This window comes from Eublepharis macularius, chromosome 3, assembly GCF_028583425.1.
Source record: "Eublepharis macularius isolate TG4126 chromosome 3, MPM_Emac_v1.0, whole genome shotgun sequence".
Taxonomy (NCBI): domain Eukaryota; kingdom Metazoa; phylum Chordata; class Lepidosauria; order Squamata; family Eublepharidae; genus Eublepharis; species Eublepharis macularius.
This window is the reverse complement of record NC_072792.1, coordinates 187529258-187588858: the sequence shown is the minus strand read 5'-3', so window position 1 is coordinate 187588858 and position 59601 is coordinate 187529258. Positions and strand designations below refer to the sequence as shown.

General features: G+C 48.9%; 4 protein-coding genes across 4 annotated transcripts in view; 2 read left to right on the top strand and 2 right to left on the bottom strand.

Annotated features, from left to right (window-relative positions):
• Positions 1-1670: 1670 nt before the first annotated feature.
• Positions 1671-12590, bottom strand: LOC129326027 (olfactory receptor 51G2-like). The gene is made up of 2 exons (XM_054974103.1): positions 12541-12590; positions 1671-3490 (listed from the first exon to the last, which is right to left on the bottom strand). Exon 2 carries the CDS (start codon positions 3466-3468, stop codon positions 2491-2493), a length of 978 nt encoding a protein of 325 aa, XP_054830078.1. The 5' UTR covers positions 3469-3490; positions 12541-12590; the 3' UTR covers positions 1671-2490.
• A 10782-nt stretch (positions 12591-23372) lies between these two features.
• On the top strand, positions 23373-32928 carry LOC129326384 (olfactory receptor 51E2-like; the record flags this gene model as incomplete). The annotated part of the gene is made up of 3 exons (XM_054974541.1): positions 23373-24307; positions 31963-31976; positions 32918-32928. Coding segments are annotated over exons 1-3 (960 nt in total), but the record flags the coding sequence as incomplete, so codon positions are not given.
• A 22147-nt stretch (positions 32929-55075) lies between these two features.
• On the top strand, positions 55076-56011 carry LOC129326383 (olfactory receptor 51E2-like). The gene has a single exon (XM_054974540.1). The coding sequence runs from the start codon at positions 55076-55078 to the stop codon at positions 56009-56011; it is 936 nt and encodes a 311-aa protein (XP_054830515.1).
• A 3554-nt stretch (positions 56012-59565) lies between these two features.
• LOC129326382 (olfactory receptor 52P1-like) overlaps positions 59566-59601 on the bottom strand; it is a 3365-nt gene continuing 3329 nt past the window's right edge. The window contains exon 3 of the mRNA XM_054974539.1: positions 59566-59601. This exon is cut by the window's right edge and continues 846 nt beyond it. Coding sequence (XP_054830514.1) covers positions 59566-59601 — 36 coding nt within the window.

Here is a 59601-nt window from a genome sequence, read left to right as displayed (position 1 = left end):
AGGGGGTGGGGCCACCAGCCATGTGTCCATTTTCAAGAGGTGCCGGAACTCCCTTCTGCCATGTTCCAGCTGAAAAAAAGCCCTGCTCGGCTGTAGTGAGGAGGGGAGGGGAACTGGGACACATTATGTTGTGCTAGGCAAGAGGACAAAACTTCAGGGACAAACCTCAAGGCATTAGACTAGAGAAATTGTGTCTGATACACTGCATGCACGCCTCATTTCTGTATGATCTTTTTTTAAAAAAAATTCTTTCTAAACAAAAATGCTTCTTTGGGGTAAGATAGACCCCGATTTTCATCAAAGTGATAATGAGCAAGGTAACCAGGGCTTTTTTTCAGCAGGAACATGGTGGAACGGAGTTCCGGCACCTCTTGAAAATGGTCACATGGCCAGCGGTGCAGAGGGCAATCCAAACTCCCCTCTGTCTTGAGATCGGGGGGCGGGGCCACCGGCCATGTGACCATTTTCGCCAAGGGCGATTTAAACTTTAAAAAACTCCCCTCTTGTTCCAGCTGACCCAAAGGGACGTCATTGTTCCATCACTGAGTTCCTCCACCTCTTTTCCCAGAAGAAAAGCCTTGAAGCTTACCATTTTGGAATGTCTTGAAGTCAGACCCTACTTGACCCAGTGGCCAGGTCAGGCCCTATAGGCACCATTCACAAAGATTTAATTACAGTAATTATGAAAACTGGGTGTTTTGTAATTATCACAATGAATATGAAAACAAAATAAATTCCCCATCTAAATGAAAAACAACCCATGATATTTTTTTTGTTCATTTTGTTCTGGTTTCTGCTGTTATTGGTTTCTCTGCCTTTACTAGCAGACAACATTTTCCTAATAAGGACACCGAGAGAGCCCCGAGTTCCTTAGGGGGAAGGAGGAGAGAGGCTTGGGGCGTTCTTGTTTGATTGCAAGATGCAGCCACTAGCATTACATCCCTGACAGAGGTATTCCAGTCCTAAAGGGTATGAGGGGGGACTTTGCCTGCCTGTCTCTTCCCCTATGCCTGCCTGCTGTGCCAAATTCCCCCTTGCAGTCCGTGCTCCTTTGCTTGCCTGCTGCTCTCCAAACCTCCCCTCTCCCATCCGAGCAACCTACCTCAAGGTCCTCCTCCTCCTGCCTGCCCACCTGCCCGAATACTTACCCTACTTGTGCCACCCAATGCCCTTGCCTTGCCGGTCTGCCTCTTCCTCGTGCTGCTGTTCTTCAAGCTAAGGGACTGCGGGGCGGTCCGTGTTACTGCCTCGAGCCCTTCCAGTCAATTCTCCCACATACTGTAATATTAAACATGGATGCCTTTTGTTGCTTTTATTCTGTCTGAAATTTGGCGATGTGGGTATCCCTGGGGAATACAACAGGCCCCCTGAGTTTTGTCCTAGTTTGGATGGAAAACTATAAAAGAGGCGGGCCTGAGGAAAGGGAGGGTGTCTTCCACTGAAACCAAGAGGAAATAATGAAAGAACAGAAATAGGAAAATGAAACAATACCAAAGAAACAATAACAAAATGAACCCATATGAAAACACCAATGAGGAAACAGAACCTTAAAAAAAACGAAACTAACTCCAAGGTAATAATAATAACAACATTCGATTTATATACTGCCCTTCAGGACAACGTAATGCCCACTCAGAGCGGTTTACAAAGTATGTTATCATTATCCCCACAACAGACACCCTGTGGGGTGGGTGGGGCTGAGAGAGCTCTGAGAGAGCTGTGACTGACACAAGGTCACCCAGCTGGCTTCAAGTGGAGGAGTGGGGAATCAAACCTGGCTCTCCAGATAAGAGTCCCGCGCTCTTAACTACTACACCAAACTGGCTCCCTTGACTGGTGCAAGTCAAGCCATCAGGAGTATCTGGCTGCAATTACTGCCATAGCTGGGGAAAGAAAACCACAGTGCAGCCCCCTTCGTCCGGGGCTCGCCTATCCTGAGATGCCCTCCCAGGGCACAGCTCTTAGCCAGCCTCAGAAGAGTATACAAGGAGAGGATTGCTCCCGCCAACCCAGAGCCCAGGGGCTTGGCAGGCTGAGGTACGTCTTGGGTGGATGCAGGCCTAGATGCAGGTGCTTCTGGCTTGGTTTGCTTCTGAAGAAAGTCTCAGACCTCTTGCCCCTGGCAGCTGGATTATTCGGCTGCCACAGACAACCTCATTGTCTTTGGGCGGACAAGAAGGGGATGAGCTCTGCTCTTCACTCCGAGATTCCCCGTTCCTTCCTCTCTGGATATGATTTGGCCTCAGCAGCCCACCACAGAAACATCAGTCTTCCACTGAATCAACCTGAAGGTAGCAAAGTGCCAAAATTTAGACTAACCCCTGTTCCATCCAGCAAAGCAGAACGCCAATACAGGACACCATCCCAGTCAGTGAACAAGCATCGCCCTAATCCATAACAGTTTTATCATGCAACGAAACCAAAGTCGTGCTGGACGGAAACCCTTACTGGTTTGATTCAGGCTCCCTGGAGAGATATAGTATCCCTGTTTCAGACAGTATCCATCTTCCAAAGCAACATCCTCCAAATAGCTTTCCGGATTGGCTTGGATTTGATGCTGTATATGATAGGGTTCAAAGCAGGGGGAACGATGAGGTAGACGTAGGCAACCACGGTGCTTACAATCGGGGGGAAATTCTTGCCAAATCTGTGAATAATGGATAGGCCAATCATCGGAATGAAGAAAATGAACACAGCGCAGATGTGAGAGGCACAAGTATTCAGGGTCTTCCAACACTTTCCTTGGGCACCCAGGTGGACGATGGTTCTGATAATCAGGAAGTAAGAGAGCACAATGAAGATGGAATCTATGCCAGCGGTCAAGAGAATGACAGCCAAACCGTACGAAACGTTGACGCTAATGTCATCCTCACATGCCAGTTTCATCACGTCTGGATGGAAGCAGAACGAGTGATAGAGGGTGTTGTTATCGCAGTACGAAAGTCTCTTGAGTAGAAAAGGGATGGGCAGGAGGGAGACCACAGCTCTCACCAACATGGCCAGGCCTATCTTGGCGATGGTGGCCTTGGTCAGGATGGCTCTGTACCGCAGAGGCAGCGAAATGGCGACGAAGCGGTCAAAGGCCATGGACAGCAGCACAGAGGACTCCAGCACAGAGAAGATGTGGATGAAGTACATCTGGGCGAGGCAGGCGTCGAATCCGATGGCCCTGATGTCAAACCAGAAGATGCCCAGCGTGGTAGGGAGAGTGCACATCGCCATGCCCAGATCCACAACAGCCAGCATGGAGAGGAAGTAGTGCATCGGCTCGTGGAGACTCGGCGTCCTCTTGATGATGAAGAGGATGGTGCAGTTCCCTGCGAAGGCAGTCAGGTAAAACAAGCAGAAGGGGATGGAGACCAGTCTGTGGTGGGTCTTGCCCAGGCCAGGGATGCCGGTCATGAGGAGAACGGAAGGCTGGTAGAAGGAAACGTTGGTCCCTGGGGTGACCTCCTGGGGCGGCTCCATCCTGTCTCAGGTGCTGCATGACCTAGAGAGAAGAGAGGAACAACTCTGTGTGATCAGGTGGTCTCCAGGTAGTCAAACTGTGGCGGAATCTCAAGCAGATCTGTGCTGCTGCAGCAAAGGGGTTAAGTGGTTCGGTTGTGAATCTGTACTCTGCTGGTTCAGATCCCACTACTGCCACCAGCTCAGCAGGCAGAATTGGGTCAGCCACTCCTCACAGCCCAGCTCTCCAGCTGTATTGTGGGTAAAATAATGACCTTGTCCATTGCCCTGAGTGGGCTCTCATCTGTCTAGAAGAGCAACGTATAAGCAATATATAAGTTACGAGAGCCACTGTAAGATAGTGGTTATATGGTTGGACTGCAAATGAGCGCTCCGCTGGTTCGACTCCCACTACTGCCATGAGCTCAACAGGTGGCCTTTTGTGAGCCACTCCTCTAAGCACAACTCCCCCGCTGTATTGCGGGATAATCAGAACTCTGGCTTCGTTCGCTGTTCTGAGTGGGGCACTGATCTATCTAGAAGAGTGGTATCTAAGTGCAGTTATTTTTGCTATTTTATTATTATTCAGTTGTGCAGAATGCGGCAAATTCTGGCTACTGGCACAAAACTATAAACATCTTGGCTTTATATATATTTTTTCCAAAGGCCCTCTATCCTTCATGGTCAGGGACACTGGAATAGCCCAACACAGAGTCTTTTCTTTTGCAACTCCACAACCCAGGCCAGCAGCCAATAAATACAGGTGAAAGCTCTGCATGACATTAAAGGACACCTGTTTGGCAGCAAAAGCTATTTCCTTATTTATTTAATATAATATGATAGGTAGCTCGCAACATAATGATAACTATCATAAAACACCAATAAAACCTAGGATCAAAGAATAGCCTGAAAGCCTCAATAAACAGAGCAACCAAACCGAGCTGATGCCCAGGGAATCTGAACAACATGGCAAGTGTAAAGGCCAGCCAAGGGGGCTGCTAAGGTTTATGGGACTTCCCCAACGTTTCTGCTGGAATGAATTCTGTTAGTCTTTAAGGCACTGTTGCACTTATAATAACAACAACATTCGAAACGGCAGGAACTACAATGCCAAGACCACGGCAATACAGCCCGGAAAACCCACAACAACCATCGTTCTCCGGCCGTGAAAGCCTTCGACAATACAACATTCAATTTATATACCGCCCTTCAGGACAACTTAATGTCCACTCAGAACAGTTAACAAAGTATTATTATCTCCACAACAGACACCTTGTGAGGTGGGTGGGGATGAGAGAGCTCTGAGAGAGCTGTGGCTGACCCAAGGTCTCCCCGCTGGCTTCAAGCAGAGGACTGGAGAATCAAACCCAGCTCTCCGGATTAGAGTCCTGCCGCTCTTAACCACCACACCAAACTTCTGCTTTATTCTGCTGCAAAGACGGAGATGTTCTGCCAGGCGTATGGATGAGGTTGGGCCGGGCCTTCATCGGCCCTGTAGGAGGAAGAGTGAATGAAATGAACCTGCCATTAGATCTGCCCACCACCCATTTTAATTAGCCGAGCAAAAATTGCTGCCATCTGGAAATTATTCATTATATTTTATACCATAACGGACTGAGATTTTATAATGTTTTTAAATGATTATGGAAATTGTATGAATTGTGTTTTAAATGACATAATCCACCCTGAGCCCGCTTGTCGGGGAGGGCGGAAGAGAAGTCTAATAAATACAATAGAGTAACAGCCAGCTTCTCTCTGCAATTGAGGCTGTCAGATGGAGCCTGAAGGTCCCCTGGGATTAAAACCAACCTCCAGATTACAGATATCAGTTCGCTGGAGAAAACTGCTGCTTTGGAGGGGGGGGGCTCCGCGGGATTATATCCTGCTGAGGACCTTCCCTAAATTCTACCCCCCCCCCAGGCTCCACCCCCAAATCTCCAGGAATTTCCCAACCCGGAGTTGGTAACCCTATCTGCAATTACTACTGGATGTGAAATGCCTGCGAGAACAGCAACACCTTCCCTGGCGCCCCAAAGTCAAGGACAGGCAGGGAGGGCGCGGTGCTGCCACCCAAAAGGCCCTGTCCTTCATGGCCGTCCACCCCACTCTGGCAGGCAGGGCACCTTCCACAGGGCCTTGGGTGCAGAGCTCAGGGGCTGATCCTAGGCGGAAGGCGGAAGGCGGCCCTCGAGGGCTCTGATTGGTGTTGCTCTCCCTCTTCCAGGCAGGACCAGATTTCCTGGTTCCATTTTCTCAGGAGAGCTGCGTTTGCTTACAGGATGGGAGGTAATGACAGGAAGGCAGTTGGAAGGAGCAGAGGCAGGAGCAGACCTGAAGCCGAGTCAATAAAGGACCCCCCCCCTTCTACATCTCACACATTGGACAGCAAGTGCAGAACACAAACAGATCGTGAGCGGGAGGGCAGGAAGGGTTGCATCAGTGCTTAGTTCTCGTGGCCCCTTCTTACATGCCAGCCTCCAGGTGGTAGCTGGAGATCTCCTGGAGTTACAACTGATCTCCAGACCATAGAGATCAGTTCCCCTGGAGAAAATGTCTGCCTTGGAGGGTGGACTCTGTGGCATCATACCCTGCTGAGGCCCCTCCCCTCCCCAAACCACACCCTCTCCAGGCCCCACCCCTAAAATCTCCAGGAATTTCCCAGCCTGGACCTGGCAGCCCTACATGCTCAGGGTAAGGACAATCGCCACCTTGGGGTCAGGTAGCCATTTCCCCCAGGCCAGTTTGGCTAGGGATCCTGACGGTGTTTTCCCATCTTCTGGGCATGGAGCAGGGGTCACTGGGGGTGTGGGGTGCGGGGAGGGAAGGTGGGTGAGGTATGCAGAGGCTATTATCATTCGGCTTCTGCAATCACTCCACTCTCCAAGATATAAGGACGGACTCGCATTCCAGCTGTATCTGAAGAAGTGAGCTGTGACTCACGAAAGCGCCTACCCTACCACAAATTGTGTTAGTCTCATAAGTGCTACTGGACTCTTTCTCTTTTCTACTGCTACAGACAGACTAACACGGCCACCCATCTTGATATTTTGTGCAAAGGATTGCTTCTTAGCACGGGGGAGCAAATAAAGGATTGAAAGAATGGCCTCAGCTCTCCCAATTGGTTTCCAGGAGTAATATTATGTGTGTGGGGGGGGGGGGAGCTTTTAAGCCCTAAAAGGTGGGGTCCAGGAGACTTTTGTGAGCAGCACTGTTCCTTTTACCAGTCCTGCTTTCAGACCCTGAGACCCTTTCAGGTATGTCTGTTCCAAAATCAGGCCTTCCTATGTGAAGCCAAAGCAGAGGTCACAAGGAGCAGGGCCTTTTGATAGTGGCCCCTATACCTTGGCACTAACGCCCCAAGAAATTCATCAAACCTGCTCAGCTCTGTACCTCAGAAGGAGGGACGACTTTCTTGTCTTCATGCTCAAGGGTAAGGATATTACCAAATTTCATGACAAATCTAGTTAGATTCTAAAGTTCATGTTTCTCTCGTGATTTTTCATAACTAAGTATGAATGAAATATTGCCATGAAGGTCTGACTTTTCCATCAACGGCATTAAAAAAAAATGAAAATGGGAAGCTTGCCAAAGAAAATAGATAGGCCAAAAATGGACTTCCTGACAAAACATACAAATGAAAAGAAGTGAAAAAAACCTTGACATCTCTGTACAGCTCTATTCAGGGCCTGCCGCTGAATTTATCGTCTCTGGCAACTGGTCTGCTGGGTTTGTTTTTTGTCAGCTTTAACTGGCCTTCTCTTTTATCCAGCGTGAGTTCCATGAAAATGTCCTTTTAAATATTGCATCCCTGGGTTGCATACTAGAATAAATCAGCCTTGAGCTCTGGCATCGGTGCTACAGCCAAGATCGTTGGATAAGGTGGCTTTCTAAGCGGCATAGATTTAGCCAAGGAAGTCCACCTCAGACGGCAATGGCAGGGTCGAGGGAGAGACACGCCCGGCTGAGCTAATGTAATAAGGAGCTTTCGAGGGGAAGCACAACAGACCCGACACGGGGCAAGCAGAAAGATGACACATTAAGGTGAGAAAGAAGCCTGTTGCCCAGGGCAGAGCTGGTGTTAGAGAAACACATCAGTCTTCCGGGACTTGAACCCTTCTGTGAAACAGCTTAGATGTACCTCTCCTTCTAAAGAGGGCACAGGGGGAAAGGGGCCTGTTTTGAACTGCTGGGCTTAGCTTTGCAATATGTGGCGACAGAGGGTAACTCTGTACATGTGCAGAGTGCCTCTGGTCTCTTTGCCGGTTTTTACCAATCTGAGCTAGGTAGAGTGCCAGATCGGGATTTGGGTGATTGGGCACCAAATCCCCACCCACTCATGAAGCTCGCTGGGTGACCTTGGGCCAACCACGTTCCCTCAGTCTCACCTACCTCACAGGGTTGTTGTGAAAATAAAATGGGTGATGTATTGTCGAAGGCTTTCACGGCCGGAGAACGATGGTTGTTGTGGGTTTTCCGGGCTGTATTGCCGTGGTCTTGGCATTGTAGTTCCTGACGTTTCGCCTGACACTGAGAGATCTCTGCCTTTTGGTGCTACACCTCTGAAGATGCCAGCCACAGCTGCTGGCGAAACGTCAGGAACTACAATGCCAAGACCACGGCAATACAGCCCGGAAAACCCACAACAACCATAAAATGGGGGCTTGGCGAGCTGTGGATGCCACGGCCACCTTTAGCTCCTAAAAGGAAGGGTAGGATGAAAATTAACTGGCCGGGGAGGGTTGAACGTCTGCAAGAATGACCGGACACAGCCACGACCCCGTTGGCTCAGAGCAGGGGTCTGCAGAGTCCCCTTTTCCACCTCTAGCCAGGGGCAGCCCAAACCTCCCGGAAGCCTGTAAGCAGGAAGCGGCAGAGGCGGCTGCCTCGGCCCGCGCAGCCTCAGCGCTGCAGTTCAGTTTGTTTGCGGCCGGGCTCTTTGCTATCCTGGCTGACAGCAGTCAGTCGCCTCACCCTTCCCTCCACCATCTTTTGTGATCGGCTCCCCCCCCCCCCCCACTGCTTGCAAAGAGACAGGGTTGTGTTGTGCCAGGCTGATAAGCCAGCCCCTCTCCCGTACTGCCGTACTTTCCCTTCGGAAGCACCTTGCCTTGCGGGCGGAAAGCTGGCCGGGAAAGGGCGGAGGAGCGGAAGAACAGCCAGGGCTGTTATCCCTCTGTGGCTTTGATGCACGGAGATGCATTGCCCGTCTTTCCCCAGGCACTGTTCCCCGCAGAACCACCTCTGCCCTCCCCAGGCCCAGCTGCAGACACACACACACACCCCGCCTATGTGTGCAGGCAACAGACTTCTGAGGACACCAGCCCAATAGCGTGGGCTCCAGCCCCTTCACTTTTCCACATGAATGTTGTACACACTCACACTGGGGAGGGGGGGGGCGTGTCCCCTTCTTCTCCATTTACTCTGCAATTGAACTGTGTGAAATTGCAAAGCCACTATAGACTTTATAAATTACAATTTACCTGGCTGAAGCTGGTAAATACTGACTTCTGGCTCTGGATTCATTCTCAATCGCATGGTTTAGCAATCTGAGGATACAGCTGGAAGGGACCGGCCGGCAGGTTTAACTGAACAGCTGCGCTGCCACCACAAGAGGTTCCCACGGATGCTCTCGACATGTTTTGCTAAAACAGAGGACTCGCTGCCTCTCCATGCCCAGGAGGTGCCACACCAGGGACTTCCTATGAGGCCAATTCTGGACCGTTAAAAGGACATTTGGAAGCGAGTGGCGAGGGAGTGAGTCAGCTCGGCAATGAACTCACTGCCACAGATGGTGGTTTCAGGGAAATGAGACAAGTTCATGGGGAACAGGACTATCAATAGCTACTTATCATAATAGTAAAAGAGTCCAGCACTTTTAAAACTAAACAACTTTATTGTAGCATTGTACAATTATTGTAGTGTAAGCTTCCAAGAACCACAGCTCTCTTCGTCAGATGCATCTGACAAAGAGAGCTGTAGTTCTCAAAAGCTGATGCATCTGACAAAGAGAGCTGTGGTTCTCGAAAGCTTATGCTACAATAAAGTTGGTTAAGTCTTAAAGGTGTTACTGGACTCTTCACTGTTTTGCAACTACAGACTAACACAGCTAACTCCTCTGGATCTATTATCATAATAGCGAATTAAAACCTCTATGTACGGGGGCAACATACCTGAAGAGCAGCTGCTAGTGACACACAATCGGGAAGGGCTGCCATCTTCATTCCTGTTCCTGGAGGCACCTGGCTGGCCACACTTGGAGACAAGAGGCCACACTAGGTTGTCTTTCCACTGGAATAATTCCAGGTGGCAGCTGTGGGGAGTTTCTAGCAGTCGGATAAAGGAGGACTCCAGCGACACCTTAAAGAATAACAAAATTTATTCCAGCAGAAGCTTCTGTCAAGCCATCGATGCCTTGAGCTCTGACTCAAAAGAACCTAGGCTGGAATACGTCTTGTTCGAGGTGCCTCCAGGCTCCTTTTCTATCTCGTAAGAACATAAGAAGAGCCCTGCCAGATCAGACCAGTGAGGGACCCTCACTGGTCCAGTGTCCTGTCTCAAACAGTGGCCCACCAGTTACTCTGGAGGGCCAACAAACAAGAGTACAGAGGAAGAGGCCACCCCCTGAAGTTGCCTCCTGGCACTGAGATTCGGAGGTTGACTGCATCTGAAGCTGGGGGTTCTCTTTGGTCACTGTAGCTACTAGATCCAGAGGAGTTAGCTGTGTTATTCTGTAGCTGCAAAATAGTAAAGAGTCCAGTAGCACCTTCAAGACTAACCAACTTTATTGCGGCATAAGTTTTTTGAGAACCACCGCTCTCTTCGTCAGATGCAATAGTAAAGAGTCCAGTAGCACCTTTAAGGTTACCAACTTTATTGTAGCACAAGCTTTCGAGAACCACAGCTCTCTTCATCAGATGCAATAGTAAAGAGTCCAGTAGCACCTTTAAGATTACCAACTTTATTGAACCACAGCTCTCTTTGTCAAATGTATCTGATGATGCATCTGACTAAGAGAGCTGTGGTTCTTGAAAGCTTATGCTACAATAAAGTTGGTTAGACTTCAAGGTGCTACTGGACTACTTTATGGCTAGTTGGTGCTGACAGACTCATCCTCCATGAATCTACCTAATCTCCCTTTACAGCTTTCTGTGCTTTTATTTATTTACTTTGGATTTCTATTCCGCCCTCCCCACGAAGGGCTCAGGGCAGATCCTGTGGCAGCCGTGGTGGGCCTACTTTTTTGGGACCCTGAACTGTTACAGGGGCCCCTTCTCAACCAGCAACAATAGGGCAACATCCAACACGGTCCAGAGGTCCTGATTTTTAACACCAGATCTTATTTTGGGTGTTAAAATGCACAAGCGAGACTAGTGCAGCCTGAATTGAGAATCCGGATATCTTTTTATGGTTCTGGATAAGGGCTGAGCTGTAGAACTATTAAGCCGTGCACCAACGAAGGGTTCGAGGATTCAGCTGCCAAAATGTAGGCTATGAATAGATTCTGGCAAGCTCAGGGAGCCCAAACAGCTGAGAGTTCGGGTGTTGCGAGCCCCCGAGAAAATTGTGAAATTTGACCAATTACAAGAACATTTTGAGGCCATACGAAACGGGTATTAGAGCATATTATAAGGTCAGTATTAAGTACTTCAACCCATCGGCCTATGATTCTGTCACGGAAATAGCCTTAAAAAACTCCATCAATTTTGTTGAAAAATTCACTCATTTTAAAAAAAAAGCTGCTTCAGGGTCCCTCCAGGATTAGAGGCCCTGAAGCTTACGTTTCATTAGTTTCATAGTAGATCCACCCCTTTCTGGCCGAGAATCCCATATTTTCATCACTCATTGTATAAAGAAATATTTCCTTTGGTCCACCCTGAGTCTATTGCCCAACAACTTCACTGGAAGCCATCGAGTTCCAGTATTTTGGGAGAGGGAGAAAAAGTTCTCCACTGCCTCTAACCTGTGCATAATTTATATACCTCTATCACATCTCCCTTTATTTGTCTTTTCCCAGGGCTGAAAAGTCCCAGACTCTTCTGCCTTTCCTCGTAGGAAAGGTGCACCAGCTCCTTAACCATCTCGGTTCTCTCTTCTTCGGTACTTTTCCCAGCTGTGCAATATCCTTTTGGAGAACCAGTGGCCAGAACTAAACACAGTATTCCACATGAGGGTAGCTTTACACAAGGTTATGACAATATTGGCCATTTTATTTCCAACCCCTTTCCTAATAACCCCCAGCACAGAGTTTGCCTCTTTCTCTGCTTTGACACACTGGGTTGACACTTTCACTGAGCAATCTCCCATCAGGACTCTTCGTTTCCTATAACTTTAATCATCCAACAACTCAAAATTACACATTCATGTTTTGTGATCATTAGTCTGGAGTATCTACCATGCTGAACACCACAAATGTATGTTCGAACCCCATGCCACACGTTGGACCTCTCCACCCCAACTGAGAATCCAACATGGGGCACTTTCCAATATTAACTAGAGGCTGGCTATTCCCATCGAGTCATCCCAGAACTAGGCCCTGGGAACCTCTGCATCCCATCACTGATATGACCCAATATCCTGTATGGGTGAGAGATCCCGTGTGTCTACTGACTGGCCAACAGAGTCCCCCCCTCCCCTCCCCCAAAGAAAAGTTAGCAAGCACTTTAGGAGAACATGGCCAAGTTTCCTCTGACACACCGTCTGGCTCTTCTCCAGTTCAGACCAGGGGTCAGCTTTGGCTGCTCCATCCCAAGCCACAGAGGCCTTTGCCAGACAGCAAGAGACCTCGCCAAGCAGGCTCAGGGCGGGTCACAACAGGAGATTAAAATATACCATATAAAATCACAGTAAATTAACACAGCTTTCTAATGAAACACCTGCTCACCGTATAAAAACCATATAACATCTGATGGAGGTGGAGGTGCGGCTTAACCATGCGTGGTCACTCATATATGGTGGGTAGATGGTCAATACCCCCTACAGACATGCATCCCTTGGAGCGCCCCTGCCACCCCTCAGGCACGGCTGCCCAGAGTGATCGTTGGCATCGCTTGGGCAGTCCAGCCAGCCCTGGCACTTTCTCTCTCATCTACTTACTGAATCCCAGAGGCCTCCTCTGGCATTGCGAGCAGAGTAGCATCCAGCTTAATGAGACGGGGCGACTGGTTCCCAGGCTAAGGTGAAGGGTTTTATTCAGCGCCCGGAAAAGAGCACAGCTGGCACTGTCCAGCCAATCAGGGGAAATTAGCCCTGAGACGCAGCACAGAGTAAATCATCTTTCCCCATTTCTGATGGGGTCTTGGCAGGGCTGCTCTTCCTCTCTTCATTTGTTGGGGAAACTGTTTATCCTTCTCCCTGATTTATGACCGGCTGAACAGCCGCAGGCTGGAGATACAAATAACTTTATTATGAGAATCAGCTCAAAAGATAAACAAGCGACTGGGACAAAAAGCTTTCCTGCTGTTTGCCAAGAGAACATCGCTGGAGGAACAGTCCCCCAACAGCACATTAAACCCTAAATGGTTTGATTAAAAATATTTTAATTAAATATATTTTATGTTGGATGTCTTAATTAAAAAGAACAGCACCTATAGCAAAGCCACATGTTCCTTTACAAGTCAAACAGCTCCATGTCTGCAGCAGAATTATGGAACCAGGCAGTGCCCTATGGGGTGCCCTAGGGGCAAGTCCGTCTCAAAGCTTGGTGCAAAGCATTCTCAAGAACAACAAGGACCTGGGTGAGGAGCACTGTGCCCCAAAGTAACCTTTGGGCCTCTCTCTAACAGCCTTCACTCCCCCACCTAGACAAACTGCCGGTCCCCTCCACAAGTCGGCATCCTCCTAGACGCAGTGGTGTGTGCTCATTTGCATTGGCAGCTGGACGATGTGTTGAGCTGCATTGGGGGGGGGTGATGCTTTGCACCATTCTCTGAAATTTAGAGATAGGAATGAACAAGTCCTGGAAAGATCGAAGAACTGATGCAGATATGGGGAAAAAATAAAAGCACCTGCCCAGTTACAGAAAGAAAGCTGCAGCCAAGCAGTGGTTGCAGCCAAGCAGAGGTTGCGCGACAGGAGGACTTTAGGTGCAAATCCCTGCCAGAGATGCAGAAGAGGAGGGCTCAGCGATCTCTGGAATGAGATGGATTAAGAATGAAAGCATTAAGCATCACTCCGTTGAAAAATGTGTTTGGATCAAAAGATTCCCAAGCAGCCCAAATGCCCCAGCTTAGCCTCCACTTCCCAGAACTTGGGAGCTAAGCAGGGTTGGCTGTGGTTAGTACTTGGCTAGGAGACCACCAGGAAAGACAAGGGGCAATGGCAAACCACCTCCATTTGTCTCGTGTCTGGAATGCCCCATGGATGGGACTACTATGAGTCAGTTGTGACTTGAGAGTTGACTTGAGAGCCCCTTCTTCTTCTTCGTCTTCTTCTTCTTCTTCAGATTCCCAGCCCTATGTGCTATAAAAGTCCAGTTTCAACCCAAAGCAATGAGTTTACTGCACAGCAGGAGGAGTGAAGGCAAGCGAAGGGATTCTGGATGGACTGGGTCAGAAGAGGAGAGAACATTCCGCCAGTGCACCTGTGACAGATTTTCTGGCCCTAGTGTGGCACACCTGGATTTCTAGAGAACAAGTAGCGTGAAGTCCTCCTATAGAATTATAGAATCATAGGGTTGAAAGGGACCACCAAGGTCATCTAATCCAACCCCCTGCACAAGGCAGGAAATTCACAACTACCTACCCCCACACACATACCCAGTAACCCCTGCTCCATGCCCAGAAGATGGCAAAACATAGGTCCAAGCTACAAGTGATGAATGACACTTGCCTGGCAAGTGAACAAACTTACGTGTATTCCTCCCTGTTCACTTGCCATTCACTTGCGCTCCACTTGGCTATGTAAGAAGGGGCTATGAGAACTAAGCACTGGTGAGACCCTTCCCCTCATGATCTGCCCAGGTTCACAGAATCAGCACTGCTGTCAGGTGGCCCTCAAGCCTCTGCTTAAAAACCTCCAAAGAAGGAGAGCCAAACACCTCCCAAGGAAGCCAGAGGTACCGCTCTAACTGCCAGGAAGTTCTTCCTAATATTTAGCTGAAAGCGCTTTGGATTTAATTTCAACCCGTTGGTTCTGGTCTGACCTTCTGGGGCAGTGGAAAACAACTCCGTGCCATCCTCTATGTGGCAGCCCTTCAAGTACTTGAAGATGGCTAAGAAGAGAAGTGGTGACCCCTGCGTGCCCCCCCCCCCAGTTTCAAGACGGGGGCCCTGGCAGCCCTGCTACCTCCACCACATCCAGAAGGTTTGCCCAAGGCAGGAGTAGCCCTACGCTGCCTGATTCTTTTATTTTCAAAGGCCCAGACTTGTGGCCTGAAAACATGACAGACTCTATCCATCAAAAAATTGTTCTCGCTGATGTCCTGACTTTTGAAGAACCACAGAAACTGGCAGAGTCAATGCCAAAACCTGATGAGGGCATGATTTTCCTGAATTGATTCTGGACTGTCAGATTTCCGATAGGAGAGAAAAGATACCAAGAGAACAGCTTGTTTGGAGTACTACCAAGCAAACACTGTATTGCTTTCCATGCTTGCTGTTTCCTGAAGGGAGTTAAAACAACGCCGTATCCTGACAAAAAGGAGGGGTATGCACCAATTGTGGGGGGAATGGCACAAACTGTATATTAAGTTTCCTGAACATGAAAAGAGCACAGGACGTAAAACTTGCTATTGCCAGTGGGAACAATTACAGCAATCACTTTCAGGTAGACGTGGAGTAGCCAGTGAGATTCAAAAACCAATATTAACACAAGCTACACAATGGAAAGAAATACTGGAAAGATTGGCGGACATTATGTTATTCCTTGCTTCAAGAGCTTTAGCATCCCAAGGAGAAAATAATCAAATACGTGACCTCATTCCTTGGAACTCTTGAGGTTATAGCTCATTACGACAGCATGACTCATGACCATTGGACTATTTTGTTTTATTTACAAAATAGCAAACTTGTAGGACTCTTGGGCTTGAATGTAGAATACATAGCAGTAATTTCAGAATTAAAACAAACATTTTCACAACTCATGAGATGTATGTATAGACTGAAATAGTAAACAGTCCAGTAGCACCTTTAAGAGTAACCAACTTTACTATAAGCTTTCGAGAACCACAGCTCTCTTCTTCAGATGCATCTGACAAAGAGACCTGTGCTTCTCAAAAGCTTACACTTCAATAAAGTTGGTTAGTCTTAAAGGTGCTACTGGACTGTTTACTATTTTGCTACTACAGACTAACACGGCTAACTCCTCTGGATGTATAGACTGAGAGATTGTGGTTCCGGTGTGGAGGGGATGTGTATTGCAAGTATGTACTGGGTCTGAAAAAATAATGCTTGGGCCCTGGTCACAGCCCTTGCTCAATCTGCATAGAATTAACACGTGCAAACATGCTTGGGTTGTTTTTCTCATGGGAGGGGACAAACTCTTCGGCTGAGCCGAGCTTGCCATTTTCTGTGGCTGCTGCTGTTCTAGCTCCCCCTGGCAACATCAAGCACAACTAACATGGGATGGGATGGGATTGGTGTATCATGCGGGTATCAACCCAGAGCCTCTTACCTCCCATCCCTGTCGGTTCTCCAGACCGCACAAGACCCCTAGGAGCCTCTAAGAGCTCTGGTCGTTAGTTTAAAACACCCTTGCTTCTGGGGGGAACATGTGAAATGAGGTTCACTTGAGCATCCCAAGATACTTCACAGTGTGTATTTCCACCCACTGGTCTTTTGAGCTGCTTTGAGTTTCAAGGGAGAGAGCAGGAGTCTGGTGAACTTGCCAGCTAGCTTGGCAAGTGGTAGGAAGCAGTAGGAAGAGTGGGCGGGGGGGGGGGGGATCAGCTCCTCTACTGACCCATATTTTTGGCTCAGAATGGTACTCCACACCAATGCTGGCTTCTCCCACCATCAGACGGGCGTAGGAGTTCCTCTCTTTTTTCCCCAGGAGAAAGAAACTCAAAAACTCAGAAAGGCAGAGGATTTACAATCGTAGCACAACATTCGCTTAAGCTGTGAGAAGTTTGACATAGGGAAGGCTAAGATGAGTGGTTAATTTTAAACACCCTGCTACATCGGAGATAGAAAAGTGTGCTGTAGCAGCTTACAGAAAGCACTGTGAAATATGGGGGGGGGGGGGGCGGTAACATTGCATTCCCAAGGAGAGTTTCCCCCTCCTAAGCCCATTGATGCCAATGGATTTAGAAGAGTGTAATTCTGTTCAAGATTGCAGTGCCAGTCGGTCAGTTTATCTGAGCCTTTCTTTGTCTAGTAGTTGAGTGCTTGGTTTGTGCATAGAAAAGCAGGCCTAGCTCAGGGACCTGGAAGTGACGAGCAAAGGCCATGCGAGGAGAATGCAAGGAAGGGGCGGGGGGGTCCTGGCCTCCTCCCAACCGCAGGTCCCCTCTGCTGCAATTGACCTCAGGCAGAGAAAGGCGGGGAGTTTCCCACCCCGGCTATTCCCATTGCTTTCCAGCAGTCTCCCTACACGACTTCCCGTCATCTACGCTTTCCCCTTCCCTGGAGAACGGCGGGTAGGGAACCTATCAGGCCCTTTTGCTAAGGTTTCTGGGAACATACAGAGGCCAAAGTCTGGTAGGGCACATCGCAGGCAAGAGGAAAGGCTACCTCTCCCGACAGTCATGTGAGGACATTCCAGATGGGTTATAAAAATCTGAGTAAATTTCTCAGCTATGGGGATTAGCTGGCTATAGGGAAGTGCTCCCTGGGGAAGGCAGGCGGACAAAACCCTCTGCAGAATTTAACAGATAAGAGGGGAGCTCCGACTATGATTCTGGGTAGAGAATGACCATCCAAGCACTTCTGGTGCCTGCCAGCACTCAGCCCACCCCACCCCATGAATGAGCACCATGCCTGAAACGTGGAGGCAGAGAGCAGGTTTATTTTTGACTCTGGGATGGAAAAGGGGGCCAGACCAATGGCAGAATCGGACGACGCCCTCTCTTGAAGATGTTTCCCTCTGGACAAAAATATCCCAGAGACGGAAATAGAAAGGAGTCTAAAGGCACATTAAAAATTATCATATTTATGGAGGCAGAGTCTTTCATGAGCCAGAACAGAATGTAGGAGGCAGCATTCGTTTGGGACGTTTCTGCGCATAATTTTAGAAGTATATTGTTTTATGTTTACTTTTCACTTAAAATATTTGTATGCCGTCTTTCCACCCAATTAGGGTCCTCTAGGCAGCAAACCATTAAAAGAGAACAGCCGACTTACCATACATATCAATAAAAATGACTTTTCAAAAAGTAGACACAATTAACTATAAGCCATGTCTGTGTACGGGGCTATCGGAGGAGCAAGAGCCCAAGCTCTCTTCTACACTTCGAGGCTGAGACCTTTCACACTCGTGTCTCTTGTGCTGTTTGCAGCATCTGGTGTAGCACCCCTATGATACAAAACACTTGGAATCTTTGCCTTCACCACGGTACCACTATAGGGCACTGAAAGTCGCTACAATGCACCCATGACACAGCCCTCTACTATGCACCCATAACACAAATGGATCACTTTGCTATTGACTGGACTTAGCTGCTGCACGAGGCAAAGTGGACGCTGATACAGGGTTAAGTTACCGCTTGGAAGCAGCTGAATGGTGCAGGAGGAGTTTGTGGGGAGGGAGTTCTTGACTCTTTCCCTGGCTGCCCTATACCCAAGGAAAGAGTGGCCACCCCCCTGCGGGAATGGGTGTATTGCCTGGGGAGGGGTTCTAGGTTCCTTCCTACAGTAGGAGGCTCAGAGTCCTCCGTGACACATACTGCTTGATTGCTTTTATGTTGTTTTCTAGACGGTGGGGTTTTTGTTCTGTACTATTCCTTATTAAGAGCCAGTTTGGTGTAGCGGTTAAGAGCGCAGGACTCTAATCTGGAGAGCCGGGTTTGATTCCCCACTCCTCCACTTGAAGCCAGCTGGGAGACCTTGGGCTAGTCACAGCTCTATCGGAGCTCTCTCAGCCCCACCCACCTCACAGGGTGATTGTTGTGGGGGAATAATAACACTTTGTAAACCACTCTGAGTGGGCATTAAGTTGTCCTGAAGGGCGGTATATAAATCGAATGTTATTATGTTATTATTATTATTACATTGACTTACTTTGATATCAGATTGGCTTTACTTCTGCCTCTAGAGGTGTCTAGAGAGGTAGCATACACATTTTCTGAATCAATCAGTAAAAACCACCTCCGCACTAGGCCTCCCAATTGCCCAGGCTTGGTGAGGAATTCCCAGCCACCAGTCTCCATTTCCTTCCCTCAAGAAACAGAAGAGCAGGAGGAAAAATGGCCTCCATAGTGATACTCTAGGAAATTTCACTATGGTCTTTACTATAGAGATCTGGGGAAATGCCTAGAACAGCAGGATTCGACATCCTCCCCAAACTCCACCCTTCCCAGGCGCCACCCCCCAAATCTCCCAGCATCCTCTACTTTCTCCCTCTACTCAGCTTCCCTTCCTTTGCATGTCTAGAACGGAAGCCAAAGGGCAGAGCTTGCGTCTTGGACTGGAGGTGTGACTGGAAGCATTCTAGGATTAAACTCTGACATGGAGGATCCACGTGCTTCCTTGAGTCACATTTCTTCAGACAAAGGGTGCCTTCTGTATCTCAAGCAGAACTCTTCACCAAAGGCAAGATCTATATAACCCTTCTATTGTCTACTTGAAGAAGAATCCTCAAGCAGAACTTGGAGAGAAGTTTGTGGTCTCAGGCCATTATTCTTTTAAGTTTGGAAGTCACAGTGTACATTTCTGTGGCTAACTTCCAAAGTTACCATTGCTTATTTGGCAGCACTTTCTGTCATTATCAAATCAGGTTAAGTTTTATTTGTGTTCACCAAGGCCAGCTAAAACCTAACAACCTCAAAAGGCAGGTCTAAATAAAAGTTGCATTTCCATCTAAAGACAGGCACATAAGCTGTGATGAAGTGCTTTTCGTTTAATTTTGCAAGCAGTTGAAGCAAAACAGCCGCTAATGGATTCAAATCATCTAATAAAATCTCAATTAAACATAACAGTCATATTAAATCAAGGTAGAAGTTTTCGGTGGGGGGGGGATTAAAAATATTGCTAATTAAACAAAACAGCTCTAGACAAAATGTTGTGGCCAATTATTGCCCAGTCTCTAATCTGCCCTTTCTGGGCAAAGTGATTAAGAGCCGAGCTACAAGTGATGAATGACACTTGCCTGGCACGTGAACAGACTCGCGTGTATTCCTCGCGTGTATTCCTCGCGTGTATTCCTCCTCGCGTGAACAGACTCGCGTGTATTCCTCGCGTGAATGGCAAGTGAACAGGGAGGAATACACGTGAGTCTGTTCACGTGCCAGGCGAGTGTCATTCATCACTTGTAGCTTGGCTCTAAGACTTTGCGCACAATCGGTGCATACAGAGAGTAGATGGCCAGCAGAATTCTGAAGATCCCGAACAAAGCTGAGGCGAAACATGTAGGGGTTATACAACATTAAAGAACTTTCTCTTTGCACCAGTTTCTGTTTCTTCTTCATTTTGACTTGACTTGGTGGGCCCTCCCCTTCTCCATTGATCATATCTAATGTCAGCCCTAGAATTGCTTATGTTCTGTTTCAGCATTTCCTCAACTCTGTATTGGATTCTTGCTAATGCTCAGTCTTTGTAAACTTGTATTTATTTTCTGGCAGGAGTACCTTCTGCATTTTAGTAAAGGCTGTGAAATGTTTTGCATGCGGGAAGCACTGGAAACAAGCCACCGCAGAGTATGACCTGGATATTCCTCAGCAACAGAGAGGCACGAAATGTTTGCTTTGATTACTAAAAGGCGATCTTGCGACAATGCCCTCGCAGACTCCCCAGAGTCTATCGTGCACAAAAAGGATAGACAAAAAGTACAGATTGCATGCATTTGCTTTGGGAGCAGGATTCTTCGGAGACTGCCCAGGGTCTGTTTGCAGCTGCCTGCAGCTCCCTCGTGTCAACGGAGTAGCCCAGAGGAGCTTGGCTTTGCTTGACTGAGCTTTATATACCAGCCTCCTTCCCCTTGATCAGCTGAACTGGCGACTTGCGCTGCTGGCAGGCTCTCTGGTGCTGGAAGGAAAAACTCAATGGCTGCTGGAAAATGATCCCTCCGCAACAAGGTACGGGAGGAGGCTCCTCGCCTTCTGGAATTAGGGGTGTTGCAGGCCTGGACGTGAGGGTTCTGCAATGCAGTGTCGTGTGGTTAGAATGTCGGAATCCCCGACTCTGCCACAGAAGCTCACTGGGGGACCTTGGGCCAGTCACGTACTCTCAGCCTAGCCTACCTCACAGGATTGTTGTGAGCATAAAATGAAGGAGAAGAGGATGGTGTAAGCTGCTTAACTGGGGAGAAACATGGAGTGCAAATGAAGGAAATAAATAAGTAAATACCGGATTCTTGCTTGTTGGCCGAGACCTTGAATCCTATCTCAAGAAGGATTATGGAAGACACAAAATTGTGTGCACTATGAGGAAGGTTTAATAGACCAGAAGGTAAATAATAATAATATTTGATTTATATACAGCCCCTCAGGACAACTTAACGGCCACTCAGAGTGGTTTACAAAGTATGTCATTATTATCCCCTTGACAAAACACCCTGCGAGGTGGGTGGGGCTGAGAGAGCTCTGAGAGAGCTGTGAGTGACCCCCGGTCACACAGCTGGCTTCAAGTGGAGGAGTGGGCAGTCAAACCTCGTTCTCCAGGTTAGAGTCCTGCCACTCTTAACTGCTCCACCAAAAGGGCTGGTTTGCTGTCCCCGCTTGGCCCCTAATCAAACTGGTTCTTTAGAGTTAGGGTGTGCTTGAAGAAGCATTGAGGAAAAGCCAGTTCCCCGTGTCAGAAGGAAAACAAAGCCTGATTCAGGAGCTCTGCATATAGGAAACTACTGTGGGTTCTTACTGGCCACTGCCCGTGCTGCCCCTAGCGCCACATAGCAGCCGCCTTGCCACCGCCACCCCCCAACTATTCAGAAGTTCTGCAACTTTTTCAAAAGATACCTGATTCCCCCCCAATAAAGTGCAGAATGAATGCACAGAAACACACACACTTATTTAAATATCACTTTGTCATTTTTAATTCATTTGCACTGCCCAGAGGGTACTTTTCCTCTCCAGCAACTGAACTAACTTTTCCTGTTGTTTGAAATCACAAAGCGCCAAGAATTCCTTTTACCGAAGGGAAAGGGGGTAAGCCCTGCTGCCAGGCACCTGTTGTCGACGTCATTTTGTTCTTGTTCCAGTGAAGTCTCAGTGAGCTGAGATGAAGACACCAGAACAATGTTTGTGTGTTTTGCACTCAAGTGATCAGTTATCTGTTCCCCATTTTTAATCCCCAACATCCTATAGTTGGAAGTAGACTGGAAAATTTTACCAGTCTTGGCCTGTGGACCTCCCTCAGCTTTAAATTCTTTCATTTCTTCAAAAAGTATGAGGCAGCACTCCTCACCCCTCACATTTTAGCCCTCACAGCATCCCTGTGAGGTAGGTTAGGCTCAGCAAGAACAACTGGCACAAACTCACCTAGTAAACAATATGGTCCAGTGGGAAGCAGAGCTTGGCTTTCCCCATTACTAGTCTGGCACTCTAACCGGTACACCACACGGGCTCTTTTATTAAAATAAATATATATTTAGCTAGCTGTTCTGTATGCTCACCACTGCTAACAACCACCACAAATGGGCAGGGGCTTCTTCCTTGGGACACCCCTTTCAAGGGTCTCAGGTAGCAAGTCTTAGGAGAGGTCTTTCTCTGCTAGAGATGTTGGAGAGTTTGAACTTAGAATCATAGGGTTGGAAGGGATCTCCAGGGTCATCTAGTCCAACCCCCTGCCCAAGGCAGGAGATTCACAACTACCCCACCCCCGACTGCCCCAGTGGCCCTGCTCCATGGGCGTGGAGCTTCTGGCTTATCATCTCTCCACCGGTCCAGACTTACAACAAAGAAAAAACAAAGAAAGAAGAACAATACACTTAGAAATATCTCATAAGAGACTTAAGGACATTGCTATATATTTGCTTTTCCCGGAGTGTTTTGCTACATGCAGAATGAGATTGTTGCCTGTCACTCTTTGATGTATGATTATTATGTATTGTAATATTGTAACATTGTTAATATGAATTGTGATAGAGGCTTTAGGGGTTAGCACTTTAAATGTTACAAAGTTATATATACGGAGTAGAGTATATGTTTTTCTTCCGTGGGATTCCTTTTCCCTCTTTTGCTGCGTGACTTTGTATATCGGGAGACAGGCATTGTCTGTTGCCAGGTCCCCAGATTCAGCACTGCCGTCAGATGGCCATCTAGCCTCTGCTTAAAAACCTCCAAAGAAGGAGAGCCAAACACCTCCCGAGGAAGCCTGTCCCACTGAGGGAACCACTCTAGCTGTCAGGAAGTTCTTCCTAATGTTTAGTTGAAAACTCTTTTGATTTACGTTCAAGTTGTTGGTTCTGGTCCGACCTTCTGGAGCAGCGGAAAACAACTCCGCACCATCCTCTATACGGCAGCCTTCAAGTACTTGAGGACGGTCATCCTATCCCCTCTCAGCCATCTCAGGCAGAGTAGATGATTCTGGCTTGATAGAAGGTGGCTTCCAAGCTCGTTTGTTGACAAAGGTATGTATGTGAGAAAAAGCACCCGTGCGCTCCATTTTCACCTGGCATGCATAGCCAATTGACGTAGGGATTGGGGCGTATTCTTTTCTAAACTGCACTGGTGGAGGACGAAGGAAAGGTGAGCTGGACTTTTATCTCAAGGGGTCATGGAAGAGTTTCTTGGTAACTCCCTGTGATATTCTAAAGAGCTTCATGTGATTCGATCACGTTAAGAGTAGCATTTCTTTTCCCCTTGCAGCAACACAGAAGAACGCATACCAGAATGCAACATGCCAGACCCTAACGGCACTCTCGAGGGCTTCTCATTCATCTTGGGAGGTCTGCCTGGCATGGAAGCTGCCCAGTTCTGGCTGGCCTTCCCCTTGTGCGCCATGTATGTTGTGGCGGTCGTGGGCAACTGTGCTGTGATGTTTGTTGTTAAAACAGAGCCAGCCCTCCACGTCCCCATGTATTTCTTCCTCTGCATGCTGGCAGCTGTGGACCTGGTACTTTCCACTTGCACCGTGCCCAAGCTCCTGTCCTCCTTTTGGTTTGATGCCAGGGAGATGGGCTATAAGGCCTGCCTGGCCCAGATGTTCTTCATCCACTCCCTTTCAGGAGTGGAGTCCACCATCCTCTTAGCCATGGCTGTGGACCGGTACGTGGCCATTTGCCACCCTCTGCAGCACTCGGCCGTCCTCACCAACTCTGTGACAGCAAAGATTGGTTTAGTGGCAGTAGCAAGAGGGGCCATCTTCTTCCTTCCTATGCCTTTACTGGTCAACCGCCTGCCGTTTTGCGGCTCCAAAGTCCTCACGCATTCCTACTGCGTCCAGCAAGATGTGATGCACCTTGCTTGTGGCAACAGGATGCCAAACATCGTCTATGGGCTGGCAGCCATCCTTGCGGTGATGGGCCTCGATTCCCTGCTCATCTTCACAACCTACGTGATGATCATTAAGACAGTCCTGCAGCTGCCCTCTAGGCAAGAGCGCCTGAAAGCATCCGGGACCTGCGTGGCCCACGTGTGTGCTGTCCTGGTCTTCTATGTGCCCCTGATTGGGCTCTCTGTGGTGCACCGGTTTGGGAGGGGCTTGCCTCTGCTGGTTCACGTCACAATGGGCAACGTCTACCTACTGCTACCCTCTGTACTCCACCCACTTGTCTACGCTGCCAGGACCAAAGAGATACGGAGCAGGGCCCTGAAGGCAATGAAGATCACCTGAAACAAAGGCAGCTTCCCCTCAAGGCAGCTTCCCCGTTCTCACTGCCCCTGCAAATGCCGCTGGCGCAGAGGGCAATCCAAACTCCCCTCTGTCTGGAGATCAGGGGGCAGGGCCACCAGCCATGTGACCTTTTTTACCTAGGACAATTTAAAGTTTAAAAAACTCCCCCCTTGTTCCAGCTTATCCGAAGTGACATCATTGTGCGATCCTCCTGAGTTCCACCACCTCTTTTCCCAGAAAAAAAGCCCTGTATGCAGATGGGGAAATCTGCACCTCCCTGTCCACCCTTTTTCCCAACAGTGGGTGACCTCATGTTGATTTCAAGTGGAATCCCCCCAAAGACCCAGTGCATGTTGAGGGGGGGCATGGAGCACCACTCATAAGGAAGCGACCAGAAACTCTCGGTTGATCCAGATTAAATTCTTCTTGTCCAAATGAAAGCGCGAAGGGACCTTCAGTCCGTCTCCCTGCCTAAAAGCCGGGTTTACATCCTTGGACTGGGACCGGTTTGCCCAGTCATCGTCCACAGGCCTTTGCCTCCAGAGGCAGCCACACCAGGCCCAAGAGGCCTTTCCTCTGTGCCTCTGCATCCCCTTTCCCGGGCCCTTGCTCCCTTCTGTGGGGCCTTTAACAACAGAACACAAATGACAACAATAAGGAGGGGCTCTAGATACAATACTACCTCTAACAAGGGATTCACCCTAAGAACCCACTGTAACACTACCAGGTGTATACCATCTCATTTAGTAATTAAAGTGCAAGTGCTTGATTATATCCATTCCACACAATAATTACAAAAAATCATAAATACGTAATTTCATAGTCAATATCACCAAAGTACTCAGTCCCGAATATTTTCCAGTGTATAGAGTCCCGTATTTGGTAAATACAGATTGCAACAATTCCGTTAATATTCAACACACGCAGCCAAGTGGTTGCCTGATAAATAACAAGCTTCTCACAAACTGAAGATTCCGTGGAGCAATTTCGCTCCAAATGGCTGAAAATCTCCACGTGGTTGATGAGTGGTTGGCTGGTTGATGAGTGGTTGGCAATGAGCCTGCCAGCAATTAAATTTGCTCATTTCGTACATTCTTCATCTCGGCCAAATTTCCTGAATCACGGACTGTATCTCATCCAGTATAGCTCCGTCACTCTCACAATCAATACATTTCCAGAGTGGGTGGCCTTTAACAACAACAACAACAACATTCAATTTATACACCGCCCTTCAGGATGACTTAACACCCACTCAGAGTGGTTTAGAAAGTATGTGTCAGGCTATGGGTGACAGGCTATGGCAGAGAGACCCCTGTACCATCACAGCAAGAAATCCAGGCTCGTGGTTAAATGGTTTTACTCAGAAATCAGATCATTTCCACAGATATGTCCATAGGATTACTCAGAAGCAAGGTAAGCATCTGAGCAGTAAGAACAGGTTGACAGGAATAGTGACCTGTGGGAAAATCCTTCCTCTTAACACACACATTTACTCCTTCCCCCTCCCAACAGTAAAACAGGACTTTTGGCGCGAACTCGTCCAGAGACCGTCTCACATATTTGTACTATCAAGTCGAGACTCTGAGAAAGCAAGAGATCAAAGTTGAGACATAGCAGTGCATGGGAGTGAGCAGTAGACAAGGTCAGAAGCACTCAGAGTTTCTTCAGTCCATTAGATAAGGCACCTGCAATAAGCCTGTGAAAGAAACAGTTATGGCATTGGCAATATGACATCAAGTTACAGCATGAAACATTGCTTCAGAACAACAGGTCAGCATCAGATAGTGGCATGGATGGGGCCCAGACGTGACATTATGCCATTATTATCCCCACAACAATAATTCCCCTGTGAGGTGGGTGGGGCTGAGAGAGCTCTGAGAGAGCTGTGACTGAGCCAAGGTCACCCAGCTGGCTTCAAGCGGAGGAGTGGGGAATCAAACCCGGTTCTCCAGATTAGAGTCCTTCTGCTCTTAACCACTAGTGGCTGGTGGTGCCCTGGTCCTAGCAGGCATGTTCCTAATGCACTTGTCGTGCTCCCTCACGGAGGCCGAAGCCAGTCCTGTCTCCTTCTCAGCCTCGACTGAAATGATGCTGCGCTCAGGCGGCCCCGGCCTCTCTGCCATCTTATCCCTGTGCTGACATTCCAAACAACAACATTTGGGGGCTTCTGAACTTCCCCATGGCTGCAGGAAGTCCGCTCCTCCCCACAGGGCTTGCAGGTCCCCCACCGTAACAAGGAATCACCTATTCCCTGCCTCTGCCCCCCACTGCCTATCTCCTGGCTAGTGGGGGGCACCAGAAAACGGTGGAGGCAGGCAGGCCGGGGGCACGTGCATGAGGTATGTGACCCACCCACGACGCTGGGAAACGGCAGAAGCGCCAGATTGCGCCAGATGCCGATTCTCAAAAACCAGCTCCAAACACAAGTCGGTGTCCACTGCCCCAGAGATCACTCCCCCAGTTTGGCCCCTAGGTGACCTGGCAGCCCTGCTCCCAAAGGAGGGAGCCCCCCCCCCAGCCAAGCTGACCTTGGCTTGTCTGTCTCACACTTTAATGCCAACATGCTGTGAGGGTGAACCAGAAACGCAACGCGCTTGGAGCAAAAGTCCTTGCACACAAAATAGTACCTCTTTTAAAATCTCTCCTGGGCTCATGTGGGCTTCCCCCTGCTTGTTCCACAGAGCTGGGAGGCTAGGGTTGCCAGCCTCCAGGTAGTGGCTGGAGATCTCCCAGAATTCCAACTGGTCTCCAGGCCACAGAGATCAGTTCACCTGGGGAAAATGGCTACTTTGGGGGGTGGACTCTATGGAATTACGCCATGCCAAGGTCCTTTCCCTCCCCAAACCCCACTTTCTCCAGGTTTCTCCAGGTTTCACCCCCTAGATCTCCAGGAATTTCCCAACTTGGAGCTGGCAACCCTATGGGAGACTCTAGAAGGTCAGCCAGGCTGTCCTCATGCAGGGGGTGGGGTGGGGTGGAGGAGAGTTTTCTCTGGAGCTGGGCACTAGATTGCCGCTTTGGGGTCAGGAAGCAATTTTCCCCAGGCTAATTTGGCTAGAGATCCTGACATCTTCTGGGCCTGGAGCAGGGGGGTCACTGGGTGTGTGTGTGGGGGGGGGGGGAAGCAGTTGTGAATTTCCTGCATTGTGCAGGGGGTGGACTAGATGACCCTGGAGATCCCTTCCAACCCTATGATTCTTGTGCTGCCAGGCTGGGAGACTGGGGGCAACCAGACTTTTCATGGGGCCCTTGGAGGAATCACCCCTTTATTTCATAGACAGTCATTTTTTCAACACTTGTAAATGGATTTAATCTGTAACTATGAAGGAGCCAAACTATGAGTGGTGCAAAAGGACTCATGGAAATACCACCTGCTTGCTTGGCTTTACCTGTCTGTGTCAGGCTTCACAAGGCTTGGATTCTGCCCACCCAGCCACCCCCGCCATGCCCTTCAAAGAAAGTCGGCCCGTAAAAGAAAAGAATCTGAGGCTCTTTAATTGGTAAATAGTTGCTTCAGAAATACCTGTGTTTCGAATGCTTGATTTAATTGGTTTTATTCAACTTTCAATTGTATGTTTGCATGTGGATTTTATATGAAAGACTGCTGATTGTCATTTTGGGTCAGGCATCAGCTCATTCATTCATTCATTCATTTCTACCCCATCCTCCCCATGAATGGGCTTAGGGCGGCTCACAACATCGTAAAATACAATAAATTAATCATAAACCTATAAAATCAGTAACAATCTTAAACAGTCGTTAAAAGAGTCCAGGCACCTTATCCATAGGCTAGTTAAATAGATAGTCAGGAGTTCATATATATCCATACATATGGGCATAGCACATGGCTGAGGGCAGCCCCAGAAAAAGTGGTGGTCTTAGGTGGACGGAGGGGACACCTGCTGGCACTCAGCCAAAGGCCCAATGGAACATTTCTACTTTAAAAACGCCCTGCAGAACTGTATCAGGTCCCGCAGGGCCCGGATCTCCAGCGGGAGAGCATTCCACCAGGCTGGGGCCAGGGCAGAAAAGGCCCTGGCCCTGGTCGAGGCCAGACGGATGACCTTCAGGCCGGGGACCACCAGGAGTTGCTTGTCTGCAGAGCTCAACGCCCCCTGCAGGGGACACAAAGGGAGAGGCGGTCCCACAGGTATGCCGGTCCCAATCCGTGAAGGGCTTTAAACACAGCTTGGGACAGTCTTCCAAGGGGGGCACGTCTGCTCGGCTTGCAGAAGGTCCTGGGTTCATCTCCAGTATCTCCATCAAAAGTTCAGGGCAACTGAAGGCTTCCTCCACCTGAGACCTGGAGAGCTGCTCCCAGGCAAAGGAGACACTGCTGACCTTGACAGATCATCTGACTTGGTCGAAGGCAATTGCCTGTGCTTCTGGTCATGTGACTGGGGTGGTCCAAAAACTATTTGGGGGTACAGAATTTTTTGCAACTGCATCATTCAATCAAACAGGAATTGGGAATTCACAACTAATTCCAGTTGTGTATGTTTTCCATGATTGTTTCAAATGTTAGTATTTTTCCTGAAATACATTCAAAGCACAGCGCCAGGCCAGTTCCTCAGGCCTTCTGTAAATACCTGTTTTTTGTGGAATCTTTTTTTAAGAAATCCTGCTGCTGCCAAACGGGAAGGCCACGCTCCGCCGTGTCCTGGTTTCTGATGCTATCCAGGCACGGAAACATTCCTCGTCCTTTGCTAGAGCACAAAAGTTACTCTTGCCATAAAATGAAAAGCGGTGATTTTAATACCCTCAAAAGCTGTAACATTGTCTCAGTCTAAATGTTATGTTTCACTGGGATTTTATTAGATGATCTGGATCCATTAACGATTAAGGGTGTTTTGCCTTCAGCAGCTTATAAAAGTAGAACAAACTCACTTAATCACAATCCGTAACTTTGCTTGGCTTTCTCTTTAGAATGAAACACAACTTTTATGCAACTGTACATTTTGATGCTGCTACATTTCACCATGCCTTTTGTCAATCACACACACAACACACACACAAAATAACTTGGCCTACTTTGGGAATAGCAGAGAGGACTATCAAATAAGCAAAGATTACTTTGGGAGTTCAGCCCCAGATATGTACATTCACGCCATCAAAACCTTTTTAATGGTCATTATATGTTGAGATGATCACTCAAAGTTCTGCTAAAGGACCTTCTCCAATTAGATTGCTGAAGGATGATGTTGTAGATTTTGTTGTAGTGAGTTGAGCTTGAAATACATAAACACAGCTTTGAACAGCGATTGCACAGTTGCTCATCTTTTACAGCTTATGTTAAATAGACTCCATAGTTTTATCGTTTGGAAATATCATAGCTTATTTGAAGAATGCATTGCTTGCAGTGACTGTGTCTTGTTATCTAGACTGATATCAACCCCCAACCATGGCCATTTCCACATGTCTTACCTGCCTGCGGAACATCGTGCGGAAGACCCAGAAGATAGTGTCTTCCCGCGCAAAATTGCACCATTTTTCCTGAGTTTTCCAGGTAGTCTTGCCAGTTTGGTGCAGTGGTTAAGAGCACAGGACTCTAATCTGGAGAGCCGGGTTTGATTCCCCGCTCCTCCGCTTGAAGCCAGACGGGTGACCTTGGGCTACTCACAGCTCTATCGGAGCTCTCTCAGCCCCACCCACCTCACAGGGTGTTTTGTTGTGGGGATAATAGTAACATACTTTGTAAACTGCTCTGAGTTGGAATTAAGTTGTCCTGAAGGGTGGTATATAAATCGAATGTTATTATTATTATTATTATTCTCATGATGTGACCAAAGTAGATAGCCTCAGTTTTGTCATTTTAGCTTCTAGGTAGAATTCTGGCTTGATCTGATCTAGCACCCACTTATTTGTCTTTTTGGCCGTCCGCGGTATCTGCAAAGCACCGTATTTCAAATGAATCAGTTTTCTTCCTGTCCGCTTTCTCCGCTGTCCAACTTTCACATCCGACCAAGTAGCTTTTTGTCTAACTAGGTTCTGCCAACTCCAGCCTCAATATTTTGGAGGTCTCAAGAACTACTAAGGGAAGAGGAAAGGGGGAAAGAAGAGTTCCATGAATGTCCCTGTGTTGCATGTCATAGAATTCAAATTATTGTGAATATCATATAATGTGAAAACGAGATAATTCTGATTTTTAAAAGCATGCACTAAATTGCAGTAGGTGACCAAATACAGTAAGACGGGTTTATCTTCATAGCACCTAATGCAGGCTGTGGGACTAAATGGGCCTCTGGTTTGATCCAACAGACGCGTCTTTGAAATCTCTCTGTTTTATATTTAAAGTTACCATTAGCTTTCTAGAAATCACACAAATGTGCAAAGCACTGTGGGAACTTTATAGTAAAACCGTGTGTGTGTGTGTGTGTGTGTGTTACGTGCCGTCATGTCACCTCCAACTTATGGTGGCCCAATGAATGAAACCTCCAAAACACCCAGTAAGATCATATAATCAATCAACTCATATAATCATGTCTGAAGAAGGGAGAGCCCTGACTCTCAAAAGCTGGTACCCTGAAAATCACTGGACACAAATCCTGCTGTTCTACTGCAGACCAACATGGCTACCCACCTAAACCATCCATATAATCAAACTACTTAATTAAAAAAAAACCAAGGGACAATTGAGCTTAAATCTGCTCAATTAGGATTCACACACAGGTTTGTTATTGTCAGTCCTGCGCTCAGTAAGGAGTGGATCTGGCCGGTTCACTGCCAAAAGTAAATTTCCTCTGTTCATCTGCCTCATGCATTGGATAAAGTGGGCTCTAGATCACAAAAAATTTATATTACAATACCTTTCTTAATCTTCCAGCTACTCTTTCCCTGACACAGACATTGGGCACTGAAAGAGGCAAGACTGGAAACAGTTTTGGTTTTTTTTCTGGTCCTTTATTACACCTACATGGTATAACAAGGTAAACAATTGCCTTTCTCTGTTGGAACAGTTTCAAGACACTTTCCCGGATCTGTTTGGTCTTCACCCCATAAACAATAGGGTTGAGCATGGGAGGTGTAAGCAAGTACAGGTTGGCCATAAGGATGTGGACATGGGAGGCAATGCTGTGGGCCCCAAAGCGGTGTGTGTAGAAAGTAAACAATGCCGGAACGTATGTGATAAGGATTGCACAAATATGGGAAGTGCAAGTGCTGAAGGCTTTGCTCCGTGCATCCTTGGAGGACAAGCCTACAACAGCTCGGAGTATCATAAAGTAAGACATGGAAATGCAGAAGATGTCAAACCCTCCAATCACCGAGACCACCATTAAACCATAGATGGCGTCGATCCGGATGTTGGCACAGGCTAATTTTACCACCGCCATGTGATCACAGTAGGTGTGAGCAATGACATTTGTGTGGCAGAACGGCAACCTTCTGACCAAGAAGGGGAAGGGTAGCATCAACACAGCTCCTCGGAGAAAGGTGGCCAGGCCAATCCTGGCAATGACAGAGTTGGTCAAGATGGTGGTGTACCTTAGAGGGTAACAGATGGCGACAAATCGGTCCAGGGCCATGAGCATGAGGACGCCAGACTCCATCCCGGTGAGAGCGTGGATGAAGAACATCTGGGCCAGGCAGGAGTTGAGGTCAATCTTGTTTAGCTTGAACCATAAGATGACAATCATTTTAGGTACCACGCTGTTGATGATAAGGATGTCAGTGACCGAAATCATGCTGAGAAAGTAGTACATGGGCCTGTGAAGAGCTTCCTCTGTCCAGATGAGGTAGAGGAGGCCGCAGTTCCCCACCATGGCAGTGAGATACATGGAGCAAAAGGGGAGGGAGATCCAGACGTGGGCGGCTTCAAGGCCCGGGATCCCGTTCAGGATGAAGAAGGTGAAGGCGCCCTCGGTGTGGTTAGATGCCACCATGATGAGCAGCCAAAAGTCACGTCCTTTGGTAAGGTGGCATCCTGCCCCTGAGTGCGGAGAAAAACACAACCCAAAGCAACCATGAGATGATTTGCAACAGTACTTTCTGAATCACACAGATCAAGGGTCAAACATAGTAGAAAGCCACAAATATGAGCCACAAATGTCCCTTAATGATATAGTGCCTCTTTGGAGCAATAATGAAAAAGTCGCACGTGAAGGGCTGCTGGTGTCTTATACCGAGACCCTCTTTGGCAGAGTGGGGGATACTACACAAAGGATATTAGTGTGTTCTGGTTGTGATTTGCTTGTTCAGGATGGACCAGAGAGCAATCTCCCCACTTTGGCAAATAGACAGATGTGGAAAAGTGAACAATATGGCAGTTCAACAGACCGATACTCATAGCTACATGCCTCCAGCTACCACTCGGTCTATTGTCTACAGCCAAGCCTTACGTTACAACCGTATCTGCTCCAATGCTCTCGACCGAGACTCACACTTAAGAGATTTACAACAAGCATTTTTGAGACTACAGTACCCACCAAATGAAGTGAAGAAACAAATCAACAGGGCCAGACTAGTACCCAGAAACAGTCTGCTCCAGGACAAACCTAAAGGAACTAACAACAGAACACCACTGGTTGTCACCTACAGCTCCCAGCTCAAACCCATCCAACGTATCATCAGTGAGCTACAACCCATCCTGGAAAATGATACCTCTCTCTCAGAAGCCCTGGGTGGAAGACCTTTCCTTGCCTACAGACAGCCCCCCAACCTTAAACGACTTCTCACTCACAACCATGAATCGGCCAGCAGAGTCACCAGCACAGGTACCAGGCCCTGCAACAGACCCAGATGCCAGCTCTGCCCCTATATCTACACAGGGAATACAATTACAGGACCCAATGGCACCAACTGCACTGTCTCTGGCTCTTACAGCTGCTCATCCTCCAATGTGATATATGCCCTCATGTGCCAACAATGTCCATCTGCTCTGTACATTGGACAAACCAGCCAACCTCTGCGCAAAAGAATAAATGGACACAAATCTGACATTAGAAATGGCAACGTCCAGAAACCAGTGGGAGAACACTTCAATCTACCAGGACATTCCACCAAAGACTTAAAGGTCGCTGTGGTTCAACAGAAACCTTTCAAAAACAAAATCCAACGGGAGGCTGCTGAATTGGAATTCATATGCAAATTTGACTCTGTCAAGCTGGGACTGAATAGGGACTATGAATGGTTATCACATTATCACAGGCAACAGATTTCCTTTACAGAGGCGTGGTCTGGGGGAGCCCAGTGGCGCCTGGCGTGGGCTTTCGGGGACCACAGTTCTCTTTGTCAGACGCATCTGGCGGGGAGAGCTGTGGTTATCGAAGGCTTATACTACATAGGAATTGGATGGTCTAGCTGTTTTACTGCTGCAAACTAACACGGCAAACTCCTTTGAAGCCTCACCCAAGCCAACTGACCCCCACGCCAAAAGGAGATGTTTACATTTACTAGCAAAGGAATCTTTTGGTTGCACCCTCCCTCTCCCCCCCTAACTGCATCTTCTCTCTCCTCCCCTCCTCCCCCCTCCTCTTCTATATTTGACCAGTTTCTGTATCATGCATCTGACGAAGAGAACTTGATTCTTGAAAGCTTATGCTACAATAAAATTGGTTAGTCTTAAAGGTGCTACTGGACTCTTTTTGACAGTTCTCTATGCAATTCATACACACAAATTATAAGCAACACAAGGTTAGCAAAAGCCATGTTTGAAGTTATTTACTAACAGGGTTAAAAAGAGTCCAGTAGCACCTTTAAGACTAACCAACTTTATTGTAGCATAAGCTTTCGAGAATCACAGTTCTCTTCGTCAGATGCATGGAGGGCAAGAAAAAACTGGTCAGATATATAGGTGGAGAGGGGAGGGGGGAGTAGGTGCAATCAGTAGCTTCTGATATGGAGATCAGTTTGCTTCTGAGTAGATGCAAAGTAGGCAGAGTAGATGCAAACAGCAGCTTCTGATATGGAGATCAGTTTGCTTCTGTTAAGGAAGTCAGTTACTTCTGATAATGAGATAACCATTCATAGTCTCTATTCAATCCCATATGTAAATTTGACTCAGTCAAACTGGGATTGAATAGAGACTATCAATGGTTATCTCATTATCAGAAGTAACTGACTTCCTTAACAGAAGTAAACTGATCTCCATATCAGAAGCTACTGTTTGCATCTACTCCGCCCTCCCCTCTCCACCTATATATCTGACCAGTTTCTTCTTGCCCTCCATGCATCTGACAAAGAGAACTGTGATTCTCGAAAGCTTATGCTACAATAAAGTTGGTTAGTCTTAAAGGTGCTACTGGACTCTTTTTGATTTTGCTACTACAGACTAACACGGCTAACTCCTCTGCTAACAGGGTTGACTCACCAAGAACTGGAATGCACCACTGTCTTCATTCATGTTAGTGGCTGTGAGTCAAGCACATCATTTGGATTATTTATGCTGCCTCCCCACAAACCTTCCTCCTCCCAGTCGTTCAGTTTCCTCAAGGCCCCAACTCCCCAGATCTCCGGTCCAGTGCTGGGAAGGAGTTCCCCAGGGGGAAGCAGGAGGCTAAAGAGAGGCATTTTTCAACTAGCTATTTTTGCAGACTCTGCTGGGAATTCTGGGATGGCTGTGTGGAACCGTTGCCAGCTGACAAGGAAAAACTGGCCTGGGTCTGTGCTTGTGCTGTGAATAAGCTTGACCTGCAGAATTCAGCAGGGGACCCATTCCTTGGCATGGCGATTAATATCATCCGCATATCAAGCGGTGAGAAAGGCACAGCTACACACGACAGAGGAAAAGGTGGCAGTCCTGGAAGACCTCAGTCCGTACCTAGAGGCCATTTAGCCTGCTGTTTTTTCAGACAAAGTATTATTTGATGTATTGTCGAAGGCTTTCACGGCCGGAGAACGATGGTTGTTGTGGGTTTTCCGGGCTGTATTGCCGTGGTCTTGGCATTGTAGTTCCTGACGTTTCGCCAGCAGCTGTGGCTGGCATCTTCAGAGGTGTAGCACCAAAAGACAGAGATCTCTCAGTGTGAGAGATTATTTCTTACCCTCGTGTATTATTTCTTACCCTCGTGTACATGTTCAGCGTCCTTTGAAAACTCAGACTCTTGGCCCACTCAGACCAGTCTCATCTTCTTGATGGGGTTGCCAGCTCAGGATTGGGATCTTCCTGGAAATTTGGGGGTACAGCCCAGGGAGCACAGAGTTCGAGGAGAAGGATTTCAGTGGGGCATAAGGCCGGAGTTCTTCCCCAAAGCATCCATGTTCTCCAGGGGAGGAATTGATCTCTGTAGTCTGAAGATCAGTTGTAATCCCAGGAGATGTGCAGTCCCCTCCCGAAAGCAGCTCTCTCGCGGCTCAAGCCAAGGAAGGCCTTACCCGCCAGCAGCCACCCCAGGGCCTCGAAGAGAAGATACCCGGAGTGGAACCCACTCTAGCTGTTACATCACACACAAGCAAGTTGGCAGCAGCTGTGAATTTTTTCAGACCTTACTTTAGAAAATTCAGAGAATAATAATCACTGCGGGGGAAAAAACACATTGTGTTAAAGTGTGAGAGGTTGTTCATATTTTTCCCACCCTACCATCAACAACAAATAAAACAAAGGTCGTGGATGTGAAGAGGGGCAGAACACAGTTTGATTAGCATGCGCTATGATTTCGATACAATAAGTAAATGGGAAAAGAAAATCCTGGGCAAAAGCTCATATTTCTAAAGCAAGATATTGACATGTAGAAAAAAATTCTGGGGAAGAACCATTTCTAAAGCAGACAGGAAGAAATCTGAAATGGTGTTTTCCTACAGACTGTAAAGGTAGATAATCAAAGACAGGTAAAATAGTAAAGAGTCCAGTAGCACCTTTAAGACTAACCAACTTTATTGTAGCATAAGCTTTTGAGAATCACAGCTCTCTTCATCAGATGCATCTATTTTGCTACTACAGACTAACACGGCTAACTCCTCTGGATCTAAAGACAGGTAAGGCTCACTGGGAATCCTTGGGGCAGTCACTCTGTCTCAGCCTAGCCTACCTTACAGATTGGGGCCGAAACAGCCCGGATCGGGTCGTTGCTAGCTTCCTACGCCTGGCACAGACATGGTCCTGGCCGTTTCAGCCCCAGTCCTGGCCAAAACGGGCCCAAAATTGCCATTTTGGGCTGTTTTGGGCCCATTTGTGCCCTGGATTGGGGCCAAAGGGGCCTGGACTGGGTCAATGCTGGGCAGGGGAGGGTTCCCCCACTTGGCTCTGACCAGATTCAGTCATTTTCTGCCCCAATCCTGGTCCAAAAGGCCCAAAATGGCGACTTTTGGCCATTTGGGCTATTTTCTGCCAGGATTGGGGCCAAAACTGCCGGGATCCGGTCAGTGCCAGGTGGGGGAACCCTCCCCTGCCAAGCACTGATCTGGTCCAGGCTGCTTTGGCCGTGATCTGGGCCCAAACAGGGCCCAAATGGCCATTTCCGGCCCTTTGGGGCCCTTTTCGGCCGGGGTCAGGACCAAAAACTGCCAGGACTGGGTCAGTACAAAGTACAAAAAGCCCTATGGAGTATACAATAACCAGAAATCACACACATTTATATTTGAAGTGCAGAGTGCTCAATGAAATAAATTCAAATATACAACATGTCTCACCACACACACACCAAAATATCCACAATGGTAGAAAAGTTCAAAGTCACTTCGTACAATGTATAAAGCCAAATGCTTGGAATCAATTCATAACAGTCCATAACATAGCGATCTAGCGTCGTCCAGAAGTGACTGTAATGGGGGGATGATATTGCTGGTTACGCTTGTTATATTTTGCCTGTGACAAAGCCTGTGGTGTGTAACAGGATAGGACTTCTTACATGCCGACGAAACCCATAGGTGTGAATGACTTACGAGGAGGCATCTTCCATCGATATCTACACGACCTTGGCTATTATTGGGCTATGGACTATTATGAATTGATTCCAAGCATTGTCTCTTTGTCAGATGCATCTGGCGGGGAGGGCTGTGGTTCTCGAAGGCTTGTGCTGCAGTGGAATTGGTTGGTCTTGGAGGTGCTGCTGGACTCTTTTTGATTTTGCTACTACAGACTAACTGTCCTGCTTCCAGAGGTTGCCGAGTCTGCAGAGTGCTGCTGACAGGTAACGAGGTCCAGCTGGCAAGGCGAGGAATGTGCAAAGTCCGTAAATCAAGGGAGTAGTCGAGGACAGGCCGGGTCGGAGGTCAGAGAGACAGTTCCAAGGAGCAAACACAGGCAGTACAGGAGCAGCTTAGAGAACTCGTTGAAGCCACGCTGAAGGGAGCCCTCCCTCTGGCTTTTATAATCTAAGGGCATTCGGTCAGCTCGCACAGCTGCTTCAAGTCTCCTCCTCTGAAGCCCCTCCTTCCTCTGAGAAGGCTGGCCTGTTCAGAGCCCGGAGGCGTGCAGATTGACGTCGGGTCTGTAAGTCTCTTCTGTCCCTGCTACGCCGACGTTGCTCTCGGTAGTCTGGAGATGTTGGAGGGGATAAGGAAGCTGGCTGCATCTGGGCCGGTGGCTCTGGGTGGGGAAGGGGAGCTTCTGGCTGGCATTCAGCCTCTGACTGTTCAGCTGTGGTCGGCTGCTGGGAGACAGGCTGCTCCTCCCCAGGAGGAGCAAGGCTGTCAGCAAGCGTCAGCTGTTCCAGTTCCTCCTCCTCAGAGGACTCGTCAAGCTCAGGCTGTACTATGACACCATCCCCTCCCCCAGGGCCCCCCACACTGGATGGGGCCGGTTTCCGTGGATAGGCCCGGTGGAAGCGGCGCACCAAGTCGGGGGCATGAAGATTCTCCGCAGGTTCACAAGAGCGGTCCTCGGGTCCGTACCCCTTCCAGTCCACCAGATACTGGAGTTGGCCACGTCATCGTCTGGAGTCCAATATTTGCGCTACTTCATATTCCTCCTGGCCCTCTATCATGACAGGTAGTGGTGGCGCCTCTGGATCTCGGAGAGGATGTGGGGGGGGCAACGGGAACAAGGAGGAACCGATGAAACACAGGATGAATACGGAGCGTAGAGGGTAGCTGTAACCGGTAGGCCACGGGGTTGATTTGGGCAGTAACTAGGAATGGGCCAATAAAGCGGGCATCCAACTTTTGGGAGGGCCTCTGACTGCGGAGGTGTCGAGTTGAGAGCCACACCTTGTCCCCAACCTTGAGAGTGTCAGGTTCAGTGTGTATATGAGCTGTACTGACTCCATTTTCTAATGCTTCTAGTGTTTAAGTGCTTTCTCCACAGGTGCACAAGTTCCCAAGCAGACTTCTCACCAAAAGAGATTGTTTTGTCTAACAACGTTCCACCCAAGATTGGCCTTGAGAGAGTCCAGCTTCCCAAGTCTGAAAGATGTTGTTTTGAGAACTGTGGGGGGAGGCTGGTTCAGCTGGGAACTGTTACTTTGTACCTCATGCTTTGCCCTTCATTGGTAACAATGCTCTTGTACCATCCTGAATCTCCTATTCAGGACAGTGGACTATAATGAACCATTTCTGCAGTAAAGTTTCCTTATTCAAACAATGGACTCTTGTTTGCTTGTAAAGGAGAACCTGTAGGAAGGACATTATCTAGCCACAGTCTGACATTTTGTTACCAATCATGTCTAAGCCGGGCCCATCGGAATCCAAAGCAGTCCCGGACAGGGATCCTTTGTTTGATCCGTATGCTTCTCCCGGCGATCAACAGTTACGACTTCAAGGCCCTGCACTGGCAGGGAACGGAGCTTCAACTACCACCCCTCCTCTCATCGATCTCGGCAGTGGGGGTGAAAAGCCGACGGCCATCACCATCCCGTTGTTCTCGGTACCCACACCCTCGGAGTGGGGAGCCAGACCCCGAGAGACGAGAGAGTGCAGGGCCAGTGGGGTGCCCCATCCGTTACCCATGGACGGGCGCCGAAGCCTAGAAACAGTCCCTGAACTGGACAGCAGCCAACCATGGCTATTTTGGAACAGGATGACCGAACAGATAGAATGGGAAACGTCCCGCCGCGGCGTCCTAAGTTGGGACTATTCGGAACTCACTCCGTGGACGGAGCAACCAGAGATTTCCAAGCAAAGTTGGGTACAGATGCAAAATCGTACCCTGGCTGTGGATTCCGGCATTTCAGCAGTTACTGGACTGGCCAAAGGAATTCTAGCAGCGAGATCGCAAGGCGATCAGGGAGACCCTCCACCTTGGAGGCCGAATACCCCAGTGGCCGCCGCCGCTGGGGACTCTACGACGGACCAACCGGGTCCAAGTAGAATTCAATTGCTAGAAGCTAGGTTAGTCGATATGGAAGAAAGCCTAGCTCATGCCATACATCTACTCTCATTAATGGTGGCGGGAGAGAGACCATCACCCGAAGAAATGGCTGTACAAATAGCTACCCTACAAAGCGTTATTTCTAACCCGAGGGAGCCCGCCCCGTTGCAGCCGCCGCCCACGAACGACCCAGGGACAGGAGGTGAAGGGGATTCCTGCTCCGATAGCCTGTGCCCTGACGATACATCAGAATCGGAGGAAGAGGGGGATCCCTGCCATGGAGAGATGCCAACGGAGATCCCTAGAATGGACGAAAATCCAGATCCTGGGGATACTCCAACAGAGGTCCCAGGAGGGAACGGAGATGAGCCGAGCCGCCCGACGGAGTCTCCGGTAATACCCCCTCCAACTTCTCCGATAGTCATCCAACCGGATCAGCTCGAAGAGCCTCCAGCTCCTCCAAGGGGGGAGACACCACACCAAACGCCTGCAACTACCCCCGTACAACAACCCCCGGGGGGGGGTCAACCATTGCAGATCGTATCCCGGGGACTACTTCCGAGTCCGAGATTGACGACGCTGGGAGGGGCAAGTCCGCGCGGCCCAGCACCTATCAGGCCCTCGCCGCAGCGGCCCCTTCCGCTCCGACCTCAACAAATACCACCACAACAGCCGGTAAGGTTGCCTCCAGCTCAACCGGTGTTGCCACCTCCTGATCAACCGGTAAGGCCTCCCCCACTTCGACCGTTCCGACCCGCACCCCAGCGACCAATTCCGGCCCAAACCCGTTCGGCCACCCCCAACCCAACCGGTACGGCCGCCACCAGCTCAACCGGTGATACCGCCACCAACCCAACCGATAAGACCACCACCAATACAACCGGCCCCGCATCTGCCGCCGCAGCCAGGGGGTCCCGGGCAACCGTTACCACAGCCACAACCCTGGCCCCAACTACCCCCACCCCCCCAGCAGCCTCCTATCATGCCGCAGACCCAACTAACCATTCCGACGGACTATTACCCCACACCAGCCCCAAGGCAAGATCTTCCAATGGGCTGGGTAAAACTGGAAGCCACTTTTGACGGAGACCCCTCCAAGTTGGGATTTTTCCTGGTACAAGTGGTACAGTTCTTCAACCGATGGGGACATCTATTCGGAAGTGAGGCCAGCCAGATCGAACATCTCGGTTCACGGCTTCAGGGCAGAGCGGCAGACTGGTATGTAGGACTATACAATGTTGGGGCCCCAGAACTCAATACCTTACAAGGGTTGGTGGATGCTATAAGGGCACAATATGAAGACCCCTTAGAAGAGACCAGAGCCAGAACAGAATTGCAAGCTATTAAGCAAGGCAGCATGTCGGCCAGAGACTATGTTACAAAATTCCGACAGCTGGCCGCTAAATGCCCTAGGTGTGAGGAGTCCACCAAAATAATACTATTCAAACAAGGGCTAAACCCGAAACTCCTGGACAGAGCTCTCATGCAAGACAATCCTCCTACGCTGTTAGGATGGATTCAACTAATCTGTGAAGTTGAAAATCGCATATTAGAAGTCTGGTTAGTTGAACAACAACAACAATCGGGACAAAGACGGCCCCTAACTTTGCAGAAGGGAGGACGAGGCACGGGATATGCTACCCGAGGAGCGAGAGATGCTAGATGGCAACAAGGTTTGTGCTTGCAATGCGGACAAGCGGGTCACTTTGCGGCACAATGTCCATACCAGCCTGTGCAAAGACCCCCGCCTCACTACCAAAAGGCCGACTCTACCCTATGAATCTCCATGAAAGGGAAGAACTCAGAAAATTCATTGACACCAATCTCCAGAGGGGGTTCATCCGTCCAGCCAATAGTCCCCATGCGGCACCAGTACTTTTCGTAAAGAAAAAAGACAGAGGGCTCCGGCTATGCACGGACTTTAGGGGACTGAATGCTGTATCAACCAACAACGCTTACCCCATCCCACTCGTCCGAGATCTTCTCAACGTCGTGGCTCAAGGTAAGATCTTTACAAAATTAGATTTGAAAGATGCTTACTTCCATGTTCGTATCAAAGCTGGGGACGAGTGGAAAACCGCGTTTAATACACCCCTAGGACAATATGAATACTTAGTTATGCCTTTTGGATTAACTGGAGCCCCATCTGTATTCATGTCCATGATAAATGAAGTACTGCATGAATTTCTGTACAAAGGAGTGGTGGTGTATCTTGATGATGTGTTGATTTATTCAGAATCAGAGGAGGACCATGTTCAACTGGTCAAAAAAGTCCTGGCAACCCTAATGAAAAACAAATTGCCTATTAAATTATCCAAATGCGAATTCCATAAAACTGAACTCACTTACCTGGGTTATTGTATATCCCAAGATGGCTTAAAAATGGATCCAGCCAAAATACAGGCAATCCAAGAATGGCAAACTCCCACTACCCGTAAAGAACTGCAATCTTTCTTGGGATTTGCCAACTTTTACCGGGAATTCATTGCAAATTTCGCACAGATCACGCTTCCCCTGACAGAACTGTTAAAAACCAAAGATAAAGGGGACCAAGCGAAAAAGCCCTCCTCCAAATTACTGTGGACACCTGATTGCCAAACAGCCTTTGAACGCTTAAAAATGCAGTTCGTAACAGAGCCCATTCTCCGCCACCCCGATGAAAATTACCCCTTCATAGTGCAGGTCGACGCCAGCGATACTGCGATTGGAGGAGTGTTATTGCAGAAGGGGGAGGAAGGGAAGCTTCGACCTTGTGCATTCCTATTGAGAAAATTTTCTGAGGCGGAAAGAAATTGGAATGTATGGGAGAAGGAAACTTTTGCAGTAAAAGCAGCCCTTACGAACTGGCGGCATTGGTTAGAGGGGGCACGCCACCCATTCGAAGTTTGGACAGATCATAAAAATGTGGAGGCCCTCCAAAGTCCCCGCCGATTAAATGCCAAGCAATTACGGTGGGCAGAATTCTTCTCCAAATTCAATTTCACTTTGAACTACCTCCCGGGCAAAACTAACTTTCTTGCAGACGCCCTATCGCGCATGCCCCAACATAAGAGCAAACGGGAGGAGACTATAGATACAGTCTTCTCACCTACTCAATTGGGAGGCGTGGTAACCACACGCAGCCACGCAATCCAACCCCTTCCGCACGGCCAAAAATGGAAATCGAAACTTAAGGCTGAGGTGGAAAAGGAGGGGGATAAAATGCCCAAATCCAAGCTGAATCAATCTCCGCAGGGGGATTGGTTATCAGGAAATAGGTTTTATGTACCCGACAGTCTACGGAAGGAGGTTTTACAGCGGTGTCATGATGCCCCCACCGCAGGACACTATGGGTACTTGAAAACGCTACATTTAATACAACGGCAATTCTGGTGGCCGGGCATGCGCAGAGACATTTCCCAATACGTAGCCTCCTGTCCCATTTGCCTCAGCGCCAAAACCCGCAAGGGAAAACCTCCGGGTCTGTTGCAACCTTTGGAAACACCCAGCAAACCCTGGGAAACAATATCCATGGACTTTATCACTGATTTACCAGTATCCAAGGGACATAACTGCATTTTAGTGGTAGTGGATCTGTTTTCCAAGCAAGCCCATTTCATTCCATGTACCACTATACCCACCGCTCGAAAACTGGCAGATCTATTCTTAAAACACATTGTAAAATTACATTCTTTTCCGTCCAAGGTAATTTCGGATCGCGGCGGACAATTCGTTGCCAACTTCTGGCGGGAGCTTTTACAGATGTTAAATATTGAGCAAGGAATCAGTTCAAGCCACCACCCACAAACCGACGGGCAGTCGGAAAAAACTAATCAAATCTTAGAGCAATTCCTTCATTGCTACATCAACTTCCAACAAGATAACTGGGTGGACCTCCTCCCTCTAGCAGAATTCTCATACAACAACAGTGTACATGCCTCTACAGGAGAAGCCCCTTTCAAGGTTGTGTACGGGGCCCACTTCAACCCTTTTCCGCTAGACGCTCCCCCTTCTCTTTCCCCGACTTCGCCAGATGTGTCTTCATGGTGGGGGGAGGCAGCCCAACAATGGACTCTCATTAAAAAACACCTAGAGAAAGCCAAACAGGATTACAAAAAATACGCAGATCGCCATCGTGCGGCCGAATGGGATTTGCAACCTGGAGACCAGGTTTATATATCCACCAAGAATCTAAAACTAGCACAAGTCAGCCGCAAACTGGCATTAAAGTTCCTCGGACCTTTTACGGTGCGCAAAGTAATCAACAAAGTGACTGTTGCTGTAAATTTACCCAAAAATCTACGCCATGTCCATGACACCTTCCATGTCAGCCTGTTGAAGAAGGCTCCAACAGATGATAAATGGCACGTCAAAGCTCCACCCATTCCAACCTTGATAGATGACCAAATACACTACGAGGTGCAACAAATTTTGGACTCTAAAATTAGGCGCAATCAGTTGTTTTACCTCATCAGATGGAAGGACTTTGACTCTGGGTTCGATGAGTGGGTGAATTCTGTACATGTTCATGCTCCTAGACTAACCAAAGCTTTTCATACTCGCTATCCATATAAACCTGGGGGGGATTTATTTTAAGGGGGGCAGAATGTCAGGTTCAGTGTGTATATGAGCTGTACTGACTCCATTTTCTAATGCTTCTAGTGTTTAAGTGCTTTCTCCACAGGTGCACAAGTTCCCAAGCAGACTTCTCACCAAAAGAGATTGTTTTGTCTAACAACGTTCCACCCAAGATTGGCCTTGAGAGAGTCCAGCTTCCCAAGTCTGAAAGATGTTGTTTTGAGAAATGCTCTTGTACCATCCTGAATCTCCTATTCAGGACAGTGGACTATAATGAACCATTTCTGCAGTAAAGTTTCCTTATTCAAACAATGGACTCTTGTTTGCTTGTAAAGGAGAACCTGTAGGGAGGACATTATCTAGCCACAGTCTGACAGAGAGTCTCTCCTGGCTGACGCCTACGATCAGCAGCCTCTTTGTATGCCTCTTTGGCCTGGTGTAGTTGGTCCTGCAGGACCTTATGCAGTGCCTGCAATTCCTCCACAAAGTCATTGACAGCTGGTACTGGTGCAGTGGGCATGACCGGCGGGAAAAACCGGGGATGGAACCCATAATTGGCCATGAACGGGGTCTGACGGATTGAGGTATGCACTGAGTTGTTGTATGCAAACTCTGCCAGGGGGAGCAGTGGGGCCCAGTCATCCTGCTGGTGGTTTACATAGCACCTGAGATACTGTTCCAGTGTGGCATTGGTGCATTCCGTCTGGCCATCAGACTGGGGGTGATAAGCGGAAGATAAGTGTACTTGGGTGCCCAGTAGGGTGTGTAGGGTGCGCCAGAAGCGGGAGGTGAACTGGGTCCCCCGATCAGAGATCAGGTGTTCTGGCAATCCGTGGAGGCGGAAAACATGGTGTAAGTACAGCCGGGCAGTTTCGCGGGCAGTTGGGAGTCCGGAACAAGGAACAAAGTGAGCCATCTTAGTCAGGAGGTCCACCACCACTAGGATGCTTGTGTTCCCTGCAGAAGTAGGGAGGTCCGTGACGAAGTCCATGGATCCAGCTTTCCAGGGGCCATTAGGAGTGGGCAGGGGAAGCAATAGTCCTGTAGGCCTGCCAGGGGGATCTTTGGCTCGCCTGCAGGTGCTGCAGGAGGCTACGTACTGGGCTACATCGGTCTGTACATGGGGCCACCAAAACTCCCGGGTCAGCAGATGTGCTGTCTTATACCGACCAAAGTGTCCAGCGGGTTTGGTGTCATGCGCTAGTTGCAGGACTTCAGCCCGTAGTGGCCCCGGTGGCACATAGACCCGGTCTTGGTGGGTGAGCATCCCCGCCTGCTCTCGGTAACCCCTGGGGGGATTCTGCGTAGGATCACGAAGACACTGGAGCATCTTCATGGCGAAGGGGTCACGTAGCTGTTGTTCCTGGATCCATTCCTGGAGCGAGGCAGTAGGGGGCACGGCAGCAAACACTTCCGGCGGTAGAACTGTGGATAGAAGCGGCTCCTTGAGGGACGGGGAAGCGAACTCAGGTTTTCGAGAGAGGGCATCTGCCCGCTTGTTCTGGGAGCTGGGAATGTAGGTAATGGTAAAGTTAAAATGGGAGAAAAACAGGGACCATCGAATCTGCCTCTGGTTCAATCTACGAGCAGTCTGTAGATACTCAAGATTCCGGTGGTCTGTGCGAACTTGCACGGGGTGCCGGGCACCCTCTAGGTGGTGCCGCCAGACCTCAAACGCTGATTTAATCGCCAGGAGCTCCCTCTCCCAGATGGTGTAGTTTTTCTCGGCTGCGTTGAGTTGCCGGGAGTAGTAGGCGCAGGGTCGTAGAGGGCCCGCGGCAGTGTCTTGCTGGGATAACACAGCGCCAAGTGCGACACTGGAGGCATCAGTCTCGACCACAAAGGGTATGCTTGGGTCTGGGTAATGTAGGAGCGGTTCCGTTGCAAACCGGGTTTTTAGCTGCTGGAAGGCCTGTTGCGCTTCTACTGTCCAGCGGAAGGGTTCTCGGGGCCGTAGCAACTTGGTGAGGGGCACTGTTAGGAGGGCAAAGTTTGGGATGAATTGCCGATAGTAGTTGGCGAAGCCAAGGAACCTCTGAATGTCTTTCCGATTTTGAGGTGCCTGCCAAGACAGCACTGCCTCCACCTTTTGGGGGTCCATCCTTATGCCCTGTGGGGTGATGAGATGCCCTAGAAATTCTACAGTGTCTAAGTCAAATGCACACTTCTCCAACTTAGCATACAGGCCATGTTGCCTCAGGCGTTGGAGGACAGCCCGAACATGTTTGGTGTGTTCAGCGGGGTCCTGGGAGAAGATCAGGATATCATCAAGGTAAATTATCACAAAGTGATCCAGCAAGTCCCGGAAGACATCATTCATGACGCGCTGGAACACAGCTGGGGCATTACAGAGGCCAAAGGGCATGACTAAGTACTCATACTGGCCATACCGGGTCCCAAACGCAGTCTTCCACTCATCTCCAGGGCGTATACGCACCAAATTGTAGGCGCCTCGCAGATCGAGCTTGGTGTACCTTTGGGCCCCCCGTAATCGGTCCAGTAGTTCTGGGATCAGTGGCAGTGGGTAGCGGTCCCTTATGGTGATGCGATTGAGGGCCCGGTAATCATTACATAGGCGCAACTCCCCGGATTTCTTTTTTACAAACAAGACAGGGGCTGAGGTAGGGGAAGTGGATGGACGGATGAATCTTCTTTGCAAATTCTTGGCCAAAAACTCTTGTAGGGCTCCTCGCTCAGGTTCTGATAGGGAATACAACCGCCCAGTGGGCAAGGGGGCATCAGGAATAAGGTGGATGACGCAATCATATGGCCGGTGTGGGGGCAACCGGTCGGCGCCTTTCTCTTGGAAGACATCCTGGAACTCTGCATATTTGGCTGGGAGTGCAGACAGATCTGAACTGGTGCTCCCTCCCAGGAGCACAGAGGGCGCCTCATGGGGACATGGGGTCTGGAAGCGCAGGTTCTGCTTGCTCCACTCAATCAAGGGGTCATGCTTCTTCAACCAGGACATCCCCAGCACTACCGGGAAGCGAGGCATGGCAGCGATGTCAAAGCTGAGCTGCTCCTGATGGTTCCCTATGTGCAGACCTAGAAGGTGGGTTTCCTGAGTAACTGGACCCGAGTGTAGAGACCGACCATCGATGGCTTCCACCAAAACTGGCGTCTTTTTGGTGCGTGTCGGCACTTGGTGTTGCCTGACAAATTGGGCATCCATATAGGACTGGGCGGCTCCAGAATCCACCATGGCGTACACCAACAACCAGCGCCCCTCTGGTAGCTGCAGCTTCATGGGGATCAGAAGATGCTGGGGCCCAATGTCAGGAGGCTTTTGGGGGGCCAGAATGATAGGGGTGGCCTCCCCTTAAACCCTGGGGTGTAATGCTGACAGCTGAGGCTTCCACTTCCCTGGGCTCTGGGGTCAGGCTTCGGGACAAGTAGGAGCAGGGGTTGGATCCCACAGCAGGTGGTTGGCTTTCGGAGTGGCAACGTACTTCCTTGCGGCCCTGCCGTCAACTCTCCAGGTGACCGTCGATACGCAGGCAGAGTAAGATCAGGGCTGGGAGATTTGGAGGGCGCTCAACTCGGGCCACTTCATCTAGCACCTCCTCAGACAAGCCCTCCAGGTACTGGTCCATGAGTGTGGCCTCATTCCAGCACAGGTCCTGTGCCAATAGCTGGAAGTCAGTGGTATAGTCCCTCAGAGTACCTGGCCCCTGCCGCAGCCGCCGAATGCGGCGGTTGGCCCGCTCTGCCTTCAGAGGGTCTGCAAAGATAGCCTTCAAGTGTGCCACAAAATCAGCAAGACTACTCAGCAGTGGTGAATTCATGAGCAGTAAAGGCGTCACCCATTTGGCAGCGTTTCCCTTTAAGAGGCTTAATACAAAACCGACCTTGGTCTTGTCATCAGGAAAATCTTGAGCCCGCAGCTCCATGTAGAGCTGACACTGTGCCAGGAATACAGGGAACTCTTCAACATTCCCTGCAAACTTCTCTGGAGGCTGCACTGGGCATTTCCGGGGAGGTGCAGGACCTGGCCTCAGGGTTACCTGCTGCTGCAACAAGGCTATGGTCTGGGTTAATTGCTGCACCTGTGTCTGCAGCCACTGGGTCTGGGCAGCCAGGTCAGTAGCAACAGCAGTGCCTTCCTCCATTGTGCTGGAGAATTTTGAGGGTGGCTTCAAACTGTCCTGCTTCCCGAGGTTGCCGAGTCTGCAGAGTGCTGCTGACAGGTAACGAGGTCCAGCTGGCAAGGCGAGGAATGTGCAAAGTCCGTAAATCAAGGGAGTAGTCGAGGACAGGCCGGGTCGGAGGTCAGAGAGACAGTTCCAAGGAGCAAACACAGGCAGTACAGGAGCAGCTTAGAGAACTCGTTGAAGCCACGCTGAAGGGAGCCCTCCCTCTGGCTTTTATAATCTAAGGGCATTCGGTCAGCTCGCACAGCTGCTTCAAGTCTCCTCCTCTGAAGCCCCTCCTTCCTCTGAGAAGGCTGGCCTGTTCAGAGCCCGGAGGCGTGCAGATTGACGTCGGGTCTGTAAGTCTCTTCTGTCCCTGCTACGCCGACGTTGCTCTCAGTAGTCTGGAGATGTTGGAGGGGATAAGGAAGCTGGCTGCATCTGGGCCGGTGGCTCTGGGTGGGGAAGGGGAGCTTCTGGCTGGCATTCAGCCTCTGACTGTTCAGCTGTGGTCGGCTGCTGGGAGACAGGCTGCTCCTCCCCAGGAGGAGCAAGGCTGTCAGCAAGCGTCAGCTGTTCCAGTTCCTCCTCCTCAGAGGACTTGTCAAGCTCAGGCTGTACTATGACACTAACACGGCTAACTCCTCTGAACCTTTACAGAAGCAAACTGATCTCCATATCAGAAGGAGCTGTTTGCATCTCCATATCAAAAGGAGTTGTGTGCATCTACTCCTCCTTCCCCTCTCCTCCTCTATATCTGACCAGTTTCTTTTGGCCCTCCATGCATCTGACGAAGAGAACTGTGATTCTCGAAAGCTTATGCTACAATAAAATTGGTTAGTCTTAAAGGTGCTACTGGACTCTTTTTGATTTTGCTACTACAGACTAACACGGCTAACTCCTCTGGTTCCCAGAGAGACATTTTTATCTTTAAAAGGAAGCTGATGACTTACCGGCAAGCTGGGTTGGCACCGGGTGCAGGACGCAGTGGAGGCAGGATTACTTGGAAGGGCAGAGCGTCCATCCTGCGCTGGTCCAGCCATTACACCCGAGCATCTGCAAGAGCAGCTAGTCACCTTCCCACCCTCCGCTGACTAAGGACTTTTGGGGGGCACTGTCACAACTTTATGGGTTTGGCAGTTTTGAGGCATTGGGCCGGATCCCAACAAGATGAGTGGGCCTTCAGGACTGCTCGCCACGACAGATCTGGAAGCAAGGGTCGCCAGGCAGGGCCAGTGATGGAACAACATGTGCCCAGGTGTGCCAGCGGGAGGCTGGCGGGTGATGCCTCGGTCGGCAGCCAGGCCTCCAATGCCAATGGGGATCCATACCCAGTTGCCAGGCCAATGCTCCATCCAGCTGTAATCAATAAAGTTGTGGCCATTTTCTAACCCAAACAAGTGTCTAGTGTGATTCATTAGCCGCAATGCAGTCTGACATAGCACGTAGGTGACAAGGATCTTCTCTCGCTCCCTCACAGCTGCTCTTCCAAGTCTCAGTCTTCTTCTAATTTCTTCATTGCAGTCTCCCTTTTGGTTGATGATTGAGCCAAGGAAGAGAAAACCTTGAACAACTTCAATTTCCTCACTGTCAACTTTAAAATTGTGTAACTCCTCAGTAGTCATTAATTTTGTCTTCTTGATGCTCAGCTGTAATCCTGCTATGGCACTTTCTCCTTTAACCTTCATCAGTAGTCGTTTCAAGACTTCAGTATTTTCTGTTAGTAATGTGGTGTCATCTGCATATCTCAAATTGTTAGTGTTCCTTCCACCCAGTTTTCACGCCACCTTCTTCTAGATCTAATCCATCTTTCCTTATGATATGCTCTGCATAGAGGTTGAACAGGTAGGGAGATAATATGCATCCTTGTCTGACACCCTTGCCAATTGGAAACCATTCTGTTTCCCCATATTCTGTCCTGACAGTAGCCTCTTGTCCAGAGTACAGGTTGCGCATCAGAACAATCAGACGTTGTGGCACCCCCATTTCTTTTAAGATTCTCCATAGTTTTTCATGATCCACACAGTCAAAAGCTTTGCTGTAATCTATAAAGCACAGGCTGATTTTCTTCTGAAATTCTGATATGTTCCATTAGCCGTTGCAAATTCACAATGTGATCTCTGGGGCCTCTTCCTTTTCTGAATCCAGCTTGAACATCTGGTGTTTCTTGTTCCATATATGGTAAGAGTCTTTGCTGTATAATTTTGAGCATCACTTTGCTTGCAAGAGAAATTAACGTGATCGTCTGATAGTTGCTGCACTCCTTGGCATCCCCTTTTTTTGGGATTGGAATGTAGACTGAGCATTTCCAGTCTGTAGGGCATTGTTTTGTTTTCCATATTTGTTGACAGATTCTTGTTAAGATTTTGATTGACTCTATTTTGCAAGCTCAAGCCCTCGCTATTCCAGCAAGACGGAAACATGGTAAGGGCTCCAAAAAACTGATGTGGATGCACAGAGAGCTCCAGAATAAGCTAAGGGAGAAAAAGGAAATGTTCAGGAAATGGAGAGAAGGTCTAAAGAGGAATATATGAGGGTTACTAGGTACTGCAGATCAGCCATCAGAGAGGCCAAAGCTCAGTACGAGCTGGGTCTGGCCAGGAGGGCTCGCTACAATAAGGAAAACTTCTACAGATATGTGAGAAGCAAACACAAGGTAAAAGAGGCAATTGGACCGCTGTTGGGAGTAGATGGAGAAACTCTGATGCAGGACAGAGAAAAAGCAGACAGGCTTAATGACTTTTTTGCCTCTGTTTTCTCCCTGAAGAACTTGAGCCCATCTAGAGATGGTAGTAGACATGACAGGACACCTGGGGGGCTAGTTGACATTGACAGAGGTTGTGGAGAGGCACCTGGCTGCACTGTATGAATACAAATCCTCTGGGCCAGATGGGGTACACCCAAGAGTGCTGAAAGAACTTTCCAGAGAACTTGCAGAACCCCTGTCCATCATCTTCAAGGCCTCCTGGAGGACAGGGGATGTGCCACAAGATTGGAGAACAGCGAATGTTATCCCAATCTTTAAGAAGGGGAAGAAGGATGACCTGGGAAACTACAGACCGGTCAATCTGACTTCTGTGGCTGGGAAGATGTTAGAACAGATTTTAAAGGGATCGATCTGTAAGCGTCTGAAGGACCGCTTAGTGATCCGGGGAAGTCAGCATGGTTTTGTCCCTAACAGATCCTGCCAGACCAACCTGGTTTCCTTCTTTGATCAAGTGACCAGCTTACTGGATCAGGGGAACTCTGTTGACGTGATTTATCTGGATTTCAGTAAAGCCTTTGATAAGGTTCCCCATGACATTCTAATGGTTAAGCTGGAAGACTGTGGAGTGGACAATAGGAGAGATCGGTGAATAGAGAACTGGTTAGAAGACTGCACCCAAAGAGTGGTGGTCAATGGCGTTTCATCAGATTGGAGGGAGGTGTCCAGTGGGGTGTCGCAGGGCTCGGTTTTGGGCCCGGTACTTTTCAATATTTTTATCAATGATCTAGATGAAGGGGTAAATGGGCTACTCGTTAAATTTGCTGATGATACCAAATTGGGAGGGGTAGCAAACACCCAAGAAGATAGAATTAAAATTCAACAAGACCTGAATACTCTGGAGAAGTGGGCAGCTGTGAATAGGATGCAATTCAACAAAGACAAGTGCACAGTATTACATCTGGGCCACAAAAATGGGAAGCACAAATACTGGATGGGGGATACACTTCTGGGCAGTAGTCTATGTGAAAGGGATCTTGGGGTAAGAGTGGACTGTAAACTGAATATGAGCAGTCAGTGTGATGCGGTGGCAAAAATGGCTAATTCAATCTTGGGTTGTATCAAAGGGGCCATAGCATCGAAATCGCAGGTCATAGCCCCTCTCTATACTGCCTTGGTCAGGCCACACCTGGAGTATTGTGTGCAGTTCTGGGGGCCTCACTTCAAAAAGGATGTGGCCAAAATCGAGAGGGTGCAGAGGAGAGCGACAAGAATAATCAGGGGTCTGGAGACTGAGCCCTACGAGGAAAGGCTGAGGGCCTTGGGAATGTTTAGTTTGGAGAAGAGGAGGTTGAGGGGGGACATGATTGCTCTCTTTAAATATTTGAAAGGCTGTCATTTGGAGGAGGGCAGGGGGCTGTTCCAGTTGGCAGCAGAGGGTAGGACCCGAAGCAATGGGCTTAAATTACATGCACAAAGGTACCGGCTGGATATTAGGAAAAACTTTTTCATGGTCAGAGTTGTTCAAAGGTGGAATCAGCTGCCTAGGGAGGTGGTGAGCTCCCCTTCCCTGGCAGTTTTCAAGAAGAGGCTGGATGAATATTTGTCAGGGATGCTTTAGGCTCGTCCTGCATTGGGCAGGGGGTTGGACTAGAAGTGCTGTATGGCCCCTTCCAACTTTGTGATTCTGTGATTTCTGTAGCTTGAAATAGCTCTATTGGTATTCCATCTACTCCAGGCGCTTTGTTTCTCCCAATTGCAGCTTTCACCTAAAATACCAGTTATAATTAGCCTAAAATACCAATAATAATTTTCTAGGTTCCTGTCACCTAATGAAGGGATGAAGAAGGAAGCCTTGTATGACCATACCATGAAAAAGAGGTTGTATAAACTCATTCACAGGCCTCTTTGGAAAGAGGCCACCAGAGCAGGAGCAGTTTCCCCCAGAGCCAGAAAAAGACAGGAACAGAGAGGAATGGCTCTCTAAAGGAACCAAGATCACTTCTGGATGTGCGGAAAAAAGACAGCCAAGGTGGGGGCAACATTTCTAAACCAGGCTGGAGAAGAAGAGTGGTTGGCACCTGAGGGAGTGAAGGGGGCACCCCATTAGAGAGCAAAAATTGCCGAAGAGACAAGCAAGTGGGATGTGGTTCTCCAAAGCTTCTGCTACAATAAAGTTGGTTAGTCTTAAAGGTGCTACTGGACTCGTCACTTAATTGTGCAGAGGAGTGACTGCCTGCTTCCTTGTCTACACAATGCATAATTAGGTTGTGGATGCCAGTGTCACAAGATATCATACTTACCCTAAAGCTTAGGTAGCTTTTGTAAAAATAGCCATGTTCATAGTAAGTCTCGCAAAGGCTTCAGGGCATGACAGACAGGTGGGACTTCCACGTTCAGAAGCTTGTGGGCTTCCTGGAGCCATTGCAAGAAATGCGATGCTGACAGATAATGGACTCTCAGTGCCCTTTCAATGCCTTTGAGTGATAATTTGCAAGTCGCTTGTCCCGTTTCATGCAGGCAAAACCACTTGGAAATGGCAGCTGACGTGCATCGCAAGTGCGTTATCCAACGGGTGTGAAAGCAGCCCTCGTCCATGAGGACCTTTGGTGTGATCAGGCAGAACTCATCCTGTGACCTACAGTCCTTTAACTCTATTTGAAGAGATTTCAATGGAATGTTATAAATCAGGTTTTTTAGGGCCCAACTACACACACCCTGTTTTAATGATTTAGGTCTAGATTCAAAGAACTTTCCCCACAGCCTCACAGCAATTGTTGTGAAAGTCCATTTTTAACTTGCGGGGTGGGGGTGAAGGGCTTATTCAACTTGGAACCATAATGCCAGGGAAGGCGGGGGTGGCTCCTGCTCCCCAGCACCATTTTCCCGAGCTGGAATGGCCCCGGGGGGGAGTTAATTCCCCTGTTTGCAGCTGTACATCCATATGCCGCTCCAAAGAGGAGTAAAGAGCCATTTCAGCTCAGGAAAACGGGGGTGGGGGGTAGGAATCAGTCCTCCCCCTGCACTATGGTCCCAAATCAAATTGGACACTATGCAGACCCAAATTATTCAAGAGGGCTTTTTTACTCAGATAGGAGGGTGCTGCTGTAAGGAAGTGGTTTCAAAGAGTCGCGCTGGATAGGGACTGTAAACTATACTACTATGTATTGTCTGTTGCTGTAAGTGTGATCCTACTGGGTAGTTTCTGCGTTAATATGTTTAAGTCTAGAATTGCTTATGAGCTGTTTCAGCACAGCTTCAGCTACGTGTCGGATTTCTGCTTCTTCTCGAATCTCTGCAATTTTGCATTTGTTTACTCTGTTGCATTGTTTGTTGAACGTCCCAGTCTATGGTCATACTCATATTGACTTCTACTGTGTGATCCACCTTGAGTCTCAGAGAGAAAGGTGGACTATAAATAACCTGGATGGATGGATGGATCTGTTGTGTGGCTCTGGAGAAAGGAAGTCCCTGGTCACAACAACTCATTAAAAAATGCCTCATGTAGTTTGTTCTTACCTGCTCCTGGCTTTGACCATGAGGTAGACTATACACTCATGATGAATAAATATACACAGAAACAAATAAAACCTCTGTACGAAGAAGGGCAGCAGCACAAAGCAAACCTTGCCTGTGTTTGTTTGGGGGCAAGAGTCTGGGGAGACTGAGAGCCCGCAGTTGCCCACAGCTCCTCTGTGACAAGAAAGCGACCCAGAGGAGCTTTGCATTTCTTTGATGGTAATATATAACTGCATCCTTCCCCTGGCTCAGTTGAGCTGGCAGGTCGTGTGCACACAGCGTTCACTGTTGCCCTGAAACCTTTGAAACCTGTTTGGTCAAGGCTGAAGGCAGACATAAGAGCTGAAGAGCTGTGTGGAAGCGTTCAAGAACACCACTGCTTTCCACATTGTCAAGGTATCGTTGCATGTCCCACTCTGGGCTCTGGCTAATCTGCTATCGATCAGTTTTGGCATGTTAAACTGGGGATAAGCCAATTGCTCACATTACAAAGGGGAATAAATTCCACTCAGTGGTTGCGTGCATGTCTGTTATAGATACCTACGGATAAAGAATTAAAGATGGGCCAGCAGTCTGACTCCAGATGAAGCGGCTTTGACCCTTGGGTGTTCAGAAGATTGCCTCTGCTCCCTGTTCCTACAGCACCAATGACACTCTGTCTCAGCAGGCCGTCATGCCAGACCCTAATGGCACTCTCGGGGGCTTCTCATTCATCTTGGGCGGTCTGCCTGGCATGGAAGCTGCCCGTTTCTGGCTGGCCTTCCCCTTGTGCGCCATGTATGTTGTGGCGGTCGTGGGCAACTGTGCTGTGATGTTCGTTGTTAAAACAGAGCCAGCCCTCCACATCCCCATGTATTTCTTCCTCTGCATGCTGGCAGCTGTGGACCTGGTACTTTCCACTTGCACCGTGCCCAAGCTCCTGTCCTCCTTTTGGTTTGATGCCAGGGAGATTGGCTATAAAGCCTGCCTGGTCCAGATGTTCTTCATCCACACCCTTTCAGGAGTTGAGTCCACCATCCTCTTAGCCATGGCTGTGGACCGGTACGTGGCCATTTGCCACCCTCTGCAGCACTCAGCCGTCCTCACCAACTCTGTGACAGCAAAGATTGGTTTAGTGGCAGTAGCAAGAGGGGCCATCTTCTTCCTTCCTCCACCATTGCTGGTCAACCGCCTGCCATTTTGTGGCTCCAAAGTCCTCACGCATTCCTACTGCGTCCACCAAGACGTGATGCACCTTGCTTGTGGCAACAGGATGCCAAACATCGTCTATGGGCTGACAGCCATCCTTGCGGTGATGGGCCTCGATTCCCTGCTCATCTTCACAACCTACGTGATGATCATTAAGACAGTCCTGCAGCTGCCCTCTAGGCAAGAGCGCCTGAAAGCGTCCGGGACCTGCGTGGCCCACGTATGCATCGTCCTGGCCTTCTACGTGCCCCTGATTGGGCTCTCTGTGGTGCACCGGTTTGGGAGGGGCTTGCCTCTGCTGGTACACGTCACAATGGGCAACGTCTACCTGCTGCTGCCCCCTGTACTCAACCCCCTTGTCTACGCAGCCAGGACCAAAGAGATACGGAGCAGGGCCCTGAAGGCAATGAAGATTGCATGATACAGAGACTGTGGTCTGTCCAGAAGATGAAAGGGAGTTTTACAGGCTGCTTTGACTATATGTTAAGCCCAGTCCTGTAACTATTTCCTCTGTATTTTTTTAAAACCCAAATTAGCTTCATCGGCTGAATGAGTGGAGCAAGAATGAGAAACCACGGCGTCTTCGGGCTTTCCTCTCTGATCATTTCCCCACTCAGCATTCCCCTCCCCAGCGGCTTTTTTCGCCCATATCTTCCCCTGTGGGTAGAAAAGCAGCTCACGGTGGGTGATTTTGAGCTAAATAGGACCAGAGGAGAGGTAGCCCAGGTCCGCTTCAGGTAAGGCACCTGTGATGGTGGGGAAGGCACAGAAGAAAGAATCCCAGAACTCCATGCAACCTTCTGTTTTGGACTGGAGTCTAGATACAAACATGGATTCCCTGAAACTTGCTGACCTCTTTCCTCCCCAGGTGATCCTGTCTGTGTTGATATTGCTGGACAAGATTCATCAGGAGCCAAAGATCCCTTATAAAGGTGCAGGATCTGGGGGAAAGCAAATCAGCCTGGGGAAAAAAATGAGATGGAGAAAGTGGATAGAGGGGGCCTTTTCTTCCTCTCTCATAACACTAGACTAGAGGGGCACCCAATGAAATTGTTGGGAAACGGGTTCAGGACAGATGAAGGAAATTCTTCTTTACATGACAAATAATTAAACTGGGGTATTCATTGCCAGTGGACACAAGTATAAATAGCTTTAAACGGGGGTTACATAAATTCATGAAGACCAGAGATGACAGCATCGACACACCTGGCCCCAACCTGGTGGAACTCCCTGTCTGCGTCAATGCGGGCCCATTCAGATTTGTCATTCTTCCATCGAGCCTGCAAGACAGAGATGTTCTGCCAGGCATTTGGCGGTCGAGATGGGTGGACCACCTAAGATATCACGTCAGCCTCCTGCCATGGGGGGGGGGAGTACATGCCCCCCTCAGGCTCTGTAAACATTTATGACTGACCACCCACCCTGCAGGTTATTTAGTTTGAGGGAGATGGGCAAAATGTTCGTGGCTGTTTATAATTGACGTGTGTTAATGTTTGTATTGCTGCTAAATTTTATTCTCTTTATTGTATATTTTAAAATGTTGTGATCCGCTCTGAGCCCGCTTGCGGGCAGAGTGGAATAGAAATCAAATTAAATAAAAATAAATAAATAAATGCTGGACAATGTTCATCAGGAGACAAAAATCCCTTATAAAGGAGCAGGATTTGGGGAAGAGCACGTCAGCCTGGGGAAAAAATGAGATGGAGAAAGTGGATAGAGGAAGCCTTTCCTTCCTCACTCGTAATACTAGAATATTGGGGAAGCCAATGAAACTGTTGGAAAATGGGTTCAGGACAGACAAAGGAAACACTTCTTTACATGTCGAATAATTAAACTGGGGTATTCATTGCCACTGGACCCAAGTATAACCAGCTTTAAACGGGGGTTTCATAGATTCACCAAGACCACAGATGCCAGCGTAGACACATCTGTTTAGTCCTTATCCCTGAGCTTTTCAGGGATAAGGAAGGGGTGGGCCTATCAGAATCGAAAAACAAAAGCGTCCCCATTGGTGAGGGGGGATGAATTCTCCTCCCCCTTCCAGCTTGCCTCTCTCTGTTCTGCTGCCCTGGGCCCTTTTCTCCCAGCTCAGCTCCCAGGGAAAAAAGGAGATCAGACCACAAATAGCGAAGAGGAAAGGAAAGGGGGCCAGGGGGCCTCAGGTGTGATAGAACAGGCCCCTGTGGGCCCCTCATTCTGCAACAGCAAATGTGGAATTTTCTCAACTAGCCCCAATCTCAAGCTGCTAGACCTCAATAAGAAATTCACACCTCCAGCATCGTCTGACTCCCATCACGCCACTCCCCCCTCCCCCCCCCCGCACATTTAGGCTTCCTCTTCTCCGCCACCAGCCGGTTAGACATGATCATTACAGGTGTATTTGACACTGGTGACATCCAGGATTGACAACTGTAGCTGCAACTTAATTCAAACTCAAAGAGGGCTCTCAAAATAAATGCTCCTTTTATTGAAGGGTTGAGGTGCTTCAGGTCTTTGGGACGGCGTGATCCCAACTAGTGATACTTATGGTAATAAACATTAACAATAAGCAAACTTCAATACTTCTTTTTCATGCATAAGGCAAAAATGACAAGGTATATAGAATAATGATCAGCACGAACCAGCAGGATTTGAGTCCGGTGGCACCTTAGGGATCAACAAGATTTTCAGGGTTACCACCAGCCTCCAGGTGGTGGCTGGAGATATCCCAGAATTATATGTTAACATTCATGCATAAAACCCTTTCCATTCTGCTACCTTTTCTCTTCAGGGCTCCAGACATGGATCGGCTATCATCTGTCAAAAACTATAGGTGGTGGTTGGAGGGGGACAGAGCTTGGATCAGAGAAAATGCAGTAGAAAAGCAGTAGGTGAATCACGGACCAGGCACCCCCTCCCCTTCTCTGCTCTGAACTGCTGCCCCCAAAGCAGCTCTGCCCTAAACCAAGGGCTTGACAGCGTTTTATTTATTTTTATTTATTTTATCAAATGTATACACCACCCTCCCCGCGGGGCACATGCATTAAAGCAACACTAAAAGGTCCTTTAAGACAAATCACATCTGGATGTAGGAAAGGTGGTGACCATGGGAGCAGAGATGAGGAGAGCCACAACTGGCCCGTCAAGCCCCCCCACACACACGCACAGAGGAGCGGTGCCTGTTCCCTAGAAGTACCTTGTGAGGCACCTAGAATGTTGTACTCTCAATTCACTCCGCCTAGTAGCTCTGCGTGAAAAATCAAAATGGTCCAAAGTTCTTCCTGAAGCAGAAAGATTTTTTTCCACCTGTCTGAAAGAGGGTGGGGCTCCAGTCTGGTAAGGCCCTTATAGAATCTCATTCCAAAATACCGACCTGGTTCTCCAAGGGGAGTTAATTGCAGGATCGGGTTCCCGGGGGGTATACGCCTGCAACTAGTGGCAGATCCCACTGTGAAAGAATGCAACGGGCTCCAGCTGTGGCGACCAGGCCAGGCCACTACAGGCTGGGCTGCCGTGGGCCACCGGTCCGGTCCGGCCCACATCACAGCAGGCCGGGCAGCGGGCCGGGCAGCCCGAGAAAGCCTTCTCCCTGCCCAGCTGCTCAGAAGGCAGGTGGGAGGACTCTGTTGCCACCCTCCCTTGCACCACAGATCATCTGGCCAGGGGGAAAGTGCTTTCACCCACCTTCTCCCTGCCCAGCTGAGCAGCGGGCAAGAGGGTCCGCCGCTGCCCTCCCTCTTGCCCGTGGATCAGCTGGGAAGGGAGAAAGCAGCCATTTGCCCACCTTCTCCCTGCCCTGCTGAGAAGCATCGAGGTGCGCTGAGCCTTTCCAGGGGCCCCAGGAGGTGGGGGGGGGGAATGGTTTTGTCCCCACTCACATTTTATCCCCATGTTGTGTGCAAGCACAGGGATAAGAAGTGAGTCATCAGCAACACGGTTTGGCTTTTATTTCATAGGATAGGATATAAGGGGGATTTGTGGTTCCTTCTTGGGAACCTAGGAAGTATTCTTCCTTGGGCACAAGGCCCTCAG

Coding starts and splice junctions, on each gene's coding strand:
- LOC129326027 (XM_054974103.1), bottom strand. CDS start 3,468: ATGGAGCCGCCCCAGGAGGTCACCCCAGGGACCAACGTTTCCTTCTAC.
- LOC129326383 (XM_054974540.1), top strand. CDS start 55,076: ATGCCAGACCCTAATGGCACTCTCGGGGGCTTCTCATTCATCTTGGGC.